This window comes from Bubalus bubalis, chromosome X (assembly GCF_019923935.1).
Source record: "Bubalus bubalis isolate 160015118507 breed Murrah chromosome X, NDDB_SH_1, whole genome shotgun sequence".
NCBI classification, from domain to species: Eukaryota; Metazoa; Chordata; class Mammalia; order Artiodactyla; family Bovidae; genus Bubalus; species Bubalus bubalis.
In genome coordinates, this window is record NC_059181.1 from 93,480,014 (window position 1) to 93,551,231 (window position 71,218).

Below are 71,218 nucleotides of genomic sequence, written 5' to 3' on the forward strand. Positions count from 1 at the left end.
CAAGAATACATCTGACAAAATGACCCTGATTCCATCTTACTTTAGCCATGTTATAGTCACAGTCTGGTTCTGTAGTTGGGACTACCTGATTCCCAGTAGGGAGGATGGCTATGTTGTCCTCCCTCTTTCCTGCTGATTCATTACCAAGCCATTCATCTCCATAGGCAGTATCTTTCTTCAAAGCTTGAGTTTTTGAGTCAGAAGTTAGTGTTTGCCCCAGGATATACATCACATCGTTCCAAGTAAGATCATAAAGCTGAGTAACACCCTTAAAGGCTCTAATATATTTTTCTGGGTCCTCCAAATAGTTTCCCAGATCTTCCTTGATTTTTTGTATTTCTTGTAAGAAAAGGGATTATTAACTCTGATGGATTGGTTATTTTTCCTGGTGGGTGCTTCCTGGAGAGGCAACAGCTCGTGTGGCTGTTCCTTAGCCTCTCAGGTTGCCCTTTGCATGCATACGATCCCAGGGATAGATTGGAGAAACCTGTTTTCCTTATCTCTTTGTCTCCTATCCTCCCTCTCATAGGAGGACAGGAGGGAGCTGAAGTTTTCACACCCAAATCTATACCATTAGGACATAAGTCTGGCATGTCTCACAGAGATAAAAAAGGCAACACATATGCTACTTCTACCCATTTCCCTTGTTTTTTTACAGAACTGGTCTAATTGTAAGACAGTATTATAATTAAGAGACCCTCCAACCAGCCATTGTTCGCCATCCTCCAATGGATACCGTGGCCATGCAGTATCACATAGGAAGATCAGGTGTGTTTTCTTTAAGATGTAGGGGTTGAATCTATCCCAGTTTTTCAGGATACAGTTCAAAGGAGTGAGGCTGGAATTTTAGATCCCATCTGTAAGAGAAAAAAAACAACGACCAGTGCTTTTTTTCTACCAGAGGTGTCCCTCCCTGCTCTAGATGGGGGTGGAGACAGGTCTTCCACTTAAGCATCCTTCCCTGGCTGGAGTTAACCTGTTTCTTGGTGTCCCAAGATGTCCCTTCCAAGTGCCACCACACCAGTATATGTGATAGCAAAAGAGGTGGTGAAAGGCTGGCCAGTGAGGAAAAATTAATTTTTGTCCTCGAGCTATCAGGTTCAATTCTTCCAAAGCCACTGGAGAGCCTCCTCCGGTCCGCTAAGAGCTAGCATTACCAAAGGAAGAAGCCCATTGCACTTCCAATCTGACCAGATCCTGGGATTCTCAGTCTGTGTCCTCAGAAACCTCATGGTCACCAGCAGTACTCCTATCCACATATATTGGAGGCACAGCCATGATAAAGATTCACTTTCAGGTTGCTAGCCCCTGAGGCAGGCAGCCAGGAGAGCAACTGCTTGCCTGAGACATTCTTGGAGCTAGTGCTCCACCTAGCTACTGAACATGCTCTTGTCTCTACTGTCTGATAAAACAACCAACAGCATGGATTGCAAGTCCCTTGAAAGTTTGTGATCCGACAGGGTTTGGTTAGTAGTTCTAATTCCTCAGGCAGTTACAAAATGGTCAAAGAGACTAGGAAAAGGTGACTGAGAAAGGAATGTTCAGTCCATACACTTCACCCATTTCTGGCTGTTCCCCTCGCATGGACATTGAGTGCCTCTTGGCATTGGCGGGTCGGTATAAATCCCCGACAAGGCTCCCCTTTTGGGGGCTGCCTTCAGTCATTATGAGGCACCACGAAACTGTAGAGCAGGGCTCATCACTGGCTTGGAGCAGGGCACGTCTCTTTCATGCTGCTTTCACACACACAGGCACACCACAGAGTTAGTAAAGTACAGCAGAAAACTTTGTTACCAGGAGAGCAAATAATTAGAGCTCCAAGCACCTTTACCTTGTCTTGAAGATCCCAGATGAGCTCCCAAGATGAAAGGCTGCTGCTGCAAGCTGTGTTATGCCAGGATTTGTGACCTCCAGAGGAGAGGATTTCGATCCAGGATCAGAGATGAGGCTTAACTACTTGGAGCTTTTTGTGTAGTAAAGTTTATTTCTAAGCTTTGTGATCTTTGGCAAGATACCTGACCCCTTTGTGCTTCAACATCTGAGCTGTGTGATCTTAGGCAGGTTGCCTAACTTCTTTGAGCTTCCATATCTGAGATGTTTGATCTTACACAAGTTGCCTGACCTCCCTGTGCTTCCACTTACAAACTGTGTAATCTTAGAAAAAATGCATGGCCTTTCTGTGCTTCCATATTTGAGCTTTGTGATCTTAGGCAAGTTGCCAAACTTCTCTGTGCTTCCATTTCTGAGTTGTGTGATCTTAGGTAAGTTGTGTAACCTCTCTGTGCTTCCACTTCTGAGCTGTGTGATCTTAAACAAGTTGCCTAACTTCTCTCTGCTTCAATATCTGAGCTTTCTGATCTAAGGCAAATTCCCAGCGTCTCTGTGCTTCCAGTTTTGAGTTGTGTGATCTTAGCCAAATTGCCTGACATCTCTGTGCTTCCACATTTGAGCTGTACAATCTTAGGCAACTTGCCTAACATTTCTATGCTTCCACTTTTGAACTTACTGATCTGAGACATGTTGCCAAATCTCCCTGTGCTTCCACATATGAGCTGTGTTATCTTAGGCTAATTTCAGAGCATCTTTGTGCTTCCACTTCTGAATTTTGTAAAATTAGGTAAGTTTCCTGTTCTCTGTGCTTTCACTTAAGGAGCTATTTGTCTTAGGCAAGTTGCCTGACCTCTCTGTGCTTCCTATTCTGAGCTGTATGATCAGACAAGTTGCCTGATCTCTCTGTTCTTTGAGTTCTGAGCTGTGTGATCTTAGGCAAGTTGCCTAACCTCTCTGTGCTTCCATATCTGATCTGTGTGATCTAAGGCACGTTGCTGAACCTCTCTGCTTCCACATCTGTTTGTATGAACTCACGCAAGTTGTGTAAATTCTCTGTGCATCCATATCTGAGCTGTGTGATCTTAAACAAGTTGAATAACCTCTCTGTGCATCCATATGTGAGCTTTGTGATCTTCATAAAGTTGCCTAACTTCTCTGTGCTTCCACTTAAGCTCTGTGGTATTAGGTAAATTGCCTGAGCTCTCTAGCTTCCACTTCTTAGCTGTATGAAATTAGGCAAGTTTTCTGACTTCTCTGTGCTTCCCCTTCTGGGTTGTATGATGTTATGCAAGTTGCCTGACTTTTCTGTCTTCCACATCTGAGCTATGTGATCTTACATAAGTTTTCTGACCTGTCTGTGCTTCCACATCTGAGTTGTGTGATGTTAGGTAAGTTGTTTAACCTCTCTCGTTCCATATCTGAGCTGTGTAGTCTTAAGCACATTGTGTAACCTCTCTGTGCTTCCACTTTTGAGCTGTATATTAGACAAGCTGCCTGACCTATCAGTGCTTCCACATATGAGCTGTGTGATCATAAGTGAGTTGCCTGACTATCTGTGCTTCCACTTCTGAGTGGTTTGATCTTAGGCAAGTAGCCTAAAGTCTCTGCTTCCATATTTGAACTGTGTGACTTAGGCAAGTTTCTCAACCTCTCTGTGCTTCCACTTCTTTGGTGTGTGACCTTAGGCAAGTTGTTTAACATCTCTGAGCTTCCACTTTTGAGCTTTGTGATTTTATGCAAGATGCCTGACCTCTCTGTGCTTCCACGTCTGAGCTGTGTGATCTTAGGTAAGTTGCATAACCTCTCTCTGAATCCATATGTAAGCCTTGTGATCTTAGGCAAGTTGCCTAACCTTTCTACATCTTCACTTCAGACATGTGTAATCATAGGGAAGTTGCCTGACATCTCTGTGTTTCAACTCTTGAACTCTGTGGTCTTAGCCAGGTGCCAGATCTCTCTGTTCTTCCACTTCTGAGCTGTCTGATCTTAGGCAAGTTGCCTGACATCTCTGTGCTTCCACTTTTGAGCTGTGAGATTATAGGCCAGTTGAGCAACTTCTTGGTGCTTGCATATCTGAGTTGTGTGACCTTATGCAACTTGCCTGACCTCTCAGTGCTTCGGCTTCTGAGCGGTATGATCATAGGGAAGTTGCCAACATCTCTGTGCTTTATCTTCCAAGCTGTGTGATCTTAGGCAAGTTGTCTGACCTCTCTGTGCTTCCACTACTGTGCTGTGTGATCTTAGGCAAGCTGCCTACCTTTCTGTGCTTGTACTTCTGAGCTGTGTGATCTTAGGCAAGTTACCTATCTTCTCTGTGGTTCCACTTGTGAACTGTGTGATCTTAAGCAAGCTGCCTGATCTCTTTGCTTGCACTTGTCAGGTGTGTGATCTTAGGCAAGTTGCCTGACCTCTCTGTGTTTCCACTTCCAAGCTGTGTCAACTTAGGAAAGTTTCCTAATCTCTCTGTGTATTTATATTTGTGCTGTGTGGTCTTGACAAGTTGCCTAACCATTCTCTGCTTCCATTTCTGAGCTGTATTATTTTAGGCAAGTTGCCTGTTCTCTGTGCTTCCCTGTCTGTGCTGTGTGATCTTAGGCAAGATGACTGACCTCTCTGTGCTTGCACTTCTGAGCTGTGTGTTCTTAGGCAAGTAGCCTGACCTCTCTTTGCTTCCATTTCTGACCTGTGTGATTGCAGGTAAGTTGCCTGACATCTCTGTGGTTCCAATAAGCCATTGAAATTAGGCAAGTTGCATAACCTGTTTGTGCTTCCACATGAGCTGTGTGATCTTAGGCAAGTTTCTGAATCTCTCTGTGCTTCTATATTTATGGTGTGTGATCTTAGACAAGTTGCCTAATCCTTCTCTGCTTCCATTTCTGAGCTGTATTATTTCGGGCAAGTTGCCTGATCTTTGTGCTTTCACTTCTGAGCTTTGTGATCTTATGCAAGATGCCTTTCCTCTCTGTGGTTCCACATCTCAGCTGTGTGATCTTAGGCAAGTTACCTAACATCTCTGAGCTTCCATACCTGACATGTGTGATCTTAGGCAAGGTGCCTAACCTCTCTAATCTTACACTCACACTTCTGAGCTGTGTGAATTTACACAAGTTGCCTGAATGCTCTGTGCTTCCACTTGAGCTGTGTGAACTTGGGCAAGTTGCCTAAACTCTCTGTGATTCCACTTAAGCTGTGTGACATTAGGCAAGTTGTGTGATCTCTCTGTGCTTCTACTTTTGAGCTTTGTGACCTTAGACAAGTTGCCTGACCTATCTGTCTTCCACTTGAGCTGTGTGATCTCAGGCAGGCTGACTACATTCTCTCTCTGCTTCCATATCTGAGCTGTATGATATTATGCAAGGTGCCTAACCATTCTGTGCTTCCACTTCTGAGCTGTGTTGTCTTAGATAAGTTGCCTAACCTATCTGTTATTCCATTTCTGAGCTGTGTCAACTTAGGCAAGTTGCCTGTCCTCTCTGTGCTTCCACTTGTGAGCTGTGTGATCTTAGGCAAGTTGTCTGATCTCTCTGTGCTTGCACTTAAAAGTTGTGTGATCTTAGGCCAGTTGCATAACCTCTCTGTGCTTCCACTTAAAAGATGTGTCATCTTATGCATGTTGCCTATGTATCTGTGCTTCCACTTCAGAACTGTGTGATCATTGGCAAGTTGCCTGAACTATCTGTGCTTCCACTTGAGTTGTGTCATCTTAGGCAAGTTTCCTGTCCTCTCTGTGCTTCCACTTCTGAGCTGTGTATCATAGGCAAGTTGCCTAAACTCTCTGTGCTTCCACTCATGAGCTGTGTGATTTTAGGTAAGTTGCCTGACCTCTCTGTGCTTCCACTTGAGCTGTGTGATGTTTGGCAAGTTGCCTAACCTCTCTGTGCTTGCAGTTGAGTTGTTGAAATGAAAAAAGTTGTCTTACCTCTCTGTGCTTCCATATCTGAGCTGAGTGAGCTTAGGCGCGTTTCATGACCTCTCTGCGCTTCCACTTCTGAACTGTGTGATCATACGCAAGTTGCCTGACCTCTCTCTGCTTCCACTTCAGCTGTGTGACAAGTTGTCTAAACACTCTGTGATTCCAATGAGTCAGTTCAGTTCAGTCACTCAGTTGTGTCCAACTCTTTGCAACCCCATGGACGGCAGCATGCCAGGAATCCCTGTCCATCACCAACTCCTGGAGCTTGCTCAAACTCATGTCCATTGAGTTGGTGATGCCATCCAACCATCTCATCCTCTGTCATCCCCTTCTCCTTCTACCTTCAAACTTTCCCAGCTTCAGTGTTTTATCCAGTGAGTCAGTTCTTCACATCAGGTAGCCAAAGTATTGGAATTTCAGCTTCACCATCAGACCTTCCAATAAATATTCAGGACTGATTCCTTTAGGATTGACTGGTTTGATCTTCTTGGAGTCCAAGGGACTCTCAAGAGTCTTCTCAAACACTACACTTCAAAATCATCAGTTCTTTGTGCTCAGCTCTTTATCGTCCAACTCTCACATCCATACATGACTACTGGAAAAACCATAGCTTTGACTAGACGGACCTTGTTGGCAAAGTAATGACTCTGCTCTTTAATATGCTGTCTAAGTTGGTCATAGCTTTTCCTCCAAGGAGCAAGGGTCTTTTAATTTAATGGTTGCAGTCACCATCTGTGGTAATTTTGGAGCCCAAGAAAATAAAGTCTCTCACTGTTTCCATTGTTTCCCCGTCTATTTGCCATGAAGTGATGGGACCAGATGCCATGATCTTAGTTGTTTGAATGTTGAGTTTTAAGCCAGCTTTTTCACTCTCCTCTTGTACTTTCATCAAGAGGCCTTTTAGTTCCTCTTCACTTTCTGCCAGAAGGGTACTGTCATCTGTATATCTGAGGTTACTGATATTTCTCCTGGCAGTCTTGATTCCAGCTTGTGCTTCATCCAGCCCAGCATTTCATATGATGTATTCTGCATATGTTAAATAAACAGGATGACCATATATAGCCTTGACGTACTCCTTTACCAATTTGCAAACAGTCCATTGTTCCATGTCCGATTCTAACTGTTGCATCTTGACCTGCATACATTTCTCAGGAATGTGGTCTGGTATTCCCATCACTTTAAGAACTTTCCATAGTTTGTTGTGATCCACATAGTCAAAGGCTTTGGCACAGTCAATAAAGCAGAAATAGATGTTTTTCTGGAACTCTCTTGTTTGTTCAATAATCCAATGGATTATTTGGCAATTTGATCTCTGGTTTCTCTGCCTTTTCTAAATCCAGCTTGAACATCTGGAAGTTCTTCGTTCACATACTGTTGAAGCCTCACTTAGAGATTTTTGAGCATTACTTTGCTAGCATGTGAGATGAGTGCAATTGTGCAGTAGTTTGAACATTCTTTGGCATTGCCTTTCTTTGGGATTGGAATGAACACTGGCCTTTTCCAGTCCTGTGGCCACTGCTGGGCTTTTCAAATTTGCTGGTGTACTGAGTGCAGCACTTTGACAGCATCATTTTTTAGGATTTGAAATAGCTCAAGTGGAATTCCATCACCTCCACGAGCCTTGTTCGTAGTGATGCTTCCTAAGGCCCACTTGACTCCAGACTCCAGGATGTCTGGCTTGAGGTGAGCGATCATACCATTGTGGTTATCTGGGTCATTAATATCTTTCTTCTAACATTCTTCTGTGTATTCTTGTCTCCTATTCTTAATATCTATTGCTTCTGTTAGGTCCATTCCATTTCTGTCCTTAATTTTGCCCATCTCTGTATGAAATAGTCCCTTGGTATCTCTAATTTTCTTGAAGAGATCTTTAGCCTTTCCCATTCTATTGTTTTCCTCTATTTCTCTGCATTGGTCAATTAGGAAGTCTTTCTTATCTGTCCTTGCCTAGTCTTTGGAACTCTGTATTCAGATGGGTATAGCCTTCCTTTTCTCCTTTGTCTTTAGCTCCTCTTCTTTTCTCAGCTATTTGTAAGACCTACTAGGACAACGATTTCGCCTTTTTGCATTTCATTTTCTTGAAGATGGTCTTGGTCATAGCCTCCTGTACAGTGTCACAAACTTGTGTCCATAGTTCTTCAGGTACTCTGTCCATCAGATCTAATCCCTTGAATTTATTTGTCACTTCCACTGTAAGGGATTTGATTTAGATCATAACTGAATGGTCTAAAAGCTGTGTGATATTAGGCAAGTTGCATGAAATCTCTGCGCTTCCTCTTTTGATCTGTGTGATCTTAGGCAAATTCCCTAAGTTCTCTGTGCTTCTACTTCTGAGCTGTGTGATCGTAGTTAAGTTGCCTGTCCTCTCTTTTTCCAGTTCTGAGTTGTGTGATTGTAGGCAAGTTGCCTAATCACTCTCTCCTTCCACTCCTGGGCTGTGTGAACTTCGGCAAGTTGCCTGACCTCTCTGTGCTTCCACTTTTGACCTGTGTGATCTTAGACAAGTTACATTACTTCTTTGTCTCTCCATATTTGAGTAGTGTGATTTTACATAAGTTACCTGACCTCTCTGTGCTTCCACATCTGAGTTGTATGATTATAGGCAAGTTTCCTGACTTTTCTGTACTTCCATTTCTGAGATCTGTGATCTTAGACAAGTTGTCTAACCTCTCTGTGCTTCCAATTTTGTGTTGTGTGATCTTAGGCAAGTTGCTTAAGCTCTCTGTGCTTCCAGTTCTGAGCTGTGTGATCTTATGCAGGTTGCCTGACATGTCTGTGCTTCCACTTGAGCTGTGTTATCTTAGGCATGTAGTCTGACCTCTCTGTGCTTCCATTGCTGAGCTGTTTTTTCCCTAGGCCATTTTCCTGATGGTCTGTGCTTCCACTACTGTAGTTGTTATATTTGGTAAGTTGCCTGACCTTTCTGTGCTTCCACTTCTGAGCTGGGTGATCTTAGGCAAGTTGCCTGACCTCTCTTTGCCTCCATATTTGAGCTGTGTGATTTTAGGCAAATTGTGTTACTTCTCTGCCTTTTGAGTAGTGTGATTTTTTGCAAGTTGCCTGACTTCTCAGTGCTTCTGCTTCTGAGCATTTTTGTCATAGCAAAGTTGCCTGACAACTCTGTGCTTCAACTTCTGAGCTGTGTGATCCTCAGCAAGTTGCCTGACCTCTCTGTGATTCCATTTCAGTACTGTGTGATTTTCAAATATTTTTCTGGACCTCTCTGTCCTTCCACTTCTGAACTGTATAATCATGGTCAAGTTGCGTGACTTCTCTCTGCTTCCACTTCTGACCTGTGTGATCTTAGGCAAGTTGCCTGACCTCTCTGTCCTTCCATATAAAAGCTGTGTGATCTTAGGAAAGTTGCCTAACCTCTCTGTGCCTCCTCTTCTGAGCTGTGTGATCTTAGCAAGTTCCCTGACCTCTCTGTGCTGCCACTTCTGAGCTGTGTGATCTTGAACAGGTTGCCTAGACATTCTATGCTTCCATATCTGAGCTGTGACATCTCTGTCAGGTTGCCCAACCTCTCTCTCGGCTTCCATTTAAGAGCTATTTGATCTTAGGCAAGATGCCTGAACTTTCTTTGCTTCGATATATGAGCTGTGTGAACAAGATGGCAGAGCTGTATTCACAAAAAACTGTGGAAAATTTTTCAAGAGATGGGAATACTAGACCGCCTTACCTGCCTCCTGAGAAATCTGTGTGCAGATCAAGAAGCAACAGTTAGAACTGGACATGGAACAACAGACTGGTTCCAAATCAGTAAAGGATTACATCAAGGCTGTATATTGTCACCCTGCTTATTTAACGTATATGCAGAGTACATCATGAGAAACCCTGGGCTGGAGGAAGCACAAGCTGGAATCAAGATTGCCAGGAGAAATATCAATTACCTCAGATATGCAGATGACACCACTCTTATGGCAGAAAGTGAAGAGGAACTAAAGAGCCTCTTGATGAAAGTGCAAGAGGAGAGTGAAAAAGCTGGCTTAAAACTCAACATTCAGAAAACTAAGATCATAGCATCCAGTCCCATAACTTCATGGCAAATAGATGGAGAAGCAATGGAAACAGTGAGAGACTTTATTTTGGGGGGCTCCAAAATCACTGCAGGTGGTGACTGCAGCCATGAAAGTAAAAGACCCTTGTTCCTTCGAAGATAAGTTATGAACAACCAAGACAGCATACTAAAAAGCAGAGACATCACTTTGCCAAGAAAGGTCCATCTAGTCAAAGCTATGGTTTTTCTAGTAGTCATGTATGGATGTCAGAGTTGGACTATAAAGAAAGCTGAGCACCAAAGAACTGATGCTTTTGAACTGTGGTGTTGGAGAAGACACTTGAGAGTTCCTTGGACTGCAAGGAGATCCAACCAGTCCATCCTCAAGGAAATCAGTCCTGAATATTCATTGGAAGGACTGATGCTGAAACTAATACTTTGGCCACCTGATGCGAAAAACTGACTCCTTGTTAAAGACCCTGATGCTGGGCAAGATTGAAGGCAGGAGGAGAAGGTGATAACAGAGGATGAGATGGCTGGATGGCATCACTGACTCGATGGACATGAGTTTGAGTAAGCTCTGGGAATTGGTGATGGACAGGGAAGCTTGGCATGCTGCAATCCATAGGGTTGCAGAGTTGGATACAACTGAGTGAATGAACTGAACTGAACTGATGAGCTGTGTGAAGTAGGCAAGTTTTCTGATCTCTCTGTGCTTCCTTCCTATTATGAACTGCGTGATCATAGGCAAGTTGCCTGACCCCATTGTGCTTGCACTTCTGAGCTCTGTGAACTTAGGCAAGTTGCCTGACCCACCTGTCCTTCCACAAGAGCTGTGGGATATTAGGCAAATTTTTTAGCTTCTCTGTGCTTCCACATTTGAGCTGTGTGATTTTGGCAAGTTCCCTAATCATGGTCTGCATCCACTTCTGAGTTGTTTCATCTTAGTCAAGCTGCATAACCTCTCTGTGCTTCTACTTCTGAGCTGTGTGATCATAGGGAAGTTTCCTGACCTCTCACTGCTTCCACTTGAGCTCTCCGATCTTAGGCCAGTAGCCTAAGATCTCTGTGTTTCCAGTTAAGCTCTGTGATATTAGGCAAGTTGACCATCTTCTCTTTGCTTCCACTTCTGAGCTGTGTGTTCATAGGGAAGTTTCCTGACCTCTCTGTGCTTCCATATCTGAGCTGTGTGATTGCAGGCAAGTTGCCTAACCTCTCTGTGTTTTCACTTCTGAGTTGTGTTATCTTAGGCAAGTTGCCTGACCTCTCTGTGCTTCCAATTCTAGGCTGTGTGATCTTAGGCAAATTCCCGGAACTCTCTGTGCTTCCCCCTCTGGCTACATAATTTTTGACAAGTTGCCTGACCTCTCTATGCTTCCACTTGAGCTGTGTGATTTTAGGCAAGTTGCCTAACCTCTGTGCTTCCATTTAAGCTGTGTGATATTAGTTAAGTTTCTCACCTCTCTAGCTTCCACTGTTGAGCTATATGATCTTAGGCAACTTGCATGAACTCTCTGTGCTTCCACTTCTAAGCTGCATGATATTAGGCAAGTTGCCTATCCTCTCTGTTCTTCCACTTCTGAGCTGTATTATCTTAGACAAGTTGCCTGAACTCTCTGTGTTTCTACTTCAGAGCTTTGTGATCTTACAAAAGATGCCTAAACTCTCTGTGATTCAAATTTTGGGCTGTGTGATCTTAGGCAAGTTACCTAACATCTCTGAGCTTCCCTAGCTGGCATGTGTGATCTTAGGCAATTTGCCTAAACTTTCTATGCTTCCACTTCTGAGCTGTGTGATCTAAGGCAAGTTGCCTAACCTCTCAATGATTCCACTTAAGCTGTGTGGTATTAGGCAAGCTGCCTGCAGTCTCTGTGCTTCAACTTTTGAGCTGTGTGATCTTAGGCAAATTCCCTAGCCTCTCTGTGCTTCTACTTTTTAGATGTGTGATCCTAGGCATGTTGCCTTACCACTTTTGCTTCCACTCCTGAGCTGTGTGATTTTAGACAACTTGCCTAATCACTCTGTGCTTCATCTTATAAGCTGTGTGATCTTAGGGATGCTGTGTAACTCTGTCTTTCCACTTCTGAGCTGTCTGTCCTTAGGCAAGTTCCCAAACCTCTCTGTGTTTCCACTTAAGCTCTGTGATATGAGGCACATACCCTGACCTTTCTGTGCGTCCATGTCTGAGCGGTGTGATCATAGGGAAGTTGCCTGACGTCTCTGTGCTTCGTCTTCTAAGCTGTGTGATCTTAGGCAAGTGGCCTAACGTCTGTGCTTCCACTTAAGCTCTGTGATCTTAGGTAAGTTGCCTGACCTCTCTGTGCTTCCACTTCTGACCTGTGTGATGTTATGCAAGATGCCTGACTGATCTGTGCTTCCATTTCATCTGTGTGGATTAGTCAAGTTTCCTAAGCTCCCTGTGCTTCCATATATGAGCTGTGTGAACTTAGGCATGTTGCCTAACCATTGTGTACTTCCACTTCTGAGCTGTGTTTTCTTAGGCAAGTTTCTTGACCTCTCTGCGCTTCCACTTCTGAGCTTTGTAATCTTAGGCAAGATGCAAGACCTCTCTGTGCTTCCATATCTGATCTGTGTGATCTTAGGCAAGTTGCCTAAGCTCTCTAGGCTTCCACTTCTGAATGTGTGATCATAGGGAAGTTGCCTGACATCTCTGTGCTTCAACTTCTGAGCTGTGTCATCCTAGATAAGGTGCCTGACCTATCTGTGCTTCCACTTCAGATCTGTTTGATTCTAGGCCAGTTTGCTCATCATTCTTTGCTTCCACTCCTGTTGTTGTGATCTTAGGCAGGTTTCCGGACCTTTCTGTGCTCCCACTTCTGAGGTGGGTGATTTTAGGCAAGTTTCCTGCATGTCTGTGCTTCCACTTAAGAGCTGTGTGATCTTAGGAAAGTTGTTCAGCCTCTCTGTGCTTCTACATCTGTGCTATGTGATATTAGGCAAGTTGCCTAAACTCTCTATTCTTCAATATCTGAGCTGTGTGATCTAAGGCAAGCTGCCTTACTTCTCTGTGCTTCTCTCCACTTCTGAAATGTTTGATCCTAGGCCAGTTTCCTGACATTTCTGTGCTTCTACTTCTGAGCTGGGTGATCTTAGGCAAATTGCCTACCTGTGCTTCCACTTCTCAGTTGTGTGATCTTAGGCAAGTTTTCTGACTTCACTGTGCTCCCACTTCTGAGTTGTGTGATATTAGCCAAGTTGCCTAGCTTCTCTGTGCTTCTGTATCTGACCTGTGTGATGTTAGGCAGGTTGCTTTACATCTCTCTGCTCCACATCTGGGCTGTGTGATTCTAGGTAATTTGCCTGACCTCTTTGTGCTTGCATATATGAGCTGTGTGATCTTAGGCAAGTTGCCAAAACTCTCTGTGCTTCCACTTCTGAGCTGTGTCATTTTAGACAAGTTGCCAAAACTCTCTGTGCTGCCATTTCTGAGTTGTGGCATCTTAGGCAAGTGGCCTGACCTCTCAGTGCTTCCATCCCTGATCTGTGTGATCTTAGGCAAGATGCCTGACCTCTCTGTGCATCCAATTGAGCTGTTAAACTTATGTAAGTTGCTTAACCTCTCTATTCTTCAATATCTGCACTGTGTGATCTTTGGCAAGTTGCCTGACCTCTCTGTGCTTCCACCTCAAAGTTGTGTTATCATAGACAAGGTGCCTGACCTCTCTGTGCTTCCATTTCTGAGCTGTGTGATCTTAGACAAGATGCCTGACCACTATCTTCTTCCACATCTGTGCGGTTTCATCTTAGTCAAGTTGCCTAACATCTCTATGATTCCATTTTGAGCTCTGTAATCTTAGGTAAGTTGCCGAACCTCTGTGTTCATCCATATGTGAATTGTTGATCTTAGGCAAGTTGCCTGACCTCTCTGTGCTTCCACTTCTGATCTGTGTGATCTAAGGCAAGTTGCCTGACCTCTCTATGCTTCCACTTGAACTGCTGAACTTAGGTAAGTTGCCTAACCTCTCTGTGCTTCCATATCTGAGCTGTGTGATCTTAGGAATGTTGCCTAACCTCTCTGAGCTTTCATATCTGAGATGCGCAATCTTAGACAAGTTGCCTCTCTTCTGTAGGCTTCCACTTACTAGTTATGTGATCTTACGCAAGTTGCTTGACCTCTCTGTTCTCCACTTTGAGCTCTGTGATCCTAGGCAAGTTGCCTGACCTCTCTTCGATTCCTCTTGAACTCTGTGAACTTAGGCAAGTTGCCTAACCTCTCTGTTTTTCATATCTTAGCTGTGTGATCTTAGGCAAGTTGCCTGATCTCTCAGTGCTTCCATTTCTGAACTTGTGATCTGAGGCAAGTTGTGTGACCTCTCAGGGCTTACACTTCTGAACTGTGTGATCATGACAAGTTGCGTGACCTCTCTGTGCTTCCACTTCTGAGCTTTGTGGTATTAGGCAAGATGCCTGACCTCTTTGTGATTCCACATATGAGCTGTGTGATCTTAGTCAAGTTGCTTAACCTCTCTGGGCTTCCATATCTTAGATGTGTGATCTTAGGAAGTTTCCTAACCTCTCTAGGCTTCCACTTCTGAGCTGTGTAATCTTTGGCAAGTTGACTGACCTCTCTGTGCTTTCAATTCTGTGCTGTGTGATCTTAGGCAAGTGGCCTGACCTCTCTGTCCCTCCACTTTTCTGCTTCTGAATTGTGTGATCTTAGGCAAGTTGTGAAACTCTCTGTGCTTCCATTTCTGACCTGTGTGATCTTAGGTAAGTTGCCTAACCTCTCTGTCCTTCCACTTATGAGCTTTGTGATCTTTGGCAAGTTGCGTAACCTCTCTGTACTTCTGTTTCTGACCTGTGTGATCTTAGGCAACTTTCCTGACCTCTCCGTGCTTCCACATCTCAGCTGTGTGATCTTAGCCAAGTTGCCTGACCTCTCTGTGCCTCCACTTCTGAGCTGTTTGATCTTAGGCAAGTTGTGTGACCTCTCTGTGCTTCCATCCCTGCATGTGTAAATGACCTAGCTTAGAGGGTTCTTATGAGGATTTCAGCCAATTGTGAGTTTTCAGGACAGCACCTGGCACATAGTCAGTGCTTGAGCCTTTTAGTCCTGTTTCTCAATCTAGCCTGCTTCCTCTTCCCCTCTAATTTCCTAGTAATTACCCTCTGGGTAATGTGGAAGGTGAATGGCTGCTGAGTCTTAACCTGACACTGTTTTCATGTGTGTAGAAAAGAAGGTTCCCAGCAGCCTAGGGAAGACTGCCTTTCTTCAAACACTATGCATGCTTGAGTGTGGCCGAAGCCAGAGCAGGGTTAGTGTGCATGAATGTTGCTCTGCTTCACAAGATCCCAGATAACTCACATTTCCTAATAGAAATGTACTCATGGCCCTTAACGCTTGTGTTTGTGCTGTTGTAACTCTTGCCTGCTCTGTATTCATCTCTTCAAAGTGTTAATAAGTTATACACGTGGCTGATGCTGTCTTTTTTCCTTCTCCATGATGTAGTTTCCACTTGGTGGTTCTAAGGTTTCCTGGATCATGAGCTGGGGGTTTCTTTGAGGAAGGAGCAGCACTGGAGGCTCAGTAAGGAGAGACTGTGGCCTATGAGCTAGTTGGAGGGGCAGGAGAAAGCATTCTGCTCTAGTCTGACTTTTCTCCCCAAGCTCCCTTCCAACTGCAGTGGCCTGCTAACTCTTAGGTGAGATGATGGTTACAGAATGGTTAACAGATGGTTAACATTTGTAGCCCAACATCCTACAAGGGAGAAGGACAAACAAGAGTGAGCTCTGCCTCACTTCCAACCCAACAGTTAACCTGTAAGGAAGATCCAGCCACACTTGATGGTGCCCTGGTTGTCTGTTGTGATGGTGCTGCCCTCTGCTGTCACCTCAGAGTAGCTGCTGCTGCTGCTAAGTCGCTTCAGTCATGTCGGACTCTGCGTGACCCCAGAGACCTCAGGGTAGAGGAACCATTTAAAACACAGCCGGTTAGTGAGTGAATTTAGAATTTACTTCTCTGAAAGATTTTGGAGAGCTGGGCAGAAGTAAGACTTTCTATCTACAAGCTGCTGCCCAGGGCCTGTCCTCAGTCCCTCCCTAGCTTCTTATGCTGTTCCAGTGCTACCTAAAGCAGAGACTTGCTTGAGGAAAGGTGTCTGGAAATGTCCCAGGATCAGGGAACCTCACCCACCTTAGAGTCCTTTCCTCAGAGCTGTGGGAAAGCATTTTCTCCTTTGATTAGGCCCCAGTTTTGGCTGACCAGGGAACCTTTTCCCTTGACCTCAACCATGCTCCGACTCAAGTTCAGTCGCATATGTCTCTTTGTTCCCGGCGTTGGATCAGCTCCTCATTGCTCAGTAGATAGTCATCAATGAACGTGAAGATTTCCTCGGGGGTGACAGGTTCCATGTAGCGTTCCCGGTCAATTCCCTGCTTGTCAATCAACACCATGTTGAAGTAGGAGCGGGTGAGGTGCTGAAATTGCCTAGAGAGATGAGCCCAGGGATGTGTGAGACCTTGTCTAGACATCATTCTGCCAGACTCTAGTCCTCTCTGATCTTTCACAGCTCCACTGATGGACTAATTCTTTCCCCACCGAATCCCTTGCCCCATCCCCTCCAGTAACTATCTCAAGCCCCTTTATTTTTCTCTGCTTACACCTTAGTCTTGCTGCCCCAACATCTCTAGCTGTGTTAAGCTGTCCCTTCCTCACCCCAGATGGAACAGCTTTGTTACTACCAAGCTGTGCTTGCCTCACAGGCCCCCTTACGCAGGGCTATCACATATAGCGATGTGAGCTGCATGTAAGAACTTCAGGGAGCACCAGTCACGGGCACTATGCCATAACCAGTGCTTCCCAGAGCTGGACAAGCATAGCCTGAACAACCAAACATGGCAGCCCTGAGGCTGATCAATATCACCTGGTCAACCTTCAGATCGATCAATATCACCAAGTCTGCAGTCTCCTTCCTCTGAGTGTTTTCCTGTCTTTCCTCTTGTTGCTGTTGTTTAGTCACTAAGTTGTGTCTGACTCTTCTGTGACCCCATGAACTGTAGCCCACCACGCTCTCCAGACAAGAATACTGGAGTGGGTAGCCATTCCCTTCTCCAGGGGATCTTCCCAACCCAGGGATTGAATCCACAGTCTCTTGCATCTCCTGCATAGGCAGGTGGATTCTTTATCACTGACTTTGCTACTGAACCACCAGAGAAGCCCCAGTCTTTACCTGGGACTGAATCTTTCTGTCCCTGAGATTAAGCCCTAGGGGCAGGTATTGTTTATGGAACAGAGGGGAGTGATGGCTTTATTGGTTCTGAGTATATGTGGAGGGGTTGGGAGGGTGATAACAGACAGAAAATGAGAAAAGTCAACTTCTACCACCTGTTCCCTATGGTCTTCTCCTCCCCAAGGGGCAGATGAGTATGATTCAGATTTCACTGCCTAAAGATTTCACTGCCTAAAGATTCAGATTTCACTGCCTAATTTTTGCTTATTTGCAGACTGAAGGCAAAAGGATACAACCACCAGGTGACAGGATCAAAGGCTTATCTAAGTCATGTTTGAGTCTGTGTCTCAGCCCTGGCTGTGCTTCAGGGTCACCTGAGGTGCCTCATAAAAGCATAGTCCTAGGTGGTTTGAGGTGGTCATCTGTATTTTCAACAGCACCCTGCCATTTGATTCTGATGCCCTGCCACTCTCTGATCTTACCTAATGCATCCAAAGAGTTCAAACAAGCAATTCCCCAAGAGAATAGTGTTTGCTGATTTTCCCACAACTGTCTTTTGGCCAATGTCCTGCCTAAGGTTTCTACCCACTCCTTTCCTGTTGCCCTCCAGTCTGGACCTGAGTTCCTCAATGATATTGGCTGACAGCTGATGCTCCCGGATGCGCCCCACTTCCTGAGGTGGCTGCCCCACCAGCTCGATGATGGTCACATGCCTCAGGTCCAGTCCACAAGTGGATTGCTGGGAGGGGAGAGAAGAAGGTTTTCCTGAATAGGCTGTCAAACCCAAACCTAAGGCTACTTAACTGATTCTTCTTGGGACCATGTCGAGGCAGTGTGGGAAAGGAGGGGCTCCTTCACAAACCATCACATGAGGGGGTCTACCACCTCTTTCCTCTGTCATTCCTGAAGCACTTGCCCTGATGTGCATGTGTGCATGCGAAGTCGATCCAAACTTGTCCAACTCTTTGTCACCCTATGGACCATAACCTGCCAGGCTCCTCTCTCCATTGGATTCTCCAGGCAAGAATACTGGAGTGGGTTACCACACCCTCCTCCAGGGGATCTTCCTGACCCAGGGATCGAACCCGTGTCTCTTATGTCTCCTGCATTGGCAAGTGGGTTCTTTACCACCAATGCCTCCTGGGAAGCCCACTTACCCTAACAGTGTTTCCTTTATTCTAATGAAGTGTAGAGATTGGTTATATTATGTGGGATAGAAAAGAGAAATGTAATTAACAAATTGCAGTAACATCATCTCTCCTTGCTTAGTTTTGCATAGATTTTTAAATACATAAGTTATTTTTTGGGGGGGTTACCAATTGTTCATTTACTGATATGTTTTAAATCCTTGTCTTGCTTTTGCTCTAGTGCTGCCTCTTCCTTCAGCCTACACCCCCTGTTCATTTTTAAAATTCAATTTATTTATTTTAATTGGAGGCTAATTACAATATTGTGGTGGTTTTTGCCATACATTGACATGGATTAGCCACAGGTACACATATGTCCCCATATCCTGAACCCTCCTCCCACCTCCCTCCCCACCCCATTCCTCTGGGTTGTCCCAGAGCACTGGCTTTGAGTGCCCTGCTTCATGCATCAAACTTGCACTGGTCATCTGTTTTACATATGGTGATATACATGTCTCAAAACTATTCTCTCATATCGTCCCACCCTCACTTTCTCCCATATCGTCTAAAAGTCTCTTCTTTACATCTGTGTCTCTTTTGCTGTCTTGCATAAAGGGTCATCATTACCATCTTTCTAAATTCCATATATATACATTAATATACCATATTGGTGTTTCTCTTTCTGACTTACTTCACTCTGTATAATAGGCTCCAGTTTCATCTACCTTGTTAGAACTGATTTAAATGCATTCTTTTTATAGCTGAGCAATATTCCATTGTGTATATATACCAAAACTTCCTTATCCATTCATCTGCTGATGGTCATCTAGGTTGCTTCCATGCCCTAGCTATTGTAAACAGTGCTACAATGAACACTGGGGTACATGTGTCTCTTTCAGTTCTCGTTTCCTCAGTGTGTATGCCCAGCAGTGGGACTGCTGGGTTGTATGGCAGTTCTATTTCCAGTTTTTTTAAGGAATCTCCACATTGTTCTCCACAGTGGTTGTACTAGTTTGCATTCCCTCCAACAATGTAAGAGGGTTCCCTTTTCTCCACACCCTCTCCAGCATTTATTGTTAGTAGACTTTTTGATCAGAGAAGGCGATGGCACCCCACTCCAGTATTCTTGCCTGGAGAATCCCATGGATGGAGAAGCCTGGTAGGCTGCAGTCCATGGGGTCGCTAAGAGTCGGACACGACTGAGTGACTTCACTTTCACTTTTCACTTTCATGCATTGGAGAAGGAAATGGCAACCCACTCCAGTGTTCTTGCCTGGAGAATCCCAGGGACGGGGGAGCCTGGTGGGCTGCCGTCTGTGGGGTCGCACAGAGTCGGACACGACTGAAGCGACTTAGCAGCAGACTTTTTGATGGCAGCCATTCTGACCAGTGTGAGATGGTACCTCATTGTGGTTTTGATTTGCATTTATCTGATAATGAGTGATGTTGAGCATCTTTTCATGTTCTTTTTAAAATTGAGATACTAGTTGACATATTAGTTTCAGGTATACAATATAATGATTTGATATTTTTCTAAATGATCATCGCAATAAGTCCAGTTAACATTCATCACCACACAGTCACAACTATTTTTCTTACAGTGAGAACTTTTAAGATCTATTTTCTTAGCAATTTTCAAATATATTATATAGCTATAGTCACCATGCTGTACATCACAGCCCCAGGACTTACTTATTTTATAACTGGAAGCTACATAAGTTCTTTGTGTGTTAGTCTCTCAGTCGTGTCCGACTCTTTGTGACTCCATGGACTATAGCCCACCAGGCTCCTCTGTCCATGGGATTTCCCAGGAAAGAATACTGGATTGGGTTGCCATTTCTTTCTCCAGGGGATCTTCTAGACCCAGAGATCAAACTCATGTTTCTTGCATCTCCTGCATTGGGGGGCAGATTCTTTACCATTGTGCCACCTGAGAAGCCTGTGTGCTCCTTACCATTAGGCTACATGGCCACAGCCTTCTCTTGGTCTCCAGAATTTTCCCCCAAATAGTGTCAGTGCTCTTTTTGTGACCCGTTCTTGCCTTCCTCGCACTAGGCAGTGCAGCCTGTAACCGTACCACGGTTTTTCGTCCTGCTTCACCCAGCAGGGGTGCCTCTTAGCCAGTTACCTGGGGCAAGGTTGAAAGCAGCAGTGAGCACTGCCTGGTGATCCACCGCTTGTTGAGTCTTTGGGCTACTCCTCTAGACCTGGCCTCAAAGTCACAGTCCTCCCTGGCTGTTTCCTTTTTTTGCTCCTGCTTTCTTTTCAAGCTGAGGTGTTGCTTTTGTCTGCCGTTTTTGGATCCCTGGAGGAACGGGGTCCTTTTGGTTTAGACCAGGGTCATTCCTTTGATATGGATGCTTTCATCATGGCCTTCTGAATATTGACTTGGCAACTCGTAAGAACTCAACTTTTAGAAACCCCCTAAATAGCTTCTTCTTTTACCTGGGTATCCAGACCCTTTCAGCTTCTCAGAGTCTTGTCAGCATACTTTGAATTCTCTTCAAGAACCTAGTCTATTCTTTATTTTTATTATTACATTATTTTTCTCCTTTTCAATTGAGGAGAAGGAGGTGACAGAGGATGAGATGGTTGGATGGCATCACTGACTCAATGGACATGAGTTTGAGAAAACTCAGGGAGATAGTGAAGAACAGGTATGCCTGGTGTGCTGCAGTCCATGGGGTTGCAAAGAGTTAGACTCAACTTAGTCAATGAAAACAACAAAAACAGTTGATTTACAATATTATATAAGTTTCAGGTGTACAACATAGTGATAGAATAGTGATAGAACCTAGCCTATTCTTTTCGAAAGTCCCAGTAGTCAGAACTACTCTGTCCTTTCTGCTTCTCATTCCCCAACAGTGGCTTTAACTAGATATCTGGTAGAATGTTAAAAATCCTTATGCAATTCCCTCATTTTACTTTGCAATATCATGACATGTTTCCTTGTCTGCTATTAGTAGTGGTTAAGAGCACAGATCCTTGAGTCAGATTGCCTGGGTTTAATTGCGTCTCAGCCATTTATTAGCTAGTGATTTTGGGCAAATCATTAACCTCTCTGTGCCTCAGTTTCTTTACCTGCAAAATGGAGATAGTAAGGGTACCTACTTTATAAGCATTGTTGGGATAATTAAATGAATATGTATAAAGCACATACTTGTATACCTGGTCCTTATACAGCCCTAATTGTCTAAATGTTTGTTAGTGTTATTATTCCTTGAAAACTTAAACATAAGTAATTCCCCACATTTACATTTGATCACAGGTCTTACAAGTCTTTCAGGAGTGCTTTGCCACACTGCCTTCTCATCCTTCATCAAGCTTCCTGCAACCCACCATGCCAATGACTTCACTGCCTTTTCAGTAAAAACACAGTTGTCTTAAAACTGTGCTAAATTTGTCTACAGTAAAACTAATCAAATGTTGTTTACAATCTAAGGAAGTAGTGTTTGTGCTGTAGAAAGAGCAAGTCTTTGAGTGAGATGTAGTAAGAGAGTAACAGAGTGGGGTTGTTGTTGTTTGGTTGCTAAATTGTGTCTGACTCTTTGTGAACCCATGAACTGTAGCCCACCAGGCTCCTCTGCCCATGGGATTCTCCAGGCAGGAATACTAAACTGGGTTGCCATTTCCTCCTCCAGGGGATCTTCCCAACCCAGGGATCGAACCCACAGTTCCTGCACTAGCAGTTGGATTCTTTACCACTGCGCCACCAGGGAAACCCAGCGGAATGGGATAGGGGAATGCAAAGGAGCTAAGCCCTGATTAGGGGAATGGCTCTTACCTGTAGCATAGAGATTTGCATTTTATAATATCGGTTGGAGGGATCAGGGGCTGAGATGATGAGGAGTCGCCGTTTCTCATAGAACTGATCCAGAAGGCCAGCAGCTGAGTTGACATTGACATTAATCTTCATAGCTAGGGCAGAAGCACATGGCCAGTCAGAGTATGGCCTGTCCCTTCATCGCAGAATGGATAACAACATCCTGAGGTTTTCAGGTTAAACTTTTTTGGTTGTTTCTCCCTTTCCTTGGGGGGAAATCCTAAAAGAACACTTGGAGATTTTAAATTCTTTTTCTTGGAGGTGGAGTATGCTAGAGGGGAACATTGGCTCTGAAACATCACAGAACCCCCCATTCCCACATCAGACGCATTGCTTTTGGTCCCTGAGCCATAGACATTGGGAGACCCCTCAAAGAAGCCCTGATCATTATGTCCACTCTCCCCATTCCCTAGTTTCACTCACGAACACAGATGGGTGGTGATTCTGACCACTGGCGGCTGGACTGGCAGACCCGGGAGGGGGTCCCTTGGCGCTCATACCCTCCATCACAGTGGTATTCACAGGTGGCACCATAGTTGTCCCCCGCCGAGGTGCAAGTGAGGTAGCCATGCAGTGGTGGTTTCAGAGTTGGGCAGCGTCTCACTGTCAGGGAGAAGTTCAAGTTAGGGGCTATGGTAACTCTCGTAGAGAATAGGCTAAGAGGGTGCCCATGCTGGGTTTTCTAGATCAGCAGACCCAGGATAATCAGAATGAATGACTTCTCTGTGTTGCCAATGGCCAGGGCTAAAGGCAAAATTTTTGCTTTCTTATGGAGTTAAATCTGAAATGTAGACAAAAGTGTTCATAAAATGTGGAAGCATGGATAAGTATATATATATATAGTCATCAAAAGACTAGCAATCTGTAAAAAAAAATTGCCATTTTCGTTTTCAGACTTTGGGGACACTCTGCATACCGATGACCACCTTATAAATTACTTTTAATATGAAATATCATTGGGCTCCCCTGGTGGTGCAGAAGATAAAGAATCCACCTGCAATGCAGGAGGCCCAGGTTCAATCCCTGGGTCAGAAAGTTTCTCTGCAGAAGGAAATGGAAACTTACTTCATTTTTTTTTCCCTGGAGAATTCCATGCAGAGGATCCTGGTGTGCTACAGTCCATGGGGTAGCAAAGAGTTGGACATGACTGAGCAACTAACACTTTAAAATATTCATCAGTGGGAGAAGTGTTGAGCAAAGTATGATATATTCTTAGAAGTAGATTATTATACTGTGATTAAAAGACTTTGAAAAAACTTTAAAGAACATGAGAAATTTACTTGTGTTATAATGAAAAGTGAAAAGGGGTGACCTAAGATTGGATATGCACTGCGATCTCAATTACGTATTTTTTAAGTATGTGTGAATAAAAGACTGGAATAAAAATACCAAAAGATTAGCAACAATTGCCTCTGGGTGACAGAGTAATAGTTTTTTTCCCCCTTTGTGTGTTACTTTATTTCCCATACGTTCAACAATGAGCATGAATTAATTTTATGATGAAAACAAAATAAAAAGCAAGAATCAGCAGCCAGTACCACCAATTTCAGCAGAGGAGAAAGACTGAGAATGAAGGCTGATTGACTTTAATCATTAATTTGAAGGCTAAGAAAAGAAATGGATATAGAGTATATTGGTGGGTTTCATGTAGATTTAGGAGAATGAGAAAGTCTTGTTGGGGGGCAGAGTTTCTGAAATGTGTGTATACATGTATACAGGTTTCCTGAATGACCTATTTCATGAACTTGAGTTTTCCCTCTCCCAATCTGCATGAGGTATCTGTTTCAGGTATAGTGAAGAGAGGGTTGTGATAGGCATCTAGAGGATAAGGGAAGAGCAGAAATAATAAGCAATGCAAAATGGAAAACTTCTTTCTGACCTTGTACTTTTACAATGAACTTGCAGCTGGCCCGGTTGTAGGCTCGGTCATAAGCAGTGTAACGAATCACGTGTTCGCCTTCTGGAAAGTGAGAGCCAGGCTCAGGGCCCCGAAGTGTCAACCTACATGGGACAGGGTGAGAGAGCCACTGAGGAAAGTAACTCTTAGAACTGGGGTTTGGGGCACATCATCACTGTACCCTCGGTCTGTGTGGTTCAGTGTGGGCTACCTGAGTGCCTGGGAGAAGCTGGCGGGAGGCAGAGGCGGCATCTGTGACTCACCTGGTGATGGTACCATCAGCAGAATCTTTCACCAGGGGTGGGTCCCAGTATACTCGAGCGGTCAGTTTCTCCGGCTCTGCCATCTTCTCACGGGAGTGGGGACAACGGATCTTGGGGGGATCTATGTCTGCCAAGGTCAGAAATTAAGTGCTGACTTGTGGGTCCCCTGCCTTCCCTGGAGGGAACCCAAAACAATACCACACCACTGGGTAGGTAAAAGATGCAGTTCAAGATGCTCAATGAAACTTGTGAGGCCTGACTCCAAGAGAAGCGATTGCTTTGTTAAGCCTGTGCCCAGGGTGCCACCTTTTGCAGCTAGTGAGAATGCCTTCTGCAGTGGACATAATGCCAGGCTGGCTCTTTGCAGCAGGACAACTGGGAGCGACCAGCATTTACCTACACATACAGGCTCTCCTCCGCTCCATCGCCCATCTTCCATGCAGATTCGGCTGCGGTCACCTTCCAAGTGGTAGCCACTGGAACAGCTGTAGTCACAGCGAGAGTCAAGAAGCACCCCATTTGTGCACGTGTAGGTGCCACTCGTGATGAATGGCAATGCATGGCATCTCATCTCTAAGAGAGAATCAGGAGGCAAGCTCAGTGGCCTGTGGGGCTATGTGGAAGTAATGCCTAGGCATCTAGCCCAGGGAAGACCATGTCAGAGACAGCAGAAAATACAGGGAAACCTATGCCCAACTGGTCTGACATTTTTGTGCTTGATTGCCTCTTTTTCCTAATTTCTTTCTTATTTTGATATTATGAAGTACAACAGTACTCTTGACGGGCAGAGGTGGGGAGATGGTCTCAAAGAAGTTACTCATCCAAGTTCATGGATTTGAGGAACGCACCTCAGTTTGGATCCCAGCCCCACCACTTAACTAGCTCTGTGGCTTGAGCAACTTACATCATCTCTCCAAGCCTCAGTGTCTCCATCACTAAAACATGTACACCATGAAGTAGGATTGTTGTGCCAAATATAGAGACAATGCATATAAATCTCTGGGCTTATTTAGGGCCTCAGCAGCTCATAGTTTTCCTCTCTTGTCCCACAAATGCTAGATGCCCTTGAACAAATTTAAGACTCCTTTTTGAATATAATATTGGTTCTGCCACAAGCACTCCTCAGTTGAGGCTCACTTACATGCCCACTGGTTCTCCCTCTGTGCTGGTGAGAGTACAAGTCAGGCCAATCCCAGTAGGGAGGGGCAGACAGCTTTGGAGGCATTTGCTTAAAGGCGAGTCCATGTGCTTTAGACATTACGTGTGCCAGAAGTGGCAACAGCTCCCATGAATTGATTGTAAGCTTGTGCTTGCCAAAGTCCAATATGAAATACCCAACACCTGAAGGAAGTAGGCCAGCCATATGTTCCTTTAAGTTGTCTAAGTTCTAACCCTCCTTAACTTCCACTATTGGAGCTTTGACTAAAGATTCTATTGACTATGTTTTTGCTTTCTGGTCAAACCAGACTTGAAGGTGATTGCCTTTTATGTTTTCCAGCCTCCTTTATATAAAGACCTAAGCAACAATGACCTTCTTGAAATCAGGGCCAAGAAAAAAGGTCTGTCGTTCTGTTGTTTTATTTTCTTAGTATTATATGACAGTGAAAATGATAGATCCAAAGTGTTTTCCATGTGTCTCTTATGAGGAAGTACAAAGTGAGATTCAGTGTTTAAACAGGCACAGTGGTAAAGAATCTGCCTGGCAATGCAAGAGACTCAAGAGGCATAGGTTTGATCCCTGGGTTGGAAAGATCACCTGGAGAAGGAAATGGAATCCCACTCCAGTATTCTTGCCTGGGAAATTGCATGGACAGAGGAGCCTGGCGGACTATAGTTCATGGGGTCGCAGAGTCGGACACAACTGAGCAACTGAGCACGCATACAACACAAACTTTTAACTGGTTTCATGTTAATTTGTCAATGTATTTTAATTTTGTAAGGTCAATTCAAATTCATTTTGGAAATGATGGGGTCTAGTCCTATAACAAATGGCTTATAGTCACCTAGAGGGGAATGGTGGCTTCCTTTTTTCTGGCTACCAAACCTCTCCTCTATTCCACAGCATCTTCTCCAAACAACCCCATTTCTCTCGGAATGCTCAGCATTCTACATCCCCTGACATTCCATTCACATGCACACATTGGTTAGTCTAGAATCAGTCTGGTAATTAATGGCTCTTGAAGTGGCCCTGCACACATGGGTGTTCTACAAATGACATTCAGCAATGGATGTAGGGACAGGCAAAGCTTAGCTGCCAAAATAGGGTAGGCTGTAGGGTTTCAATAAGAGGTAGGGATTTGGGAGCTGAGGTGAACATGATGTGAAATGTATGTATTAGCATCCCTGCATTCCAGCCTTGGAGGTTCTTCTTGACTTTTAGAAGAGTCTTTTAGCTTCACTGCCAAGGCCTAAGACCTTAGGCCAAGAAGTACATTAGTTTACCGTTAAGTGGGAAAGAGTCTGAGACTGCACATGCTTGAGAGTTCCAGAGGAAGGCCTAAGTCCACATCAGGCCCCAGGTGTAATCCATGCACTCGGGCCCTTTGAGACTGAGGGCTGGTTGCTACTTGCATGCATCTGTGCTCAGTCGCTAAGTCATGCCAGATTCTTTGCGACTCCATGGACTGTAGCACGCCAGGCTCCTCTGTCCATGGGATTCTTCAGGCAAGAGTACTGGAGTGGGTTGCCATTCCTTCTCCAGGGGTTCTTCCAAACTGAGGGATTGAACCCATGTATCTGGCATTGGCAGGCAGGTTCTTTATTACTGAGCCACTGGGGAAGCCTGGTTGCAACTTAAAATGCTCCTATTGTTTGGTCCATAGTCACAGGGAGAGAACATGAGCTAGAATGTTAGGATGGGGAAAGGCCCTGTTGGGATCCTGTGGAAATTCTCAATTTGTACTTGACAGAGGGCATAGTAATACCTCCAGGCATATACCCTGGGTGTCTAGCTGGCTGGCCTCTCTCACATGCAGATGTCAACCTATACATGCACACCACTTACGCCTACAGTAGGCAGTTCCAGACCAACGGCGGCTTGGCAGGCATTGCACGGATCTCCGTCCAATCAGTCGAAAGCCCCGGTCACAGGAAAGCTCACAGCGGGTACCCAGGCTGCTGTGATAATTTCCTCCTCTAGGTGAGTAGCATGTGGCTTCTCCATCCTGGATATTTAATGTATAACACCATCGGGGGACTGTGGCAATAGAAGAAAAGTAAGCTAGAAGTACAGTAATCAAGACAGTGTGGTATTGGTGGAAGGACAGACGCATATATTGATGGAACAGAACAGAGAGCCCAGAAACACATTCACACAAATATGGCAAAATTATTTTTGACAAAGGTACAAAACCAATTTAATGGAGGAAAAATAGTCTTTTGAACAAATGATGCTGGAGCAACTGAACTTCCATAGGCAAAAATAAAGAGGAAAAGCAAAGCAAAGAACTTCGACTTAAATGTCTCATGTGCATGTATGGGTGCTCAATCTCTAAGTCATGTCCTACTCTGTGTGACCCCATGGACTGTAGCCCACCAGGCTCCTCTGTCCATGGGATTTTCCAGGCAAGAATACTGGAGTGGGTTGCCATTTCCTCCTGCAGGGGATCTTCCCAACCCAGGGATTGAACCTGCATCTCCTGTGTCTCCTGCATTGGCAGGTGGATTCTTTACCCCTGAGCCACCTGGGAAGCCTGTATCTCATACCTTAAACAAAAGTTAACTCAAAATGGATCATGAACTTTAATGAAAAAAGTAAAATTATAGAACTTTTAGAAAAAAATAGAAAAGTCTTTAGGATTTAGGACTAGGCAAAGGGCAGGTGTGGAGAAGGCAATGGCACCCCACTCCAGTACTCTTGCCTGGAAAATCCCATGGGTGGAGGACCCTGGTAGGCTGCAGTCCATGGGGTCGCTGAGGGTTGGACATGACTGAATGACTTCACCTTCACTTTTCACTTTCATGCACTGGAGAAGGAAATGGCAACCCACTCCAGTGTTCTTGCCTGGAGAATCCCAGGGACGGGGGAGCCTGGTGGGCTGCCATCTATGGGGTCGCACAGAGTCGGATACTACTGAAGCGACTTAGCAGCAGCAGCAAAGGGCAGGTGGCACTACTAGTAAAGAACCCACCTGCCAATTGAGAGGGTAACAGGCAGGAAGGCCAGGGGTCTCCAAACAGAGGAAATAGGCTGCAAGTTTAAAAGACACCTGGTTCCACCTGAACTTAACTTTTCTCAAGCCTTGAGCTAACCAATGCATTTTTCTTATGGAGATGTTTTTCTTAAGCTATGTTAATGAAACGATGTATTTGCTTTGGAATTTGCCTTTCTTCAAAATGGTTCCACCAAAGACTAACTTTTTTCTTTTCTCAAACCTTGGACTGATAATAGCTCAACAAACCAGTGTTCATATAAATTGTTTTATGGCTGGGATATGATACACCTTGTGCCATCCCATCTCAAAAATGCATATTGTGGGATAGAGTACTGGTGAAACTCCCTTAGCCTTGAAGTGTCTCTATCTGATTAATAGCTTTCTAACAGACATAAAACATCTGGCTAAAGACTAGTAAGAGGGCACTCTTTCTGCCCCCTTCTGATGTCTTATGTCAGAAGCTTTGTCTATCTCTTTTATACTTTAATAAAACTTTGTTACACAAAAGCTCTGAGCAATCAAGCCTCATCACTGGCCCCAGATTGAATTTCTCTTCTCCAGAGGCCAAGAATCCTGGCGTCTTTCACAGCTCAGCAACAGCCTTTCACGATACAGGAGACATAAGAGACACAGCTTTGATCACTGGGTCAGGAAGATCCCCTGGAGAAGGGCATAGCAACCCATTCCAATATTCTTGCCTGGAGAATCCCACAGACAGAGGAGCCTGGCAGGCTACAATCCATAGGACCACAAAGAGTCAGACATGATTGAAGCGACTTAGCATGCACACACAAAGTGGTCTTAGACGTGATACCAAAAGCACAATGCATAAAATTAAAAAAAAAATCAAGAAATTGAACCTTGTCAAAATTAAAAACTTTTGTTCTGTGGGAAGCACTGGTGATAAATGAAAGACAAACCACAAACTGGGGCTAAAAATTTGCAAACCATATATAAGACAAAGGACTAGTATCTAGAATATTTAAAGAACTTGGAAAACTCAACAATAAAAATAGCAAACAATCCAGTCAGAGCATGAGCAAAAGATATGAAAGGACATGCCACTGAAGAGGATATAGTGATGGCAAATAAGTACATGAAAATATGTTTAGCATCACTAGTCATTAGAGAAATGCAAATTAAGACTACAAAAAGATATCATTATATACCCATTAGGATGACTAAACCTAAAAACTCTGGTAATACTAAGTGTTGATGAAGATGGGGGAAAACTAGAACTTTCATACATTGCTGAGATGAAGCAACTTCAGGAAATTATTTGGTAATTTCTTAAAAATATTAAATATACAATTGCCAGGTGACTCCACAATCCCACTTTAGTATATACCCAAGTGAAAAAGCAAAAGAGTTCCAGAAAAACATCTGTTTCTGCTTTATTGACCATGCCAAAGCCTTTGACTGTGTGGATCACAATAAACTGTGCAAAATTCTTCAAGAGATGGGAATACCAGGACACCTGACCTGCCTCTTGAGAAATCTGTATGCGGGTCAGGAAGCAACAGTTAGAACTGGACATGGAATAACAGACTGGTTCCAAATCAGGAAAGTATTACATGAAGGCTGTATATTGTCACCCTGCTTATTTAAGTTACATGCAGAGTACATCATGAGAAATGCTGGGCTGGATGAAGCACAAGCTGGAATCAAGATTGTGGGGAGAAATATCAATAACCTCAGATATGCAGATGACACCACCCTTATGGCAGAAAGTGAACAAGAACTAAAGAGCCTCTTGATGAAAGTGAAAGAGGAGAGTGAAAAGTTGGCTTAAAGCTCCACATTCAGAAAACTAAGATCATGGCATCCAGTCCCATCACCTCATGGCAAATAGATGGGGAAACAGTGGAAACAGTGGCTGACTTTATTTTGGGGGGCTCCAAAACCACTGCAGATGGTGACTGCAGCCATGAAATTAAAAGATGCTTACTCCTTGGAAGGAAAGTTATGGGCAACCTAGACAGCATATTAAAAAGCAGAGATATTGCTTTGTCAACAAAGGTCCGTCTAGTCAAGGCTATGGTTTTTTCCAGTGGTCATGTATGGATGTGAGAGTTGGACTATAAAGAAAGCTGAGCACTGAAGAATTGATGCTTTTGAACTGTGGTGTTGGAGAAGACTCTTGAGAGTCCCTTGGACTGCAAGGAGATCTCGTCAGTCCATTCTCAAGGAAATCAGTCCTGAATATTCATTGAAAGGACTGATGTTGAAGCTGAAACTCCAATACTTTGGCCACCTGATGTTAAGAACTGACTCATTTGAAAAGACCCTGATGCTGGGAAAGATTGGAAGTGGGAGGAGAAGGGGACGACAGAGGATGAGATGGTTGGATGGCATCACCGACTCAATGGACATGAGTTTGTGTAAACTCCGGGAGTTGGTGATGGACAGGGAGGCCTGGCGTGCCGCACTCCATGGGGTTGCAAAGAGTCAGACATGACTGAGTGACTGAACTGAAAGTGAAATAAAAATCCATGTTCATACAGAATCCTGTACACAAATGTTTAAAATATCTATATTCATAATTGTCAAATCTTGGAAACAGCTCAAATATCCTTCCAAAGGTGAACGTTTAAACTAGGCATGGTTTATCCATACATAAGAAGGCAGTGCTGATACATCCTACAAGTTGGACAAATCTCCAGTGCAGTTTGTGAAATGAAAGAAGTCAGAATCAAAAGACTGCAGACTATGATTCCATGCATGTGACATTCTGGATAAGGCAGAAATATTGGGAAAGATCAGGGGTTGCCAGAGATCAGGGATAGGGGTGGGGACACCCTCAAGGGGCAGCCCTTGGCAAATTTTTGGTACTGTGGCATTGGTGACCTGACTCTACGCATTTGTCAAAATTCATAGAACTGTACACCAAAAAAGTGAATTTTATAGGGTGTACACTTTTAATAATTGTTTAAAAATAACACAAAGATATAAGCTAGAGAGAGGGAGGGGCTGCATATCAAAGTAGGCTGTTTAGGAAGGAAAGTCTAATCCCAGTGCAGTACTGAGCACAAAAGGTAATAGGGTCATTAGATCATAAAAGCATCATAAAAACACCTCATTGGCTACACAAATAATGACTCTTCAGTGGGTTAAGATTTGAAAGGGGAACATATAAACAAGCAGAGGGCCACCTGCCCAAGGATGGGTACATGGGATGACAGAGCTTTCTTAGCCTGGGGTTGGGAAAGCTAAAGCCCCATATGAGCTCATTTGGTCCCGAAATCCTAAGAGACAAAAAGGGGGGGCTTTGAAAAAAGCTCACGAGGAACCAAAGGAACAGAGAAAGTTAGAGCCTCTGTTTGAGGGCAGCTGGAGAATGATAACACATGCCAGTGAGAAAACTAGCCTTTAAGCCACAAGAGGCTTGTAGCTTCCAGTGCTATTTTTGAGCCTGTGGCTGTGACACACAGTTGCCACCTGGAGAACCATCTCCAAATGACAGAAGCCTCGTAAGCACTACAGTGCCAGGGCTGTTCATTATATGGTCACAACACATATGATTAAGACTTTACATTCGAGGCTGGGACCTCAACAATCACTCCTGTTCTATTTTTCACCCATATTTGGTCAAGAAAAATACACATAAAATTGGAATGGGTAGAATAAGCAAGCATAGTAAAGGGAAATATAAACCTCAGGGTAAATGCTGAGACAGTAATAGAGGGTCTAGCTTTTATAAACGGAGAAGGCAATGGCAACCCACTCCAGTACTCTTGCCTGGAAAATGCCATGGACAGAGGAGCCTGGTAGGCTGCAGTTCATGGGGTCGCTAGGAGTCGGACACGACTGAGCGACTTCACTTTCACTTTCCACTTTCATGCATTGGAGAAGGAAATGGCAACCCACTCCAGTGTTCTTGCCTGGAGAATTCCAGGGACGGGGGAGCCTGGTGGGCTGCCGTCTGTGGGGTCGCACAGAGTCGGGCACGACTGAAGCGACTTAGCAGCAGCAGCGGCAGCAGCTTTTATAAATAAACTCAGATTTGCTGGCCTGAAGAAATACTGACATAAAGAGAACATGTTAGATTTATGGTTTACCAGAGGCAGGGGAAGAGGGGAAAGGGGTTGTATGAAGATGGTCAAAAGTACAAACTCTTAGTTATAAGATAAATAAGTACTAGGGATGTAATGTACGACATGATGAATATAATCGACACTGCTGTGTGTCATATATGAAAGTTGTTAAGAGAGTAAATCCTAAGACTTTTCATTAAAAGGAAAATATTTTTTCCTATTTCTTTAATGATATATTTGTATGAGATGATGGATGCTCACTAAACTTGTGCTGTATGCCTTAAACTTATACAGTGTTGTATGTCAATTATATTTGACATATATTTGACATATATGAAGAACTATAAAATAAAATAAAGAACTATAAAGCATGACAGTTTACCAAAAGAAAAAAATGACCATGTTGGAAGGCTGGAAAGAGCAAATTCACTATCCCAATTTTCATTTTCCCCAGATTTATTGAGGTATAATTGACACATAAATTGTAAATAGTTAAGGTGAACAATGGGCTTCCCAGGTGGCTCAGTGGTAAAGAATCTGCCTGCAAATACAGGAGACTCAGGTTTGATTCCTGGGTCAGGAAGATCCCCTGGAGTAGGAAATGGCAACCCACTCCAGTATTCTTGCCTGCAGAAACCCATGAACAGAGGGGCCTGGGGGTTACAGTCCGTGGGGTTGCAAAGAGTTGGACACAAATGAGCATGCATGCAGCAAGGTGAAGAATATGATGTTTTAATATATGTATACATTGTTAAATGATTACTTCAATGATTAACTTCAATGTTAAATGATTACTTCAATGATTATTTCAAATCTGTTCATAAACACATCCATCACCTACATAGTTACCATTATTTTTTGGTAGTGAGAACACTTAAGATGTACTCTGTTAGTAAATTTCAACTATGCTGCTTGGCAAGACTGATAGCACTGATAGCAAAATGTTTTAGAATTAAACACAGGCTTATGAGCAGTTAGGAAGAGAAACGTGATTTCCAAGTGACCTCGAGAACAAGTAATTCAAGGCTAATCTCATTTTCTTTTTGGGTGTGGTCACCAGACTGGTAGAACAGGGGAAATGGTGGGAACATTATGTGGAAGTAAGTGAGGCATGTGACAATGCCCTTCATGCCATTAACGTGGATGGGCTGAACACAGGAGAGGTGACAGTACAGTCATGGAGATTCAAACTGGCTGAACAGATGTACCCAAAGAATGTTGATGGGAAACTGAAACTAAGAATGTGGTAGGAAAAGTGTTAGTCATTATGGAGTAGCTACAGTGTGCTAGGCACGATGCTTTATAATTTCATTTTCCCATCCATCATCTCACATAGTTCTCCCAACAGCCCTGAAAAGGTGCATGGGTGTTTATCACTATTTTACAGATGAGGAAGTAACTTGCCCAAAACCAGAAGCAAGTAAGGGGCAGAGCTGGATGTGAGTCCAAGATTTGTCTGGCTCTAAAACCCATTTTTTTCTAACCACAGTATCTGTCATTGCAGCATGTGAAGCTCTGCTCTTTTGAAGTATACATTTACATTTTTGAATACGTAATATAACCACCTGGTTCAAAATCCCCAAAGTATAAAAAGTTATACAGTTAAATTCTCCCTTCCATCCCTGCTCCCCCACCTATCCCTACTTAGTCCCCCCATCGGGAACTACTGTTAATAGTTTCTTTACACATATAAAGTGAGTCTTATTTTCTCTTCCTCTTTATCACATAGAGTACGTCCACTGTTCCCACCAGCGCTTTTTAAAATAAACTTAATAATGTGTTTCAGAGGTCTTGTCAACAACTGGAGAGCAAGCATGAAGGGTATTTAGATTAAATAATATTTATAAAATACATAGCACAGTGACTGGCACATAATATGTGTCTGTCCAGGGTCAAAATTGCTGGAAGGTAGAAGAGCTGGGATCTGAATTCAGGCCTGTGGCCTCTGCAATTCACTTATCTCTTTCTAGAGATTATAAAGAAAACGGTGTACTGACAACATGATTGAAAGCACCTTCTTCGTGATTATCATCAGATAACACAGGCAATTACCAGCTTGCCCAGTGATGTAGCAATCTGGGAGCAAGTGGTAGCCCAGAGGATTGGGACATACCTCAGAGAAGTGTTTCTGACTCCAAGCTAGGAGTCAGTTTAAGAGAAGGAAAGGAAGTTCAAGATTAGTGAAAATGGTACCAAAGTATGTGGGCAGTTTGCTCTAAAATAATGATGTGCTTTTTATTGGTTAACTTTTATTTTTTTTTTAAACATCCTTTTAAAAAACAAAACAAAAAACCCACAATGGGCTACATTTCCGATGAAAGAGATAGAATGAGCATGGCTTTGAAGTCAGACATTCCTGCACTTGAATTCCTGCCCTGCCACTCCTGAGCTCTGTGATGCTCTAAATTGAACTTCCCAATGGCACCCCACTCCAGTGTTCTTGCCTGGAGAATCCCAGGGACGGGGGAGCCTGGTGGGCTGCCATCTATGGGGTCGCACAGAGTCGGACACGACTGAAGCGACTTAGCAGCAGCAGCAGCAGAGCTGTTTCCTGATCTGTAAAGTAGGACTAGTAAACCAGTTTCATAGGATTGTTTTGAGAATCAAATGAAGATGCATGTGTAAAACATATCTAGCCCTGGGAATGGGAATGATATTCCCTGTGTCGGTGTCTGTGTTTGAACCACTGGTTCATCCCATTTCAAGGAACAACACAGGGCTGCCATGTGGAGGTGCCTGCCCCAAGTTACAGAAAGTCTTTTAAGCACCACAGTGGCAGAGCTGTTGATTATGAGATCACAAGACCTTACAAGGAATGCTGGAACTTCAGGTTGTACCTTCCTGGCAGCCCCTCCTGCCTCAACATAGATACGGAGAAAGCAATGGCACCCCACTCCAGTACTCTTGCCTGGAAAATCCCATGGATGGAGGAGCCTGGAAGGCTGCAATCCATAACCTTACCAAATTAGTTTTATGTCCCGAGACTAAGTCCCAAAGATAGCCATGAGACACTTTATCCCCGAGACCAAAGGCCACCATGTGGCTTATATTTTTCTAAATGGCTTTATACACATTTAAAAATAACCAATGAGACAGATTAATATTAATCACTGGGCTATTGGACCCCTTGAAAGTACCTTCTGCATCTGTTGCTTTTTCCTGTCTATGTCTCCCATTTATGATCTACTACAATCTGGCTTTTGCTCCCAGAATTCCAACCAGCCAGTACACATTTCTTGAGCATCTACTTTTGACATAGCTCTATGGGAGTGTCATACGTGGCACCTTCTGTTAAATAGAGAACTATTTGGTTGAGAGTAATGAAAAGTAAACCAAAGAGGCAGTATATAACGAATGCCAAATGAGTGATCCAGATAATAAAAATTTATATCAGAAGACGTATATGGTAGGTACTCAATAAATAGTCGCTGAATTAATGAATGAAATAATGAATAAATGAGGGAAAGCTCAGTGTGGACCAAAACTGTCAGGAAACAGAGCTCTATTAATCTGGCTAGTCATAGATTTCATGTGTGGGGAAGGGATAATGTGTTGTCAGACTATCTAGACTGAGACCAAATTCTATTAGAAATAATCACAGTGGGTCAGTAGGTTTGGGGAAGGGAGAAACATGAGTCAGATAATCCAATTAGGAGGCAGTTGTCATTATCCATGTGTAAGGTAATAAAAGTTTTAATCACTGGGATTAATAAAGAAATGACAATTCTTGGTGAATGATTGGTGAGAGGTGATGAAGAAGGGGGGCTATTAAAGGTGATGGGGGCTGTTAAAGGTCACATTAAGGTATTTTGAAGAGGATGATGGTACCATTATCAAAAGTGTGAAGGCCAGATGTCAAACCTTTTTCAGGGAAGATAAAAGAGTTTAGTTTTAAATATCTCCAAATGGAAGTGTCTAGCAGCAATTAGAGGTGTAGTCTGGGAGCTCAGGAGACAGATCATGATCACTTGAAGTTCAGATCAATGCCTCACTCTCCCTCCTGTCACTACTAGAGAGCCCATCTCCTTTCTTGGCCTCAGCCATGATCATAATAGTGAAATGTCATGGAGTCCAAGGATGGGGTTGGGGTGAGAAGAGATAGATGTGTTCACTGTTGCTGAGAGATGTGGAGGCTGAGCTCAAAAAGGGGCCATATGATTTGGGCTTTGGGAGAGGATTGTCATTGACCTTTAAGGGCTGTTGTCTCAGCATGGAGATCTGTGGATGAGAAGGCAAGAGACTGTAGGGAGTTTGGGGGTTGGCAGGTGCTGAGACAGAGAGCCAGTGGGTCTAGACCATTTGGCAGAGTAAGAAGATAGGTGGAAAGAAGGTAGCTAGAAAGGAGCAGAGAGGAACTCCAACCTCTCATCATTTCTCTATTGAAATTGTTTTCTCAAACATTACCATTTACCTTCTTCTTGCCAAATATATTGTTTGTAATACCCTCAATTTGTTTCTTTCCAATATTTGACACAGATCTCTTATTCCTTCCCCTCCCTTAAAATTCTCTTCTCCTGTGGCTTTTGTAATATATTAGATGCTACCCCAACCTCCTCCTACATGGCTGACCACTAATGATCTCTTTTTCCCTTGTTGGCTCCTCTTTTCCTGCTCACATATGCAGATGACCTCTAAGGCTCTGATGTTGGCCCTCTGCTCTCTCAGATAGCTCACCCATCTAAGTTAATGACTCTGACCCACGAAGCTCCATCGTTCTTCTCCCCACTGCCTATAGGGTACAAACCACTTTTCTTTTCTAACCTTGTCTCCCTGAGAAGGGTCTTACAGTTCTCCCAGGTGCCAGACTGGATGCTTTCAGGGAGTCCTTTGTTTCTTAACCTCTTGGTACATCAAATCTGTACTAGGTCTTATCATCTCTTTCTTTAAAACATCTCTGGGGTTCATCCTTGCTTTTCATTTCTTTTCAACTGGCATCAATCATCTCTAACCAACATCACTGTTACTGATTCCTGGAGAATCTCCCTGACCCAGGGTCTACCCTCCTGAACTCCTACTTTCTGCCCACAATAATGAGGTTGATATTCTGAAATTACTATTTACCATGCCGCTCCCCTATGCAAAAACATATAATGGCTCCCTATAACTCTTATCACAACAGCCAAACTCCTCAACATGGCTTGCAAAGCACAGAAACTAAGAATCTTAGAAATGGAAAGGATAGTATAAATCATGTGGTCTAACTTTCCTTCTAAAGCAGGAACCACTATTCAGCCTCTCTTTAGAAGGGTCTCTAGATCATGGCGGGCTTCCCAGGTGACTCAGTGGTAAAGAAAATCTGCCTGCCAATGCAGGAGACATGGGTTCAATCCCTGGGTCAGGAAGATCCCCTGGAGAAGGAAATGGCAACACACTTCAGTGTTCTTGCCTGAAGAATTACGTGGAAAGAGGAACCTGGAGGGCTACAGTCCATGGGGGTCACAAAAGAGTCTGACATGACTTAGTGACTAAACTACCACCACCTAGATTGTGGAGCCTTTCCTAATTTGGTCTCACTGTTTATATTAAACTTTACTTCCTACAACTCCCTCCATATCCCATCTCCTCCAGTCAGACTGGATTCTTCCCAGTGCCTTCCTCTTACACGTTTGTTCTTCTCTCTCTACCTGTGGCCATATGCTTTGCTGAATGCCCTCCTATCTCTGTTCTACTTCTTGAAATCTACCCATCATTCAAGGCCTAGTCTAAACATCATCTTTCATGACCCCTCCCCTGATTTCTTTTTCTTAATTCCTATTGTGTTTACTGGTAGCACAGAGTTTCAGCTTCCTTGCCCTACACCTGCTAATTTCATTGCCCAATCACTCATATCCCCTAGGAGAATGTAAGCTTCTTGAGGGGGACAAAACTTTACCTTTGTAGCACCCAAGGCTTTCCTTACACAGAATTAGGCATAAAGTAGGTACTCAGTCCATACTTAGTGATAGAAGGGCAATCTTAATGCTAGAGAGGTTGGATCATGCAGCAAGTCAATAACAAGATTCATGGATGGAAACCACAGCCTTTGATTCCCTGAACTGCAGCTTTGATACAAATGAGCCAAGCTGGGTGAGGATGCATCAGACAGGGCCTAGGAATTAGGACAGAAAAGGCCTTTCCTAAGCCTGAGAAGCAGTGAGGATTACCTTTGTAGTCTAGGATGGGAGTCTGTGGGACCTCTTCAGCATAGACTTCATTGTAGCTTTCATCTGGGTAGTAGCCTGAGCCTAGAATGAAGAAAATATCAAGATAACATATTGGTCTCTGATGCAAGTCCTTTCCATCCTTTTCCACTTTCCAGCTTGGTCCCTTTCTGAGGGCATGACACTCCATGGGTGGAGAGTGAGGTGGCTATTTAGTGGGAAAAATCCTATGCTGTGAAGCAGCACAACTAATGTGGGCAAACCTCCACACCTCAGGTGCATAGAGGGTGAGCTAATGGTGGGGGAGGGGTGGGCAGCTTACTGGGCTTCCTTGGTGGCTCAAGCGGTAAAGAATCTGCTTGCAGTGCAGAAGACCTGGGTTTGATCCCTGGATTGGGAAGATCCACTGGAGAAGGGAATGGCAACCCACTCCAGTATTTTTGTCTGGACAATCCCATGGATGGAGGAGCCTGGTTGGCTATAGTCCAGGGGGTCAGGTGGCTACTGGTAGCATTAGAAGACTCCATTAAAAAAAAAATCAACCTTCTTGACCATCCACCCATCCTGCCCATTTGGACTAGAAATGATCCATTTCCCTGATGCAACACAGGAGCCTTGGTGAGACACTGATGACTGAGTTCTGAGGATGGACTGTTGTCCCAGATAGGAGGCAAAAATGCAGAACCTTAGCAAGGGTCTTTCCACTAATGATGGGCCTTCTTACAGTCATCAGAGGGAAACAATTCCTCAAGCTCCCACCAGCCCACAGGGCACCAGCCTTTTGCTATACAGTCCATGGGGTTGCAAAGAGTTGGACACGACTGAGCGAATTTCATTTGTTTTTGTTTTGTTTTGTTTGTTTTTTTTTTGATCAACTGTGTATTAAGGATAATTCTATGCAGGAAGCTTTAAAAAAAAAAAAAACACATAGAGCCTTATGGTGATAGGAAATCTTACAATTTCAATTTAAATTGATTGCCAGGGCCAGGGGTGGCATGCCAGGGCAAAGAGGGAGGGCTTAAGAGGCAAGGGGGTAGGAGTTTCACTGCCTGAACAGTTTGCCCTGGTTTGCAGAAATATTCAGTCACTCTGATCAGCAGGAGCCTTAGTAGGGAGGTGCTGAACTAGAGAACATTCTGGGTCCACCCCCGTTCTGTTAAGTGGTCCAGTCCCTGTGGAGGCCAGTCTGCGGCTGTCTGGGAGACTAAACAGTGTGTTCCACCAGACAGCAGGAAATGGGTCATGCATACTAATTGGAATACAACTCGGTCCTTTCTGGAGGGAAGTTTCCGGAAACTCTCTTTCCAGCCTCACTGTGTGCCTAAAGCACACACATTAATAGAGCAGCCAGCCGTGCTGGAGTCAGAGACAATTCTTCATTTCCAGGAGAGAGTGTGCTTCTGGGACAAGGCTGGGTTTTAGCACCGGAGCCCTTTGGCCTGTGTAAACACTCTGACCACAAGCTTACCCTGTCTCCTCTCTGGGCAGAGACACGGGGCCCCCTGCACTAATGGGTGGAGCAGAGGGTAGATGATGAGGCTCCTCCATTCCCCACGGGCCCAGACTGGGGGTGAGGGGTGGGTGTTGGGAAACTAGTCCAACTTGATGAACAAGGGAATGAATCAAATTGAAAGTTTGTCTTATGAAATCATGGCCTTATTGGTTTGCCCTCATTCCAGAGGAAAGAGTTCATATTTTCTCCTTCCCTTTATTTTTTTCTGGTTTCCCTTTTCAGTTCTCTCCTGGCTTTCCTTTATTTCTCCTTAGGCCTCCTCTCCCTTGCTCCCTCTTTTCCCACCTGGGTGGTTTCTTTGTGGTGGAGGGAGGTGGCAGGGTGGACAGAATTCTTGTTAGCTGTTTCAGTTTAGTATCAAAGCCTTACAATGCCTATAAACAGGAGGCCAGATATGTGTGATTTTCTAAAGGATTTGGTCCCCATACTCTTGTTCCAGAGCTTGCCTGTGAACAAATTCCCAGCATGGGAGCAAACCTCTGTTTACCAAAAGAGCAGACAGGAGTGTCCAAGGCCTATGACTGGATAACGACCACAATAACAACAATGACTCTTCACATCACTCAGCACCTACTCTGGGTTTAGCCCATTACATGTGTCATCTCATTAGATCACCCTGACATCTCAGTGAGGTAGACACCCTTATTGTTTTCAAATACGGATGAGGTAACAGGCTCAGAGGAGTTCAGGAACTAGCTCGAGGTTTCCCAGCTAGTAAGGAGCAGAGTCGGCATTCCAGCCCAGGGTGGTTTGATCCCCTTGATGCCAAACTCAGACACTCCACTAAAGATGGTTGTAGGGGAAAGCTTTGGACAACATCCAACAGAAATAAAAATCCAAAATCTTTATTGCAATTCAGCTTTTTAAACTCTGTGTGTGTGGGATCGAAGGCCACCAAACATTTCATATCATTCCAGAATTACAAGGGATGTGGAAAAGCTGAGGTGAAGACTCAGTCAGATAATTACAGTCTTCACCAGGGTACAAAGCTGGCTGGCCCAGTGCCAAGTCTGCTTTGTGACAGGAATAAGTTAGGGCCACCTTACCACTTTAAGCCTTTCCATTTCTCATCTTTGCCTGTCTTTGGATAATTTTTGGAAAATATTAAGATACTGAGATGTGATATATGAAACTAGAGGATCCCTCTCCCCACCTTGTTCTATCTGTCTGTCCCTCTTCAGCCCTGGTGGGGAGAAGCTTTGGCATCATTCCTTGGTCCCTTTAGGCTGATTGGTGGTTACCATGTGGTCTGTTACTGGGTTCCTCCAACATCCATAGAACAGACCCTCTAAAGCACTACACTTTACAAAGGTGTGGTTGGAAATGTAACTGATATTTGATGACTATTTTAAGATCCACACTAATGCTTGGATTATGATAAGAAATGCTGTCTGACTTCCTGAACTGCACAGATATGCCAATACACACTTTTAACCCACTGCTGGCTTGATTTATATTTTTAACCCTTCCTACACTCTGCTGATTATTCCTGGATCCTATTTCTGATTAGCCCAGAATCCATACATGGCTGCTTTCCTTGTACTACTCCCACTGGAGGACAAGGTTATAGCCATGAACAAAACAGTCCTGAATGCATACAGTGGTCACTAAATATCTACTGAGTGAAAATGAACACATGAACAGAGCAAACTCAGACAGTTGAGCTAGTGTTGTAGGGAAAGATTATTGGGAAATTCCCAAGTATCTCTTATCACATAGCCTTCTAAGAAAAGAACAGGACAGAATGAACGGGTTGGCAGGACTGTCAAAGACTTCACTAGCCAGGGCTCCCAAAAAGGAGTGATGAGCATGGTCACTCTTGTAGGAAGTGGGGAATGGCCACCTTTGCAAATGGCCTTTTGAGACTTTCAAATGAATCCAAGTCTTAAAAAACTGCATTGTCCTCAAGACTCCAAAAGCTCAGGCTTCCACCCTGGGGAAGTTAAAGGCCTCAGTGTGCTCTGGGGTTTCTTATAGTGATTCAGAATCAGGCTTCACTCATCTAGCCTACACTCATGGTCTTTGGCTGGATTTTGGCCTCATGTACTTGAACTGAAGCTAGGGAGAGTTTGGGGACGATAGCTGCACATATATTCTGGAGACTTGGGCTCCTTTAACTCAAACAGTGTGTGCTCTGCCAAGGGCTTGATTTGAACATCTTCGTCTCAGTGTCAGCCCTCATGCTTCACCCCCTACAAAGCCAAGTTAAGCCAAACAGGGGAAGAAGTTCGCATATTTGAAAACTTGATGCAGCTGTTCCAAACAGAGCTTCTGCCAGAGGCTTCCACCAGGAGCTAAGGGCATGTGGAAAATTTTAGCTACAATGACTGCAGCTGTGATGGAAGCAGTTTGTTATTTACTCATCTCTGGATGTTTTTCTAACTCCATTAGTTGGGCCTGTCTCCTTCCCCTGCTCCCCTCAGCCCCCATGAAGGCAGACAGTGCTGACCACAGAATATTATTAGCACTTGGAATGCCAGCTGGGCCCCATCAAAAACTCCTGTCTGGCACCTCATTATCCTTCCTTCATTCCTCCCCTTCCTTTCCCTCCTCTCTGAGTGAGTTCTCTTGAGCTCCCTATATCTCCCCAGAGGCAAAGGATGAAACACATTCAGGGATCTAGAAATCCCCATCCTTTCCAAAGTAAGAAACAAGCCAGAAGAAACTGAGGGATTCCTGTTCAAGAGAATGTGGTCTGAATTGTCATTAGCAATCTTTATCAGAAAGGAGTTATAAAAATCTTATCCTATAAATAATGTCTGGGAGGGGAGAGAGAAAGAGAGAGAAAATGGAAAAGCAGGTAAGATAATGGCCTCAAAAGCCATGTTAACAAGCCACATTTTTAATATTTATTTATATTTATGAAGTATAGTTCAAGTATGTGGCTGTTGTTCACTCAGTCGTGTCCAACTCTTTGCGACCCCATGGACTGCAGCATGTATAGTACAGTTCATGTATATAGTATTACATAAATTACTAGTGCACAATATAGTGGTTCACAATTTTTAAAGATTATACTCCATTTTTAGCGATTATAAAATATTTGCTATATTCCCTGTGTTGTGCAAATAAACTACAAGGATATATTGACCAAACTCACTTTTATGCTGGGGCAGCCTGTTTTCAAAAATCTATTAGTTTGCCTCAAAAGCCTCCCTCCATAGCCTGCCTCAATGTTTAACCATCTTCTTTATTGAGGATAGTTCTTCTCTGTATCTAAGTGCCTCCTATTTCAGTCTAACCTTCCCTTCTCTAAGACTTGGTCTAAGCCCTGCCCTTCCTGGAAATAATGGGCTACAGTTCCTATGACTTACCTGCATACCATGTTGGCATCACTGCTGGAGTGAGGAAGAGCAGCAGAGAGAGAGCTCCTCTTCGATTTAGTTGAATGGCCATCCTTGAAAAGGGGGTGGGGAGGGATGGGAAGTGGGGTTAGGGAGACAAGAATAGAGGTATGTGGCCAGAAGCACCAAGGCAAAGGAGGATGACTTTCAGAAATCAGACATCAGTGAACTTCCAAAAGTGAGAGGAAGCAGAAATGCAGGATCTACGAGGAAGAAGAGAGATTTTTAAATTAACAAATGCCTGTTATATTGTCCCCTTTGTAAGGATCTCCCACTTTTAGAATAATAAGGCACTATTTGTGAATTCTGGTCTTTTCCTCTCAGGAGGAAGAGGACAGAAAACAACCAATTCTCAATTGATCTTGGTGATATCTGATGCCAGTGTTCCATGGCCTAAATTACAGAGAGGGACATTGAGATATCAAGACCAGGAAAGGGCCAACATTAAATCATATAGAACCAAGAGAGAAACCTGCAATCTAAATGTCCCAGGTGATGGTTTCATTCACTGAACTTGTGCTTCCTAACCACGAATCTGAGAAAGTGTTAGCATATACAGACTAAGAACTTGAACTCTGGAGTTACATAGATCTGGATATGTATCCAATTCTGTCCCTATTATGGAGCTTTGGACAAATTCCTTACCTTCTCTTAGCCTCAGTTTCCTTATCTATAAAATGGGCATAATAATAGAATTTACATTATAGAGTGGATTATTGCCTGACACATAGGGAAGCAATCCATATATATTACATACTATTATTACCAATTCCATCTTGAACAGGACTGGATGTCTTCTTTCTCTAGTCTCTCAGGCAGTGACTATACCCTGGCTCAGTTCTTAGCTTTGGATTTCGAGGCTTAGCGGTTTGGTAGTGGCTTCTGGCTTTCAAGTCCAGCCTAACTTTCTAGTTTTATCCTGCTGAGCCGGCAGGAAGTCAGTAAGGTTGGAAAGAACATACTAAGGTACGTGAGGAGAGGGTAAGCAACCTCCCACTGCCCTCTCACTTCCCATCCTGTCCTCACTCTAATGAGTGAGGGACTCTCTAATGGGACTCTAATGGGATGAGAGTTTTGTGGTTTCCAGTAGGCAAATACTTCATAAATGACAGTATTAAAACTTGCTGCCCATTGCTGTAAACTGGCCACTGGATTTCTCAGCAAGAACCCATTTACCCACAGGCTTTCAATGAAACGCCATGCTCAGGGGAGGGGTCAGTCCCAGAAATGGAGGAACAAAAAGATGGCAGATTCTGACCAGCATCCCTAAGGGATATGAGAAGTCCAAGAACGGCAGAAATTCATTTTCCAATTTATTGCTATCTAGCTTCAGATTCTGTCTTGAGAGTGGCAAGGAAGCAGAATACAGAACAAGTGAGAGCAAGCAGGGGAGGCAAGGAAAGTGGAAACATGTGGGGAGGAATCTCAGCAAGAAAAGATAATCTGCCAGAGCTGAAGACAAGAGATGAAAGCAGAAAGAGGGAATGAACGGATGAGAGAGAGGAGATTAAAGAGAGATGCACTAATCATCAACCCCCTCTCCCACATGCAGCCTCTATCCAGTTCCTTGGTTTGGGAGCAGGAGCTTTCCTTTGCAGACCCAGTGCTCTGAGTCTGTGACCCCTTCCCTACCCACCTTTCTCGCCAATCTCAAACTGAAAACTTGACTCAGTCATGGGGTCGGCCATCCCTCTGCTGTGGGCAGGGAAAGTAGTGGGAACCTGTGTCCGCAGCCAGGTCACAGCTCAAATGGAAAGCAGCATATGGTCCAATTTCATAAAAGAACTTCTTCCCGCCCCCCCATCCCCGAGCCATGTTGCCTAAGTCCTGGGTCTCGTTACTCCCTCGGGTTGAGAGATGGGCTGGTATGCTATGGAGTGGAGGGGTGAAGCAGCAGATCTTACCTGATGTACGGGTTTTTTGTACTCTCTTCTCTTTCTCCTTCCTCTCTGCTCCTCTCATCAGTCGGAAAAACTACTTTTTTACATTCCTAGAATGAGTGGCTCCTGGTCTGTCCGGGCCTCCAGGATTCTGTTAACACTGCCCAGATGTTAGGACATTGGCATCTGCCAAAAGTTTCCTTAAAGCTATAGTAGCCCCAAAGCTATAGCTGTTCCTCCCTCAGAGAAAGATTTTAGAGAAATGGAGGAGAAGGAATGCAAGGATAAGAGGAGCTCAGCCCGTCTGCTGCTGAGCAGAGGAGAGTGTGAGTGGCGCTGGCCTCAAGCCCATGAGTATAGTAATGACTAACAGGCTGGCTAAAGGGCCTCCAGAGATGTGGCGCAGTGAGGAACATTTTTTTTTTTTTTATGACATCAGGATTGAATGAAAATGAATTCCACAAACTCTCAGGAGAGGGGAGGAGTGGAGCCGATTTTGAAATTCCCTGGAGATTTCCCCTGTAATTCCTTAGTACTCACCATCCCCAAGTTGCCCTGGAATCCATATGCACAGGGTCAGACCCACTTCGAAATGATCTCTGATGACCTAATTCCAATGGACTTCAGTTTCTGATAAGATTATGTTGTTGACAAAATATACCATGTGCTTCCAGCCTTCAGGATAAAACTGATTTCCTGTAATAAGAGCAGAGAGAAAGCATACTTACAGATGCTTTAGGGGGAGGTTGTTGACGTGAATTGAAATGATCTCTCTGTGCATGGCAAGGTTAGAGCCATTACTAAGCTGTTTCTCACAGATCTCTGATGGAGGGCCGTGTTTCTCCTCACCAAGCAAGCTTTCTTCATTTTAGTGTCTGATAATGAGACTGTTCTACCATGGGACATATCTGCTCCTGGTACTTTCCCTCCCCTCAGAGTTGCATTTCCAACTTCGAAAATGCAGTGGTCCTGGAAGAAATTGTTTTAGATGCTGTAGAAAGAATTTATTCCTTGTGCATGTAAGCAAATTGGTAACCCCTTCTCAGTTATGAAGGGAAGAATTGTATTTAAAATAATATAAAGTTCAGTAGCAAGCCTGTTTCATTTTTCATCCACTGATCATGACTACGTACGGAGTGTTTACAGTGTGATCATTTTATAAAGTAGCTAAAAGCATGGTCTTGGCCTCATTCATTCAATAAATTTATCAAGCATTTACTGTGTTAAAGATGGAGGACAAAATTCCTGACATCTTAATACATAATTAATTCAACAAATATTTATTGAGCATCTATTATGTACCACACACTGTTCGAGGTGCTTGAGAGACACCCTTGCCTTTATGGATTGGAGGAAACAGACATTTAACAAAAATGTTAATTACAATTTTGTGTATTGAGCTGACCAATCTTCACTGGGCTTCTACTGTAAGCTAAGAACCAAGGGACAGTGATGAGTAAAAACTGTGTGATTCTTGATCTTATGAAGCTTACTCTGCAGCTCCCACAGGGTTTGTGTTTATTAGGGGAGAGGAGGACACAATTAGAAAATAGTACAAGACCCTATAAATTTCCAAAAGGTATGGAATACACTGTGAAGACTCTGTGGGAAGACATGGGCCGTGGTCTGCTCTCAGGCAAGGGAAATGACATAAACAAGAGCTCATTGTTAAGTCAAAGCAGGGGATGGGTTAACTGGTGTGAGGGTTCAGAGGAGCGGTAGGAGATAAAGTTGAATAAATACTGTAGGGCTCTTGAAATTATGGGCCCTTGAAATCAGATATAGGCATTTACATTAAACTTATGTGTTAGAAAATAGTGAATTTATTAAATAAATGTGTGTGTGACAGCGTGAGAGAAAGAGCAAAAGAGAGAGATTGAGAGCGAGTGAGTGAGCAGAGGGATAAATTCTACCAGGGTTGTTTTCTTTCTAAAAATCCCTTCACTGATTCCCTTGTGGCAAAGAATATAGTCCCAGCTCTTAGCAGGACACACTGTACCCCACACAAGCAAATCCCCCTATGTCCTCAGCCTGGTTTAAACATTCACTCCATGACTCCTCATTCTGGAAACACTAAACTTGCTCTTCCTTTCACACTGTTGTGGCTTGGGACAGATATGTTTACTCTACTCTGTAACCCTTTCCCTTCTTTCCTGGCCTGTTGAGAAGCTTCTCTCAGCCCATCCCAGCCAGAGCTGGTTTACTTCACCTTCCTTTTCTATCATATCACTTTGTACATGTCTCATGTCTCAATTATAGGATTTATCACACTTATTGCCACTATTGATCTATGATAATCTCTGTTCCCTACTCTAACTAGCCTGTTCAACTCAGACTCATCTCTGTCCCTTACTAGACTGTGAGTGGGACCATGGCTTAGTCTTCTTCATTCCCCCAGCACCAAACACAGAGCCCAGAACATGCTAAGATGAAGATGCTGCATAGGTCTTGTGTCCCACTCAGGGCTGGAAGGAGCAGGGCAGAGGGGTGGCAGTGAGAGATTAAAGAAGAAAATGAAGAAGAAGATTATAGAAATCATAGGGAGAGCAAAGTAAGGGGATAAGTGAGACAAGAGGGGCAGCATTCCTGTGAAGCACTGGGATGGGTAATACGAAGACCTTACAACAAACAGGTGGGGTTAATTTAAAAAACCAACATTTCTTCGGCACTACTACATGTGGGTAACACTATATTAGACACTGTGGGGATATCAAGTTAAATAAAACATGTTTTCCTATGATTGGTTGGGAAGACAAGACAAAGACAGAGAGACTGGCTATGTTCATAAATACAAATATGAATTTTTTAAGGTTGTTAAAGTTCAGTATCAAAACTTTTAATAAGAAGCACCTCAGAGTCAAAAAGATATTGGTTTAAGAATTATTAGATATGGAAACTGACTAGTTGAAATATCAGCAAAGCTCAACAAGCCTACATTTGAAATCATTCTCAGAAAGCTAAGACAAATTGATAATGTAAATGTAAAGTTTAATACCATTTAGGAGTATTTCTCATTTCCATGTGTCCCAAATTGTATAGTATGAGTCTTTTTGAAAAAGGCAAGATAAGGACTGGAAAAGGAAGAAAGGATTCATAGAGAATTTGAAAGGAGTAGATGGGAAAAGGGTGAATGAAAAAGACAATTTCAGAGAAGGAACAATGAGAATACACAAAAGACAAGAGGAATAAAAAAGATATTCTTATTTAGGAAGCTAGTTTTTAAAACTATACCTATGAATTATCTGTTGAAATTATGATGCTTAAATTATCTGTTTAAATGATGTTTATCTGATGAGTATAATGTAAAATATGAGACTTTAATAAGTAGAAGGTGCTTTAAAATTTTACAATAGGTGCTTAGCCAAAGGTAATTGGAGGGATTCTAGAAAAGGTATTAAAATATGAAAATAAGACAAGCAGCGGGCTTCCCTTGTGGCTCAGCTGGTAAAGAATCCACCCACAGTGCGGGAAACCTGGGTTCGATCCTGGGTTGGAAAGATCCCCTGGCAAAGGGAAAGGCTACCCACTCCAGTATTCTGGCCTAGAGAATTCCGTGGACTATACAGTCCATGGGGTCACAAAGAGTCAGACATGACTGAGCGAAGTAATGTCCCAAGACGTTATCTAACAGCTCAACTTAATTTTTCCGTTTTATGTCAGTGTGATACTGGGATGGCTTAGACATTTAGTTTTTAATTTCATTTAATTAATCAAACCTTGAGTGACTACTAAGTGGTTAGCCTCAGAGGCCAGCTATGACCAATGAGCTGAACAGGGATTGGCCAAGCACCAAATGACCTCATCAAGTGAGCATTGTGTCCTAGGGTCCTGGAGAGTATAAAAGCGGGTGCAGGAGCCCAGCCAAACTGGCTCTTCAAGTAGTTTCTGAACATGTAGACAACCAGACATAAGACAGGTAAGTAGAGAAGAAGCAGATACTGAAAGCAGGTACTATAGTAATTGACTAAGGGTATGAGTTAATGTGAATGATCAGAGTATAAGGACTGATGTTAAAGAAAGAAGTATATGTGTTGGCCAGGCTGGAGAGTTGGGGGAGGTTGTTCTCATTGCGTTGGGTTTGAGCTGAATCTTAAGTTGTGGGGCAGGTATTTTGAGTTTAGAGATTGGGAAGTAGGGAACAGATCTTATTTATTGGGGAGATAATCTTACTGGCTTATTATGGAACAGAAAATTCACTTTGGAAAAGCTATAGGAAATAAGCTGATGTGCTGGAGGAGGCATCATTTAAATGTCAAAGAAAAACACTTTAATCTTAAAGGTTACAGGAAGTTAATAGAGAAGGGACCAAATCTACACTAAATGTTGAATGTAAAACAAGCAGTAACAATATTTAAGGAAAGTAACTTCCTTTTTCCCCCTACATTTTCAACATCAAATGTTTTTTTTTTTTTTTTGTGATCAGAAAAGAGGGAGAAATTAAGAGGTTGAACCAAAAAAGCTATTGAACTCCCTTTACCACTCTGGGATGGGCAGGGTTACCTCCTAGGTGGTTGGGCTAATTGAGTGAAGGCAAAAGTAAAATTCAACAAAACCTACAAGTACAAGGCAGAATTGGGGAAACCATTGAGGTTCTTGTGCTTCAGGGGCTCCAAAGAGCCCTTGTTTGTGGTTAAATGTACAATAGCAGCCATATCTCATCACAGAGTAGGCTCTGTTTCTGATGAGAGAAATGGAAGTTGCCAGGGTTTAGTCCTAGGCAAGTTACTTAGCCTCTTTGAACCTGTCTCCTCATCTGTAAAACATGAGCAATGGTAGTTGCGGCCTCACAATAAGGACTTTTGTGATGTAAGGCTGAGGTAACACTTGTTGGTTGCTTAGCAATGGTGGTTGGTACATAGTCAATGCTCAGTACAGCATTTATTAATACTTTAAGGAATAAATTTATTTTATAACCTAGAGACTTACTTCTTACATTGCCTAGATGGGATTAGATGCCTCTTTGCCTGGGTTCGACCCAGACCTAAATTTGAACTAAACTGAACTTCTAGGCTTGGTGGCATGGCAATGGTGGGAGTGGGGTTAGCAGGGTGGGAGGCACTGTTCAAGGTGTTGTGGCCACAGGAATATTAAATTCCATGTCAGGTTTTGGTTTAATTTGGCACTGACTGTTATTCAAACAAAGCAGTGTTGTGAGTAGCAGAGGAAGGGAGGGGAGGAAAATCAACACATTCTTGGAAATAAGATGCAGCTTTTGCTTGGCTATTTTGTTTTTTCTTCAGCCACAGAAATATTTATTTGCTCTCAGGCTCGCAATGAAAATCCCTTTCAGGACATGGTACAAACCTAAGCTTTAGAGGAAACTTCATTTAAGATGACAAGAATTTAGCAAGATTTCCCTTGATACTTTTTTGTTTTAATATGAGAACCCCTCAGATGTGTGCTCTTTAGTTTAGGGAGACCACTTTGCATATACTGAGAGCCCCCTCAACTTCATTTCCTGTGGCTGTGGCATATATGGTGTTTTAAAATTTGATGTCTGCCTTATTTCCTGATGACCTTAGTGTTTACGAAGTGTATACATGTATCATTTACCTGTTCTCTCCATGTATTTATGTGTTAGGCTTTTCATGCTTTAGTATAAAGCATGGCAGTGCAATAATTCTCCAGCAGTTGCTCTCTTGGACCTCAGACATCTGGCATGATGCTGGTCCTAGGTCAATATTTGAAGCACAAGGAAGCTCTGTGTGACCAAGTTAATGGAACTTTCCTGTTTTCTGGTTCTGTGGTATGTGTTTAAAGCAAGATTTAGAGCAAAAAAGTTTAGGCAGTCACCTCTTCTTCACCAATGCAGGGCTTATTGCCGTGGCAATACAGTGAATACCCATTTGTGATGTTAAGCTTGTGTCACTGATGATGTAATTGGTTGGTTAGGAAATGGAATACTGTCTTTTAATCCCATCCCCCTAGAAACCACCCCCCCACACACACACACACTTGACAGTTTCTTCCCTTAAAGACCTTATACTTTTGTTAAACCAGACCTTAATAGATGAAAAAAAAAATCCCTATCTATCCTGAGGTCTCTAGTATTTAGGAGATTGTGAAGAGGGCCATTGTGCGCGTGTGTGTGTGTGTGTGTGTGTGTTTCAAAATTCCACTTTACCCTAGAGTTTGACTCAGGTTTGCCTGTGGACATAAGGGACAGGAAACTTTCTGGTGATTCATTCCCATCCTGGAAGCAGTTTAAGTCCTTAGGAACACATAGTCTCAAGTTCTAGGAAGATCTAAGCAATTGGTAGAATTTCTTTGGGACGAGTAGGCACCAAATACCATATACAGCTTATATAATAGAGGAGAGGATTGAAAAAGCACAGTTATCTCTAGTTTTGCCCTTGCTGTTAGTTGTGTGACCCAAGATTTCAGCCTCTTTATGATCAGCTGTTCTTGATCTGAAAATACAGAGGGCTGGAATATACAGTGCCTTTCAGCCTTAACATTTTAAAAGAGAGTCACATTTACCGGGTATTCTCTGTAGCGCCTTCCCTTTTGAAAGTTTGTAGCTAATAGCTGAATTTACATTTCAGGATTAATTACTTTAAAGCACTTTTCGTTAATCTCCAGTAATTTAGATGAAAAGGAGGGAGAGGGATAAAGGCAAGAATTTTTGGCAAATTCTTGTAGAAAAATTCTAAAATTCATTACTTTCCTATCTACCTTTGGAATTCTTTCAATAAGTGGTTATTATTCTTGTGCCCCTTCCCCACCTCCTAAAACAGTGTTCAAAAATCGAAAAAACACAAAACAAGAGACACACAAAAAAAAATCATCCTAATTCCACCACTCAGGTAAATTGCACTTTTCCTTTTGGTTTTTGTCTAAAAACATGTGACTGGATGGATCGCTCTGCGAACTGTTTTTGCTTCTCTTTGGAAATATATGTCCATGTCTTGAGAGTATTTTGCTGCGTAATAAGATACTCTTAAGTTACTTTTAACCTCTTTTCATCCTTTTCTTCCCCCCACTTTTAGGGCGTTAGGGGCCGGCGAGGCCGTATCTCAAGAGTGCTGCTGGCGTTAGAAACAATATGATGCACTTATAAGGGCATGGAGAGGGGTGGGGGGCAGGAAATATTTCATAAGCGAAAAAATGAAGCAACCTGCACTCTGAAGATCTAAGAAATTTCCGACATTAGAACCTTTTGTGTAGCGTTTTCGGCAACCTTCGGCAGAGGGCGCTCGGAAATTGTCGTCACTTTCCGGACAGCCTCCCAGACTTTACCCTCTAGAAAACTGTACAGTGTTTCCGGCTCTTCTCAGTTGCGGGCGCTCGTAACTTTTCGGCAGTTTCCGGGAAGACTCGGGGGCTCCGCGCCTCGTTAGCTGTTCCGATCGCCTGGCGCAGCGGGGCAGGGTCTCAGGCGAGTCATGGCGTCCCCTTCTCGGAGGCTGCAGACCAAACCGGTCATCACTTGTTTCAAGAGCGTCCTGTTGATCTACACATTCATCTTCTGGGTGAGAGACGGAGACTCCGGGGACTGGAGGGGATCCCAGGCTGGAGTCGGGGAGGGGGTGTGTGACCCCGAGCCGAGGGAGCTCGGATCCGAAGTGGGAAGGGAGGCGCGAGTGGGGTTGGGGCGGCGGTCGCTGCTGGGACCTCGGCGCTGGGACTCTACCTCGGGTTCGGGCATCTCGCCCGCTCGGGTCGGGGTCTTGGGCAGCCGAGAGGCTGAACCAGGACCAGAAGTGCCTAGCGTTCGAATTCGATGCGGGGCGCCTGGAATGGAGTGACCCCCCCCGCCCCCAAAGCAAGCAGAGAGTGTCCCCTGAGAAGCAAGGCTTGCCCAGGCCCGGTGAGGGCTCGCTTGCATAATAGTCTCTTTCTTTTCACTGCTTCATAAGAGGGAAGTATTTCGCAGGTAAGTATGATAATGGCTCCGCTCCCGCCAGTCTATCCTTAGGCTTGCTTTGTGAACCATTCTTTTGTACGCTGTGCACATCTGTTTCTGGAACGCTTAGAAACACTCCCTCTCCCCCTACCTGCGGGAAGGTTTTCTTCCTAAAGCGGGAGTAAATGGATTAAGGAAGTTTTGAACCCTAGGGTAAAAAAAACAGATCAAGTTTAAGAATTTTGTCAAGATGCCTAGCTGCCCCCTGGTTTTGTCCTGGCTACGGCGATCCAGCGTGTGGGTTTATCAAGACCTGTTCTTGTGTGCAGCTCCCCTTCCTAACCCTCTGTACAGTCCCCCCTTGTCTGCCATATCCCAGCCACAGTTCTGTGGCCACAGAATGCTACGTCAATTCTCACACCTATTGTTTCTTAAACATCTAGTGGTGTGTGATTTGAAGATGTTACTGTATACAGTGTATAATTCTCTATTCTCTGATTTCCCACATAGATCACTGGTGTTATCCTTCTTGCCGTTGGCATTTGGGGCAAGGTGAGCCTAGAGAATTATTTTTCCCTTTTAAATGAGAAGGCCACCAATGTCCCCTTTGTGCTCATTGGCACTGGCACTGTCATTATTCTTTTGGGCACCTTTGGCTGTTTTGCTACCTGCCGAGCTTCTGCATGGATGCTGAAACTGGTGAGTCCTTGTTTTCTTAAAATTGGTTGTTGGTTTTTGAAAAGGCTAATATGTTGTAGGCTTTGTTTCTTGGAACTAGGCATGGCCCCTTTCTGATTTTTCCTCTTCCTTATGAAAACTTAGCAAATAACAGTATAGCTGCCAGTTCCCACTTCTGTTGTGTTTTCCCTGCCCTTTTCAGTAACAATGTGCTGAACATTGACTCGCTTTGCAGCTGTCATGTATCTTATTTATGCTGACTTGGACTTTCTTTTTATCCCACAGTATGCAATGTTTCTGACTCTCATTTTTTTGGTTGAATTGGTCGCTGCTATCATAGGATTTGTTTTCAGACATGAGGTAAGCCTGCCTTTGGGAGCCTGAATATGTGAAAATTTATCCTCTAAGAGATAAAACTGGATAAATTTAAGTAATAGAGTTAAAAGACAGCTTTCACTAGTGCTTTCACTAGCACAAAACTGGTAACACAAAATTGATACCTTCTCCACTTGTCAAAACCTTAAAAACAAATTAGAAATTGGAATTCCACTCTGTTAAATCTGGGGTTAGGAAATCATTCAGTGAGTACTGAGGCCTCATCAAAGAGAGTGTTTAACAAAGTGGTAGTGAGGGTGGGAGATGCAGCAGTACAAAGCTGCCACTTGAATAAATATAGGTTCCCATTGTACTTTGAACTTCTCATAGTTATCATCTTTTCCTGGAATGTTTTGCTTAGGAGTCCCTTTGGAGCAAAACCATATTGCTTAGAAGATAGAATTGGACCATAGATATTAATTATATGTTGCTGCAATTTCCTATTTGACCTGGAGATCAAAAGAACATTCTAGAATCTTTGTTTACCAGCCTTGTGTTTCTTTGCTGTAGATTAAGAACAGCCTTAAGAATAATTATGAGAAAGCTTTAAAGCAGTATAACGCTACGGGAGATTATAGAAGTGATGCAGTAGACAAGATCCAAAGCATGGTAAGTGGTCATAGCTGGTGGTTCCTCAAGAAGGAAACACATTCCCTATTCCCTCAGAGAAGATGATAGGGCCCTGCCTATCATATGTTGTCCACTTGCAGTATAGCAGTGAAAGTCAGACCAGTTCCAAAATGTTTATCTCATGAATTTTAATGCCAATGTCATAAGATAGAGATCACTGAGTATAATCTTAGATGCTGGTGTAATTGTTTGACTACATAGTTGTCATATGAACTCTAAATGCTTTTGTTGGATTTTTTTCAGTTGCATTGTTGTGGTGTCACCAACTATAGAGATTGGAAGGATACTAATTATTACTCGGAAAAAGGATTTCCTGAAAGCTGCTGTAAACTTGAAGATTGTTCTCCTCAGAGAGATGCAGATAAAGTAAACAATGAAGTAAGGAGTAAAAAAAGAATTTAATTTTCACTCACAATACACATAATCTGCAATAGCGCAGAAAACTGAAGCTCAGAAAATTTGTGACTTGTGATTAAGTGACCCTTAAATGCATAATCCAAAAAGTGAATCTTATGTCCCTCAAAGGAGACAGGATTTGTTATGAAAGAATAATTTTAATAAAAGAACAAAGATCATCTTTTGCAGAGATGTGTGATCAAAGTATTATTGCTTGGACTGTACTTACTGTTTTTTTTTTTTTAATTTCTCTTCCATTAGGGTTGTTTTATAATGGTGATGACCATTATAGAGTCAGAAATGGGAGTTGTTGCTGGAATTTCTTTTGGAGTCGCTTGCTTCCAAGTAAGTCCTTGTATTTAGGAAGTGTTTCATCACTCTTGTAGGTGTAGGCTACAAGATTTCCACTTTGAAGGCTTTGAGTTTTTGCCTCTGGGCCCTGTATAGCAAGGACATTTTTTAGAGAAGTCACGTTTTCACAAAACTCAGTCGGTCATCTCAGTAGAAATATAGTAGTTTTGCCCTTTCCATTCCAGTTTTCGGTTGTCTTGGATCCTGTTTTACCATGCTGTTTTCTACAACTCCAGAGTTCTGTGAGACCTGCCCTCTTAGGTCTCTCTGAATCTGTACTCTCTAATAAAATAGCCACCTTTCAAAAGTTATAACTATGAAATTAAAATTTTACCTCCTTAGGCTTCCATTTGAAGTGCTTGAAAACCACATGTGGCTAATTGCTACCATGCTGGACAGCATTTTCATTATCACAGTACTGCCTCATAGATGGAGATTTTACTTGATGAGATGCTAATTCTAAGCCATATCCTTTTTGCTCTGATAACTGAGAGGAAGAATAAGAAAAGTTTCCCCAGACTTCAAGATTTTCCCAGATTGATTTATGTCAGGGATGGTTGTGAAATTCCAGATCACAGTTGTAGTTAAGACATCATGTATAAGCTTATTATAGAAAAAACTTAAGGAAATAAGTAGCGAATTGGAAGTGAAAGGACCTGTATCTTGAGGTCTTTAAGCTTTATGTGTATGTGTTTGTTTAGTTTTGCTTATATTTTATTTCCAGCTGATTGGAATCTTTCTAGCTTACTGCCTCTCTCGTGCCATTACAAATAACCAGTATGAGATAGTGTAACCAACATAACACGGGCCTATTACTCTCCATCTTTAAGGTATGTTCATTTTGATCCTCAGCATTGTCAGTGTTTACTTCAGCCTATACATGTGATGGATGGGACTGAGTTTGCAAAGAAGATCATGTCCAGCAGTGCATTCAAATATTATCAGTATTGTGTTAGCAGCGGGACACAATTGAAGTGACTTGACACAGCACAGCCATGCATAAGCACTAGTCTCGCAAAAATATCATGGCCGTAAAAGGACAGATGGGCCTCTCTGGGTTTACCTACATGTCAGCCTAAAGATCCTTCGTGGTCCCATTTCTAACAGATTTGGACCTAATGAAGAGAAATGACTTGTAAGTGTCCCTGGCTAGTGCACTCTGGTTCTTGATCAATACCGGCATTTTCCCCTGGTCTTTTACCCAATTTTTATTTACTGCAATCTTCTGGTATTACTAGAGCCATGAACTCATCTAGCTTAACTAGATTTTGGAGAAACATGTGTTTCAATAACTTCAGAATTTGAATGATAAAATGTGAGAACTATAGCTGGCTGAATTAATCCCTAGGGTTCCCTTCACATTTGATTTGAGTCACTCACTGGGAACACGTGGAGATCTTCATTAGCAGACAAGATTAAAATGTGTGTAAATGAATACAGATATTGAAGTTTGGGTTACAAGGAAATTAACTATTTTTCCTTTAATTTAGGATATTAACATCCCTATCCCCAACCTTGTGAATTACAAGATCACCTGGATGGAAGACCTACATTTGTTACAGATAGATTGAAAAACTACATCAATAGTCTGATTCGATCGAGACAGTTGTTTGATACGTTCGAAGTCCACCTTTTGTCCCATTCATGTTACATCATTGAAATCTCCATATCACTCTGAAACACTGGAAGAGCTTAATAAATTGTAAACAAAGCAAAACTGTTCCTCTTGACTTTTTTGTCTTGGTATGGGGCTTTTGAAAGACAATGAGTTTGCTGTTCATGTAGTAAAATCGAAAACTGACCCTTCCAAACTTGCCCTTTTCCCAGCCAGAGTTATCTGGTGTGATTGTATACTTTGCTTCAAGAAATTAAAATGTTCTCATTAGTCACACTGTAATTTAATTCCAGCCAGTAGTTGGATAACACCCATCATCAGAGTTGCCAATTGGTGGTAGTGGTCTGACTTCTAAGGCACTCAAGACTGTAAAAGGCACTACACATGCTCTGTGATACACCAGGTTGCAACACCTTAACACTACATTTCTCTGCCTCTGAATTAAGATATTTACACTAACATGTTTGTTTCCCTTATTGTTTGAAAGGTTCTAATTATTACTGGTGCCAGAGTTATTGTATTCTCTTTGGGAATTTAAAGCAAAAGATCTTCATTAGCTTTAGCTGGAATTTCCTTGCCAGGTTCATATGACTTAATTGTCAATACTAAGGTTAACTTTTAATAGTTTTGTGCCTTTGATTAATAAATATAAATCTTTTACAGAATAGTGTTTTCCTCTAAAATCATTGTGTTTAACTTTTGGAAAATCTTTTGGGATGGTGGTTTTCCACTGAGAAAGCTAAGCCCCACATTTCTACTTGGTGAATATAGTTCTGGATATGAAATGTGAATATAGTTCTGGATATGAAATGTAAACCTGAGATCTTGACACATTTTTAAAAGTTCCTGTTTACAAAAACTATTCCCTGTGAAAGAAACACATTCCTTGCTATGAAAGAGCATAATGCTTATCATTTTCCTAGAGATTAGACATTTTTATTGTATAGTTTAAGAAGTTGGATGGGGAGAGAGATAACCTGTAGCTTCAGAGTAATAAGGAAATTAATCATTAAAGTTGGAGTTGGAATGGGGGAATTCTTTCTTTGGTTTTGAGTTTCTTTATTCACTATGTGTGTGTTAGTCGCTCAGTCGTGTTTGAGTCTGATTCTCCTGACTAGCCCTCGAGGCTCCTCTGTCCATGGCATTCTCCAGGCAAGAATACTGGAGTGGGTTGCCATTGCTTTCTCCAGTGGATCTTCCTGACCCAGGGATCGAACTCAGGTCTCTTTTATTGCAAGCAGATTCTTTACCATCTGAGCTACCAGGAAAATCCTCTTTATCCATTAGAAGAACCAAGCTCATCTCTGACTGCCACATATTCACAGTCCTTGAATTTAATGGTAAGTAAGTAATTGTTAGTCGCTCAGTGGTGCCCAACTCTTTGCAACCCCAGGGACTGCAGCCCACCAGGCTCCTCTGTCCATGAGATTTTCCAGGCAAGGATACTGGAGTTGGGTTGCCATTTCCTTCTCCAGGGGATCTTCCCAACCCAGGGATCGAACTCTGGTCTCCTACACTGCAGGCAGATCTTTACTGACTGAGCTACAAGGGAAGCCCAAATTTAATGGTAAGGGGGAGTCAACCACAGTACAGAGAGTGGATAAAAACTACTAAAGTTAATGATGAGTTTGGCAGTACCTATTTGAAAGTACTTGAAGTGACTGCAGAGAAAGGGTATTCTCCATTAAAACATTCGATGGGTGACTTGACATAAGGTATAGGGATAAACAATTGAAAAAAAAATGGTGGCTTTCCAAATGTAGTGAATCAGTTATTGAAATCAGTGATGCTAAATAAGGATTTAAGGGATAATCAAACTTCTTTAAAGGATAATTGGAGCAATTTTCAAATAGCCATTTTTCACTAGGGTGGCCTAGGATAACCTTTTGAAGTTTTCTTTAGTATTTTATAGACATTTTTCCTCATTATTAAAAAAAAAAAAAACCAGCACATGTGAAAAGTAGAAAAAACACGCTGCCTTGCCCTTAAGGTGGGTTGGTGTGTTTGTTTTCAAGATGGATTTATTTTGGATGGCCAGTTAAAAGTCCCTTCTAGCTGAGGTGTGCATCTGTACATGGACTATAAAGTCCACCTCCACCTTTGTAATGTGCCAGAGGTATCCTGTGGGTTGTCTCACTTCCAGGCACCAGGTTGCCCACTGCAAGGCAGCTCTGAACTCCACTTGGAGAAGCACACTTTTCTGAAAGTGTGGAAAGCTTGGCAGCTTTGGCCTATTCCTATGAGGGGTTGGGTTTATGTTGTAGGCATCAAACTTTTATAGAAAATAAGTCCCTAATACAAGGTATAAATGCCATTTCTGTTTCTCCTCAGCTCACACAGGATTCTTTGAGACTATGCTTTTAATCTCCTGTCAGAATCCAAGTTGGTACTTGAACAGTGATGCTGGCCAGCCAAACTGATTAAATTATTAGGAGCTAAGCAATGTACACATTTTTGTGTGTGTGAAGTTGAGAAAGCTTTGATTTCTTTGGACTGTTCTGTATGGGCTTTTGTTTATATTTGTAGGAAAAAGTCTAACACAAGCTGTAACTACTATTCCTCACAGCATACGTAAGATACATTGAGATTTGTTATTTTTAAAATTTGTTGCCCTTCAAGGTTGACACCTTTGCCTGTGATGTGGGCAACCAAACATTTTTAATTCAAAAAGGAAAACAGAAGTCTAATATATCAGAAAAGAATACATAAACTGAAACAGTTTTGGGGAAAAGAGACTTTTTAAGTCATGGGTCTAAAACTTCAGATTTCTTGTGAAAGAAAACCATTATGGTTTAATTATGACTTTTCTATTATGTATCCCTATCCTATGGAGCTTAGTAGACTTGGGCACTTGTAAGAGCACTGCAAATGCTAATGAAATAAATGAAGGAGCCAATCTAATTATAATGGTTTCTTAATGTTCTGTTAAATAAGTCATTGATCTAAATATCTCATTCCATATAAGCCACTGTTTATCTAATAGAAACCCCCTGCCCAGTCAGAAACCACTTAACCTCAGAAACCTCTCTGCTAACTTCCTGCCTGTCAAATCACTTTTTGCTGCTTCTCTTTTGAAGTCCTTTTTACATGCGATGCCACTGAAGATTCTTGATTTTTGTTTTGACCTTGTAATATCCTGCTTTTCTTCCCTTTTACTGCTCTTTCTAGTTTACTTTACTGTTTTAATTTCCTCCTACTTTTCAAGTGTGGCTTTCCCCCTGAGGCTTGCATTTGGCTTTCTGCTCTTAGGTTATGCCAACCTTGGAGGAACTGAATGTAGATTACGCTTCAGTTGTGTGTTGGTAATTGTGACTTGCTTGTTTCCCTCTCTGTCCCCAGCAACCCAAACTGTAGCACTCTGAACACTTAAAGATTCAAAAACCCCTCCTGTAACATGTAGTCCATGGGTAGTAGGCACATTTGATGTTGACTGAACTGGTTCCTTCACCAGGAATAACAGTTTATGGGAAGCAGGGAAGACGGTCCAATTGCTCTGAAAGTGCATCATTGGCTCTGCTACATGCATTCATCAGATGAACATGAGTTCTTTGGGTAAGACTGTCATACTTGATCTGGTGGTGCTCTCATTACCATGACCTCAAAGTTTTTATTAAAAAATTAAAGTAGTGATTTGTAAAGATTTCTCTCTTCCAACAAGTTTTTCACCACCATTGCTGGGGAAGGACAATCCCAATAGCAATATCCTCAAAGCAAATCAAACTGGCATGGTACATCCCTGAATATAGACAATCCACGAATAAGTGTACACAGTGTCTAAGTAGGTAATACAACTACTCAGAATCATCACTGGAAAGGTTTGGACACAGGGTAACACACCTGGGGTACAGTAGATTTTGAGAGATGAGGGATGGCATTCATACATTTTCACTTCAAATGCATGTCATGACCTTCCTTAGCAGGAAAATGGCCTCAAAGAGAAGATGTTGTTGTTCAGTCCCTAACTGTTGTTCAGTTGGACTCTTTGCAACCCCATGGACTGCAGCACACCAGGCTCCTCTGTCCTCCACTATCTCTTGGAGTTTGCTCAAACTCATGTCCTTGGAGCAGGTGATGCTCTCTAACCATCTCATTCTCTGCCGCCTTCTTTTTTTGCCTTCAATCTTTCCCAGCATCAGGGTCTTGGTGGCTCAGTGGTAAGGAATCCACCTGCCAATTCAGGAGACATGGGTTCTATCCTTGGGTTAGGAAGATTCCCCTGGAGAAGGAAATGGCAACCCACTCCAGTATTCTTGCCTGGGAAATCCCATGGACAGAGGAGCCTGGGGGGCTACAATCCATGGGATCACAGAAGAGTCAGACACAATTCAGTTTGACTAAACAAAGGTTAGACCCTTTGCAAAGAATTTTTTTTCCTACTCAGTTTCTTCTTTCTCCCTTCTTGGCAAAGGTAAGAGAATTAATGTTTACTGCGTACTTACTAATTGCCCAACATGTGTAAGGTGCTTCAATCAACTACCCTGTGCAGGGAGTCAGAACTATCCCCATTTTTCCATAAAAAAAAAAAAACACAAAAAAGCTGAAAATTAGGTTAAATAACTCGTGCAAGGTCACACAGCTTGTGAGTGGCAGGTCTAGGATTTGAACTTAAATCTATCAGACCCCGAAGCCCATGTTTCTTTCAGTGATTTTTACTGCATGGTAATAACAAAAAGGCTCTGGGGCTTATGTGGTGCTGGTCCATGGCCAGAGAACAGGAGTAAAAAAAAGCACAATTCTCCTCTAAAAAGGCTTCCCTGGTGGCTCAGAGGTTAAAGCGTCTGCATGCAATGCGGGAGACCAGGGTTCGACCCCTGGGTTGGGAAGATCCCCTGGAGAAGGAAATGGCACCCTACTCCAGTGTTCTTGCCTGGAGAATCCCATGGACGGAGGAGCCTGGTGGGCTACAGTCCATGGGGTCTCAAAGAGTCGGACACGACTGAGCGACTTCACTCACTCACTTCACTCACTCAAATATCTTTTAATCAGTTTTTACTGAATACATAATCTTTAAAAAGATTTCATGAAAATGAGTATCCTATTTTCTCACAATATGCTCTTGTAGAGTGTTACCATGCAATAAGTACATATTAAAAACAAATACATCTATTTTTACTCCCTGCCTCCACGTTATTGAACCAAAGAAATGACTATGAAGAGTTAACCGCAGTCTAAACATTAACCCATCCCATTTTCTTTTAAGCCTCTTGTTACTCAGGCAAAGGCTTCCTAAAGTTCATAAGCTAATATTTCCTATGTTAGTAAAGATACTTCACAACATTCAGCTGCTTTCATAACATATTCTTTTTTGACTATCTTTAAACATTAAATGGAACCCCCCTGAACCCCCTGCCCCCCTGCAAAACCCAAACCTCTGATACACAGTCACATACATGCTGGAGCCAGAATCAGTCTCATTCTGTAGGCAGAAATCCAAACTGTGCTTTCTCTAAATGGACTGATGGGCTGGTTTGCACATGCACACAGATAATCTATCCCCCTGCCGGACTACAACAACTTCCAAGAGTCACAGCCCCCATGGTGTGCCTCAGGGCATCTAGGGAGTTCAGAGCTGCACACCACAGCTCTCTGCAGCCTTGAATGTAGCCCAATCACAGTCTGACCCAAGCAGGGGAGCAACACAGGCCCTTCTTCATGATCTTTCTCAGCCCCCACCCCGACCCTTCTTGGCCTTCACCCCATCCTGGTCTCTGATACTGGCAGAAGGAAACCTATCAAAAAGCATGTCATGGTAATTATTCAAGAACTTGGCTTGGAGACGTACCTGGAAGAATTCAGAAAATATCAAAAAGTTTAGGGAAAAAGAAAAATGTAAAAATCTGACAAAGATAACCAATGTTTTGATTTAAAAATAGATGTTTCTTATCCACAAACTGAATACTGTACATGAATTATAAAATGTATAAAAAGTCAGAGTTTAAAGTGGTATAAAGTAATAAATTTGTCTCCCTTTTCTGCCCACCCTCATTTCCACTTCCCAGAGGCAATTACTGATAAAAGTTCCTTCTGATTCCTTCCATATATTGCCTGCTGTGTACAAGTATATCTTATATTATTTCATTTCTCTCCAACAAATGGAAGCCATGGTTAAGACCACAGATTGTGGAGCCAGACTGATGGCTTGGATCCCCAACTATGCTAATTACTGGCTGTGTGCTCTTTGGCAAGTCACTTAATCTTTCTGTGCCTCAGTTTCCTAATTTATAAAAAAGGGATAAATAATATTACTTACTGCATAGGGCTGTTATGAGAATTAAATGAATTGCTACATGCTAAGCACCTGACCTGCCTCTTGAGAAATCTGCATGCAGGTCAGGAAGCAACAGTTAGAACTGGACATGGAACCACAGACGGTTTCCAAATAGGAAAAGGAGTACGTCAAGGCTGTATATTGTCACCCTGCTTATTTAACTTATATGCAGAGTACATCATGAGAAATGCTGGGCTGGAAGAAACACAAGCTGGAATCAAGATTGCCGGGAGAAATATCAATAACCTCAGATATGCAGATGACACCACCCTTATGGCAGAAAGTGAAGAGGAACTAAAAAGCCTCTTGATGAAAGTGAAGGTGGAGAGTGAAAAAGTTGGCTTAAAGCTCAACTTTCAGAAAACGAATATCATGGCATCTGGTCCCATCACTTCATGGAAAATAGATGGGGAAACAGTGGAAACAGTGGCTGACTTTATTTTTTGGGACTCCAAAATCACTTCAGATGGTGACTGCACCCATGAAATTAAAAGATGCTTACTCCTTGGAAGGAAAGTTATGTCCAACCTAGATAGCATATTCAAAAGCAGAGACATTACTTTGCCAACAAAAGTCTGTCTAGTCAAGGCTATGGTTTTTCCTGTGGTCATGTATGGATGTGAGAGTTGGACTGTGAAGAAGGCTGAGTGCTGAAGAATTGATGCTTTTGAACTGTGGTGTTGGAGAAGACTCTTGAGAGTCCCTTGGACTGCAAGGAGATCCAACCAGTCCATTCGGAAGGAGATCAGCCCTGGGATTTCTTTGGAAGGAATGATGCTAAAGCTGAAAGTCCAGTACTTTGGCCACCTTATGCAAAGAGTTGACTCATTGGAAAAGACTCTGATGCTGGGAGGGATTGGGGGCAGAAGGAGAAGGGACGACAGAGGATGAGATGGCTGGATGGCATCACTGACTCGATGGACTTGAGTCTGAGTGAACTCTGGGAGTTGGTGATGGACAGGGAGGCCTGGTGTGCTGCGATTCACGGGGTCGCAAAGAGTCAGACACGACTGAGCTACTGCACTGAAGCACTAAACACTTCCCAGGTGGTGCAGAGGTAAAGAATCTGCCAGCCAATTCAGGATACTCAAGAGACATGGGTTCGATCCCTGGGTCAGGAAGATCCCCTGGGGGAGGACATGACAACCCGCTTCAGTACTCTTGCCTGGAGAATCCCATAGACTGAGGAGCCTGGTGGGCTACAGTCCATAAGGTCACAAATATTCAGACACCACTGAAGCAACTGAGCATGCATGCACATTCCATTGTATGGATATACCATATTTGTCTATCCATTTGCCAGTTGGTGGACATTTAGATTGCTTCTACTTTTTGACAATTATGACTAATGCTGCTGGGAACATTTCCATGGAAGTCTCTGTGTGGACATATGTTTCTATTTCTCTTGAATTCTACCTGGAAGTGGAATTGCTGGGTTGTATGGTGATTTTATGTCTAACATTTTGATGAACTGCAAACTGTTTCCAAAGTAGCTGTTCCATTTTATATCCCCATCAACATCCAATGACTGTTCCTGCTTCTCCATATTTTCACCAACATGTGGCATTGTCTGTCTTACACTCATTCTAGTGAGCACAAAGTGGCATTTCACTGTGGTTTTAATTTGTATTTTCCTAATGACTGATGATCGGAAAAGGCAATGGCAACCCACTCCAGTACTCTTGCCTGGAAAATCCCATGGACAGAGGAGCCTGGTAGGCTGCAGTCTATGGGATCACTAAGAGTCAGACACGACTGAGCGACTTCACTTTCACTTTTCACTTTCATGCATTAGAGAAGGAAATGGCAACCCACTCCAGTGTTCTTGCCTGGAGAATCCCAGGGGCGGGGGAGCCTGGTGGGCTGCCGTTTATGGGGTCGCACGGAGTCAGACACGACTGAAGCGACTTAGCAGCAGCAGCAGCAGCAATGATGATATTAAGTATCTGATGATGATACTTAAGTATCAGTATACTTAATACTTCTACTTAAGTATCAGTCAGATTAAGCATCTGACTGATGGTATTAAGTATCTTTTTCTGTGCTTATCAGCCATTTATAAATCTTCCTTGGTGAAAAGTCTGCTCATTTCTTTTGTCCATTTAAAAAACTGGATTATTTGTCTTCTTATTAACTTGTAAGACTTCTTTGTGTATTCTGGATACAAGTCCTTTATCAGATATATGTTTCATAAATATTTTCTCCCAGATTTGTTTGCTTTTTCATTTTCTTAATGGTGCCTTTTGAAGTACAAAAAACTTGAATAGAGGAGTCCCAATTCATTATATTTTTTCTTTTATGGAACATAGTTTTGGTGTCATGTCTAAGAAATCTTGGCTTTAACTTAAGGTCCCATAGATCCTCTTATATTTTCTTCTAAAAGCATCATATGTTTTTAGCTCGTACATTTAAGTCTGATAAATTTAGAGCAAATTTTTGTGTACGGCCTGAGATAAGGGACTAAGATAATCTTTTTACATGCACATGTCCAATCATCCCAGAACCAATTGCTGAACATTCTTTCCCTCAGTGAATTGCCTTGATACCTTTGTCAAAAATCAGTTTACTTTAAATATTAGTATTTGTTTCTGGACTGTTAATTCTATTTCATTGAGCATTGTGTCTATCCTTATGCCAGTTCCACACTAACTTTCTTGATAACTATAGCTTTATGGTAACTTTTGAAATTGGAAAGTGAGGGTTCTCCAACTTCTAAAAATTTTTTTCAAGATTGTTTTAGATATTCTAGATTCCTTACATTTCCATATGAACTTTGAGCTCTCGTCAATTTCTGCAAAACTGTGCTGTAATATTGTCAGGGACTACATGAGTATATACATCAATTTGGGGAGAGTTACTGTATTAACAATATTGAGTCTCCCAGTCCAAGAACATGGGATGCCTGTCCATTTATTTAAATCTTCTTTTAACTTCCCTCCATAATGTTTTGTAACTATTAGTATACAAGTCTTGTGCTTTGGTAAAGTTATTTCTAGGAATTTTATTATTTTGATGCTATTATAAATAAAATTACATTCTTATTTGATTTTTGGATTGTTTGTGGCTTGTGCACAGAAATGCAGTTAATTTTCTGTATTGATGTTGTGGTCTTGCCTTTTGCTTTCTTTTGTGTATTCCTTAGGATATTCTATACATAAGATTATGTTATATGCAAATAGATACAGTTGTACTCCTAATTTCCAGTCTGGATATCTTTTGTTTTTTCTTCTTGCCTGATTTCCTAGAACATCCAGTACAATGTTGAACAAGAGTGATGAGAACAAGTATTCTTGTCTCTTTCCCAATCTTAGGGGAAAGCTTTCAAGCTTTTACAATTAAGTATGATGTAGTATCCTTTACCAAGTTAAGAAAATTCTCTTCTGTTCTTAGCTTGTTGAATGTTTTCAACATGAAAGGGTGTTTTATTTTGTCAAATGCCTGTTCTGAATTGTCTTTTTTTTAAAATTTAGATTCCTTAAATTTGCTAGGTAGCAAGTTAGCCATGAACAATGAGGGGTCAGTTTTCATTCCAATCCTAAAGAAAGACAATGCCAAAGGATGTTCAAACTACCTTGTACAATTGTGCTCATTTAGCATGCTAGCAAGGTAATGCTCAAAATCCTTCAAGCTAGGCTTGAAGACTGAACTGAGGACTTGCAGATGTACAAGTTGGATTTAGAAAAAGGAGAGGAACCAGAGATCAAATTGCCAACATCTGTAGGATCATAGAAAAAGTAAGGAAATTCTAAAAAAATCTACTTCTACTTCATTCACTATGCTAAAGCCTTTGACTGTGTGGATTGCAACAAACTGTGGAAAATTCTTAAAGAGATGGGATTACCAGACCACCTTACCTGCCTACTGAAAAACCTGTATGCAGGTCAAGAAGCAACATTTAGAACTGGACATGGAACAACAGACTAGTTCCAAATTGGGAAAGGAGAATGTCAAGGCTATATATTGTCACCCTGCTTCTTTAACTTCTATGCAGAGTACATCATGCAAAATGCTGGGCTGGATGAATCGCAAGTTGGAATCAAGATTATCAGAAGTATCAACAACCTCAGATATACAGATGATACCACGCCAAAGCGGAAAGCAAGGAGGAACTAAAAAGCCTCTTGATGAGGATGAAAGAGGAGAGTGAAAAGGCTGGCTTAAAGCTTGACAGTGAAAAAACTAAGATCATGGCATCTGGTCCCATTATTTCATGGCAAACAGATGGAGAAAAAGTGGAAACAGTGTCAGATTTTATTTTCATGGGCTCCAGAATCATCACTGCAGAAAGTGACTGTAGCCATGAAATTAAAAGATGGCTTTGAAGAAAAACTATGGCAAGCCTAGACATCATACTAAAAAGGAGGGGTAACACTTTGCTGACAAAAGTCCGTATAGTCAAAGCTATGGTTTTTCCGGAAGTCATGTATGGATGTGATAGCTGGACCATAAAGAAGGCTGAGTGCGAAGAACTGATGCTTTCAAATTGTGGTGCTAGAGAAGACTCATGAGAGTCACTTGGACTGCAAGGAGGTCAAACCAGTCAATCCTAAAGGAAATCAACACTGAATACTCATTGGAAGGACTGATGCTGAAGCTGAAGCTCCAGTACTTTGGCCACCTGATGTGAAGAGCTGACTTACTGGAAAAGACCCTGATTCTGGGAAAGACTGAGGGCAGGAGAAGAAGAGGGCAACAGAGGATGAGATGATTGGATGGCATCACTGACTCAATGGACATGAGTTTGAGCAAATTCTAGGAGATAGTGAAGGACAGGGAAGCCTGGTGTGCTGCCGTCCCTAGAGTCACAGGGAGTCCAGGCACGACTTAGTGACTGAACAGCAACAATAAGGAGGGTGTCCTAGCAGAAAAGGATGCAAGCTGATCTCTAATCTCCACCCCAGGCACACCCAGGAGAACTCACAGACTGCTACAAAAATAACTACAGAGACTTATCCAACTTCGGAGTATGCACCCTAGGCACACAGTGGATGCAAACTAACTGCAGGGGCTTCTCCAGCTCCAGCACATGAGCTTTTGATGCATGGCTGTGTTGTCAAGTAACCTTAGGCAGCTCAGTTCAGTTCAGTCACTCAGTCATGTCCAACTCTTTGCGATCCCATGGACTGCAGCACGCCAGGCCTCCCTATCCATCACCAACTCCTGGAGTTTACAAAAACTCATGTCTATTGAGTTGGTGATGCCATCCAACCATCTCATCCTCTGTCATTCCCTTCTCTTCCCACCTTCAATCTTTCCCAGCATCAGGGTCTTTTCAAATGAGTCAGCTCTGGCCAAAATATTGGAGTTTCAGTTTCAACATCAGTCCTTCCAATGAACACCCAGGACTGATTTCCTTTAGGATGGACTGGTTGGATCTCCTTGCAGTCCAAGGGACTCTCAAGAGTCTTCTCCAACACCACAGTTCAAAAGCATCAATTCTTCAGCACTCAGCTTTCTTTATAGTCCAACTCTCACATCCATACATGACCACTGGAAAAACCATAGCCTTGACTAGACGGACCTTTGTTGGCAAAGTAATTTCTCTGCTTTTTAATATGCTGTCTCAGTTGGTCATAACTTTTTTTCCAAGGAGTAGCCGTGTCTTAATTTCATGGCTGCAGTCACTATCTACAGTTATTTTGGAGCCCAAGGAAATAAATTCTGTCACTGTTTCCCCATCTATTTGCCATGAAGCAATGGGACTGGATGCCATGACCTTAGTTTTTTGAATGTTGAGTTTTAAGCCAACTTTTTCACTCTCCTCTTTTACTTTCATCAAGAGGCTCTTTAGTTCTTCACTTTCTGCCATAAGGGTGGTGTCATCTGCATATCTGAGGTTATTGATATTTCTCCCTGCGGTCTTGATTCCAGCTTGTGCTTCTTCCAGCCCAGTGTTTCTTATGATGTACTCTGCATAAAAGTTAAATAAACAGGGTGACAATATACAGCCTTGACGTACTCGTTTTCCTATTTGGAACCAGTCCGTTGTTCCATGTCCAGTTCTAACTGTTGCTTCCTGGCTTGCATACAGATTTCTCAAGAGGCAGGTCAGATGATCTGGTATTCCCATCTCTTTCAGAATTTTCCACAGTTTATTGTGATCCACACAGTCAAAGGCTTTGGCATAGTCAATACAGCAGAAACAGATGCTTTTATGGAACTCTGTTGCTTTTTCCATGATCCAGCGGATTTTGGCAATTTGATCTCTGGTTCCCCTCCCTTTTCTAAGAGCAGCTTTAACATCTGGAAATTCACTGTTAATGTATTGCTGAAGCTTGGCTTGGAGAATTTTGAGCATTACTTTACTAGCATGTGAGACGAGTGCAATTGTGCAGTAGTTTGAGCATTCTTTGGCATTGCCTTACTTAGGGATTGGAATGAAAACTGACCTTTTCCAGTCCTGTGGCCACTGCTGAGTTTTCCAAATTTGCTGGCATAGTGAGTGCAGCGCTTTCACAGCATAATCGTTCAGGATTTGAAATAGCTCATCTGGAATTCACCACTTCCACTAGCTTTGTTTTTTAGTGTTGCTTCCTACAGCCCACTTGACTTCACATTCCATGATGTCTGGCTCTAGGTGAGTGATCACACCATCATGATTATCTGGGTTGTGAGGATCTTTTTTGTACAGTTCTTCTGTGTATTCTTGCCACCTCTTCTTAATATCTTCTGCTTCTGTTAGGTCCATACCATTTCTGTCCTTCATTGAGCCCGTCTTTGCATGAAATGTTCCCTTGGTATCTCTAATTTTCTTGAAAAGATCTCTAGTCTTTCCCATTCTATTGTTTTCCTCTATTTCTTTGCACTGATCACTGAGGAAGGCTTTCTTATCACTCCTTGCTATTCTTTGGAACTCTGCATTCAAATGGGTATATCTTTCCTTTTTTCCTTTGCTTTTCACTTCTCTTCTTTTCTCAGCTCTTTATAAGGCCTCCTCAGACAGCCATTTTGCTTTTTTGCATTTCTTTTTCTTGGTGATGGTCTTGATCCCTGTCTCCTGTACAATGTCATGAACCTCCATCCATAGTTCATCAGGCACTGTGTCTATCAGATCTAGTCCCTTAAATATATTTCTCACTTCCACTGTATAATCGTAAGGGATTTGATTTAGGTCATACCGGAATGGTCTAGTCATTTTCTGAAACGAAGAGCCCATTAAAGTTCATACATATTCTTTACATACTTACATCAGATTGTAACAGACTGAATTAGAAAGACATGTGCAATATAGCCGGCAACTCTCCACACCGTTTCTTAGCATTTATCATTTGTAGACTTTTTCATGATGGCCATTTTGAGTGGTGTGAGGTGAAACCTCATTGTAGTTTTGATTTGTATTTCTCTAATAATTAGTGATGTTGAACATTTTTTCAAGTGCTTTTTGGCCATCTGTATGTCTTCTTTGGAGAAATGCCTATTTTGATCTTCTGCCCATTTTTTGTTTGGGTTATTATTATTTTTTATTATTGAGCTGTATGAGCTCTTTTTTTATTTTTGAGATTAATCCCTTGTTGGTCGCTTGATTTGCAAATATTTTCTCCCATTCTGCAGGTTATCTTTTTGTTTATGGTTTCCTTTGCTGTGCAAAAGCTTTTGAGTTTAATTAGGTCCCATTTGTTTATTTTTGTTTTTATGTCTATTACTCTAGGTGACAGATCAAAAAAGATATTGCTGTGATTTATGTCAAAGAGTGTTCTGCCTATGTTTTCCTCTAAAGTTGTATAGTATTCAGACTTACATTAAGGTTTTTAATCCATTTTGAGTTTATTTTTGTCTATGATGCTATGGAGTATTCTAATTTCATTCTTTTACATTTAGCTTCCAGTTTTACCAGCACTATTTATTAAAGAAACTGTCTTTTCTCCATTGTGTAGTTTGCCTCCTTTGTTAGAAATGAATAGGTGCATAGGTGCATGGATTTGTTTCTGTGCTTTCTGTCCCTGTCCCATTG

At 42.7% G+C, this 71,218-nt stretch overlaps 2 protein-coding genes across 7 annotated transcripts; one reads left to right on the top strand and one right to left on the bottom strand.

Moving 5' to 3' along the window:
* Positions 1-15,695: 15,695 nt before the first annotated feature.
* Positions 15,696-45,466, bottom strand: SRPX2 (sushi repeat containing protein X-linked 2). 6 transcript variants are annotated; one of them, XM_025276213.2, is made up of 12 exons: positions 45,133-45,465; positions 43,995-44,680; positions 43,199-43,431; positions 38,375-38,455; positions 27,048-27,239; positions 24,440-24,616; positions 24,044-24,170; positions 23,763-23,884; positions 22,307-22,486; positions 21,845-21,978; positions 17,551-17,672; positions 15,696-16,191 (listed from the first exon to the last, which is right to left on the bottom strand). In XM_025276213.2, the coding sequence occupies exons 3-12, from the start codon at positions 43,278-43,280 to the stop codon at positions 16,011-16,013; spliced, it is 1,398 nt and encodes a 465-aa protein (XP_025131998.1). In that variant the 5' UTR covers positions 43,281-43,431; positions 43,995-44,680; positions 45,133-45,465; the 3' UTR covers positions 15,696-16,010. The 6 variants fall into 6 exon arrangements, with proteins under 6 accessions (XP_025131998.1, XP_044792661.1, XP_006042624.1 ...); XM_044936726.1 differs by lacking the exon at positions 43,995-44,680 and having other exon boundaries at positions 17,523-17,672; positions 45,133-45,466; XM_006042562.3 differs by lacking the exon at positions 43,995-44,680 and having other exon boundaries at positions 43,199-43,281.
* Positions 45,467-52,151: 6,685 nt separating this feature from the next.
* TSPAN6 (tetraspanin 6) lies at positions 52,152-57,101 on the top strand. Its single transcript, XM_006042564.4, has 8 exons — positions 52,152-52,580; positions 53,465-53,653; positions 53,918-53,992; positions 54,518-54,616; positions 54,881-55,015; positions 55,295-55,378; positions 56,109-56,214; positions 56,875-57,101. The coding sequence occupies exons 1-7, from the start codon at positions 52,494-52,496 to the stop codon at positions 56,175-56,177; spliced, it is 738 nt and encodes a 245-aa protein (XP_006042626.1). The 5' UTR covers positions 52,152-52,493; the 3' UTR covers positions 56,178-56,214; positions 56,875-57,101.
* Positions 57,102-71,218: the final 14,117 nt, after the last annotated feature.

Bases quoted from the DNA above. Each gene is read 5' to 3' on its own strand.
- TSPAN6 (XM_006042564.4), top strand. From the start codon at position 52,494: ATGGCGTCCCCTTCTCGGAGGCTGCAGACCAAACCGGTCATCACTTGT. The intron at 53,654-53,917 runs GTGAGTCCTTGT...TTTATCCCACAG, and splicing joins CTGCATGGATGCTGAAACTG to TATGCAATGTTTCTGACTCT. The intron at 54,617-54,880 runs GTAAGTGGTCAT...GATTTTTTTCAG, and splicing joins TAGACAAGATCCAAAGCATG to TTGCATTGTTGTGGTGTCAC.
- SRPX2 (XM_006042562.3), bottom strand. From the start codon at position 43,280: ATGGCCATTCAACTAAATCGAAGAGGAGCTCTCTCTCTGCTGCTCTTC. The intron at 24,617-27,047 runs GTAAGTGGTGTG...ATTCTCTCTTAG, and splicing joins TGGAACTGCCTACTGTAGGC to AGATGAGATGCCATGCATTG. The intron at 21,979-22,306 runs GTGAGTGAAACT...CTTCTGCCCTAG, and splicing joins ATCACCACCCATCTGTGTTC to CTATGAAGATTAATGTCAAT.